The sequence below is a fragment of the Paralichthys olivaceus genome, chromosome 11 (assembly GCF_024713975.1).
Source record: "Paralichthys olivaceus isolate ysfri-2021 chromosome 11, ASM2471397v2, whole genome shotgun sequence".
Classification (NCBI taxonomy): Eukaryota; Metazoa; Chordata; class Actinopteri; order Pleuronectiformes; family Paralichthyidae; genus Paralichthys; species Paralichthys olivaceus.
The window spans coordinates 25,853,806-25,925,894 of record NC_091103.1 but is presented as its reverse complement, the minus strand read 5'-3'; the positions used below and the strand labels follow the sequence as shown (position 1 = coordinate 25,925,894).

General features: G+C 38.7%; 1 protein-coding gene, 2 long non-coding RNA genes and 1 pseudogene across 5 annotated transcripts in view; 1 reads left to right on the top strand and 3 right to left on the bottom strand.

Moving 5' to 3' along the window:
• LOC138412107 (uncharacterized) overlaps positions 1-4,091 on the bottom strand; it is a 117,425-nt gene extending 113,334 nt beyond the window's left edge. The window contains exons 1-2 of one of the 3 annotated variants that reach the window (XR_011244611.1): positions 3,938-4,091; positions 2,432-2,544 (exon numbers count right to left, since the gene is read on the bottom strand). This is a non-coding gene — a long non-coding RNA (uncharacterized lncRNA). Of the gene's footprint in view, positions 1-2,431; positions 2,545-3,406; positions 3,577-3,729; positions 3,862-3,937 lie in introns of those variants that run through there. The other 2 variants (XR_011244610.1, XR_011244609.1) reach the window with 2 other exon arrangements.
• Positions 4,092-23,065: 18,974 nt separating this feature from the next.
• Positions 23,066-62,349, bottom strand: LOC138412106 (tissue factor-like; annotated as a pseudogene).
• On the bottom strand, positions 50,057-57,024 carry LOC138412083 (uncharacterized). The gene is made up of 3 exons (XR_011244590.1): positions 56,315-57,024; positions 55,983-56,041; positions 50,057-54,065 (listed from the first exon to the last, which is right to left on the bottom strand). It is a non-coding gene; the product is annotated as an uncharacterized lncRNA (long non-coding RNA).
• Positions 58,754-61,489, top strand: LOC138412105 (general transcription factor II-I repeat domain-containing protein 2A-like). The gene has a single exon (XM_069534946.1). The coding sequence runs from the start codon at positions 59,879-59,881 to the stop codon at positions 61,115-61,117; it is 1,239 nt and encodes a 412-aa protein (XP_069391047.1). The 5' UTR covers positions 58,754-59,878; the 3' UTR covers positions 61,118-61,489.
• Positions 62,350-72,089: the final 9,740 nt, after the last annotated feature.

Below are 72,089 nucleotides of genomic sequence, written 5' to 3'. Positions count from 1 at the left end.
GCAGCAAAACGAGATGTGTGTCCAGTGATTTTTTTTCTCAGTACCAGTTCTGTGTAGGTTGATACCAAAAGAGGAAAACTATCCTATATCCTAGAAAAAGCATTGTGTATCATTGAAGTTAAAAATTCATTTTTACTTTTTACTCATATACTTGAGAACATTTCAGAGCCTGTACTTGAGTTAAGGAGTTGTATCAGTACTTTTACTTTTACCAGAGTCTTTTTTTACTCAAGTATCTGTATTTCTACTTTAGTAAAGAATGTGAGTACCTTTGCCACCTCTGAGTAACACAGTGTAATGTGTAAATATGCAGTGACAACCTGAGCTACTGTCCCGAGATGAGAAGTTCAGTGAAAGGTTTCATAATGAACTACACTGGCCATGCTCTTTCTGCAGATTTATTGCAGAGTTTAAACAGCAACATGGATTTGTTATTATGTTCAGTTAATAATGAAATTGCCTTTACACCACAGTGATGGACATGAATTGGAAAGAGAGAGAGAGCTGAGGGAGAGTTCAAGACAATAAGAAAACAATTACTCTTTCTTAAGTAATTATTCACTGACAAAAATGATCACCTCCGATAAAATGTGAAGATCGATACCTAACACCATAATTCTCACAAAGTCATCAGGATTAATTGTTCTCTTTAAATTTACCAGCTGGGGGCAGATGTTTATTTAACACTGTGCCATCCTCTCTTTTTATGTTGTTGAAAGATAAAAGGATATTCAAATTTCTTCTGTTATTCTATTGAGGAAATGTCAAAGACAAAGGCCTGTGAGGCTGGGCGTCATCCAGCACTTCCTGTTTTGCAAACTTGTTACTTATGGCATATTTACCAGGAGCATAAGCCTGCATCCTCTAAGAGAGGATGTGGTCATCTTAGTATTTCATGTAAATGAATTGGCAAGTCACGGGTCCTTAAATATCTATTGACAACATTAAACAACTTTACAATAAACCTTTGAATAATATTGACAAGCTGCGGGAATGGGGATTGTCTGTCTAATGGAAGGAGACAGTGTGTAAACTGAGGTCTGCTGGGAGTCAGTCAGTAAGCCACCATCGTAAACCTTAAAGTTGCCCTTTTCGATTAACAATTTGGTCAACCATTTGGTCAGTCCTCCACATATATCTTTGCTCATGCAATTATACATACACAAATGTAACATTTCCATTACAGTGCTAAAAGTGTTCGAGCTGAGCAGGGATCAGTGAGGATGAGGTCGTATTTAAAGAGGCCACTTTGGTGAGAGAATGGGCTGTGATTGGTTCGTGACTGACGAGCACCCATAAACCTATCGGTAGCTGAGCATATGACTCTGTGTTCTGCATGAACTAACACAATGCTTCATTAGTCACAAATCAAGTTCAGGATTTCTACGATGACATTCTCACTTTAAACTTAATTTAAAGTATCTTGAATTGAGGCAAATTAAAGCTGACCTTGAATTATGATCAGTCAGAATCAAATTGTCATATATCACAAATCATAAACTGGATTTATTTTCATAATTAATTATGGATACAATTACAAAGTATGTTGCAGAAATTTGAAATGGATATCTATATCATTGAGCATTGTACAAGTTACATTGTACAAGTACATGTTCTACTGAATAAGGGATCAGCCACTTGCTATCTGTAATACAAACAGCCATCATCAGGAACATCAGAGAGATCATAGTTAATAATCATCCCAAGGTACTTGTAGTTCTCTACAAAGTCTACCACATGTCCCTTGATGATAGTATTCTAAGAGTTTGAGGACTGATGCCTAAAACTTATGTCCTTGGTTTTTGTCACATTTAGTAGTAAAAATGCACAGTCACACCAATACAGATTCACAATCCACAATGGGACCATGGTTGTTCTCATCTGCATGGAGGAGACTGACTGTCACAGAGTCATCAGCAAATTTGAAAAGTAATCTGTTGTCATGCCAGCTGCGGCAGTCATCAGTATACACATTATAGAGGGGAGGTGAAAGGACACAGGAGGAGACCCTGTGGATGATGACAATGTGTCTTACATGCATTACTTTCTGTGTCAGTTGTCAGTTGCAGCTCGAGGCATGTATCCAAAATTATCTTTTCCAGGCACTATACTGATACTGTAGTCACTACAAGTTACGCATGTTCCATTTTGCCTGGGGGACATTTAAAACAAACCAGTCTACAACACAATAAAAATCACATGAAAATCAACCTCCCTCCTCATCTTTTCATATTTTTTTTACTCCTCCATTTTTTAATGTGGATTTAGAATTTAATACTGAGCATAGCCGTGAAATTGCCCCCCCAAATAGAAATGGTACAAGTTGTCAAATAAATGTTATCTACATAAATCCCCACAGATTTCAAAAACATTCTCAGAACAGAGTTAACATCACAGTATATTGTAAGGTATCACATTTTTTATTACTCACCTTATTGATGGAACCTCAACCATATTTACTGTCCCTGGCTCAGACTCTCTCTCAAGCATCTACAGTAGGTGTTTTCATTCCCAAAACACAGGCTCTCTTGTGGTTCCAAGAGTCTGTAAGAGTAGAACAGGAGGTAGAGCATTCAGCTACCAGGCAGACAACTTCTGTGCATTTATGGTTAAACTTAAAACATTCCTTTTTGATAAAGCCTTGCTGGATCAGGTGAGTCCTGAACCATCCCTTAAGCTGCTATAGGTCTAGACTGCAGGGGAAACTCCCATCATCCACAGAGCACTTCTCCACTTCTCTCTGTCTCTCTGCCTCCCCCCACCCCACACTCATTTATTTTTTTGAGTAAATGTGAAAAACTATGTTATTGACGTGTCTCTTTTCTCCCATAGTCCCTCTCTCTCTTTCTCTCTCTCATTGCAGATACCTCTGACTCCAGAACTGAAGGAGAACAACTATTATTATTATTATTATTGTTAACAACAATACTTAATTGATTATTATATTAATTGTTGCTGCTATCATTGATAATCAATAACTTCTTTACACTGTTATTGTTTACATTTTAACTATTAAGAGCTGATACCAGATGATCCAGGCAGATGATCGTCCACACTGTGGGCTGAGTGTCATAAAATTAACAACACATTCATAGCATCTGCAAACAATACTATATAACAACATTCAAGCATACTATCTATATAACAACAGATCTTAACTGTGTTTGTTCTCAAGTGTGGGGTGTTTTATACATTTTTAATAACATTATACGGATCACATTATAGCGTGACATATTTCTGGTTGAGGACAGGAGGAAATTACTGCAGTAAAGTGTGAAAGATGGGTAAAGAAGAGTTGAAGTGGAGTATAAAATGACCGTGGTATTAATGATAAACTAATCACATGAGGGATCGTCTCAGTTGTTCATTTGGAAAAAGGGAAACTGTAATAAAGTTATTGCATTACCTGAAAGGTTTCACAATGTAACTTGATACGAATCCCCTTGCGAGTCTGCTATTGATCCGAAAAGTCTGAATCTGTGAATGTCTTTCACACTTTCCTTCAGTCACTTTCCTCTTGTTAATCGTTCCTGTTCAGCTCACCGGTCGTAGCCAGAGGTGTGTTCCATCCAGGGCCGAAGGTGATGTTGCTTACTGCGGGGTTAACCCTCTTCACTTCCACCAGCAATTGGAAAACAACACACGGGAGCTCCGCATCATATCAACTCGTTACGCTATAATGTAATCCATATAACGTTATTAAAAATTAAAAAACAAAAAAGATCTTACCAGCCTATACACCTCTCCTACACAGGGGAAGACCACGCCTCCACGACACACACTTTCATCAGAAATGAAACTTATCTCTCTCTCTCTCTCTCACGTGTCTGTGTGTGTCGGGTCAGATCAAGGTGATCAGCGGGACCTTTCATGTGACACCTGCATTTAGAGACGCGGTCTTTCAGTCGCCTGCAAAGACCCCCTCCTTTGCACTTACCGCTCTGAATGCTGTCTCTGTCCACGCGCACAGTATGGAAGCCCTTGATGGTGGTGTTTTCGTCGGGAACATCCTGGTGCAGCCATGTCTCCGTAAAGCATATTAAACTACACTCACGATACTCCTTCTGACTTTGGACCAGTGCAGTCAGCTCGTCCATCTTATTCCCCAGCGATCTCACGTTTCCCATGACAATGGAGGGAAGACTCGGCTTATAGCTCTTCTTGATAAGTCTTTGTTGTTTCACAGCCTCCCTTTTCCTCCGTAGTTTTTTGCGTCCTCTGCATCCCCTGTGTGTCCGTATCAAGATTTCAGCCGGAATATCATTGTCCGTGGTCACCGAAGGTCGCTCGCTCTCTCCAACTCCACGCAGGGAAAGACCGCGTCTCTAAATGCAGGAGTCACATGAAAGGCCCCGCTGACCACCTTGATCTGACCCGACGCACACACACACACACACACAGACACGTGAGAGAGAGATAAGTTTCATTTGTGTGTGTCGTGGAGGCGTTGTCTTTCCCTGTTTGGCAGGAAAGGTGCAAAGGTAAGATCTTTCTTGTTTTTAATTTTTAATAACGTTATACGGCTAGAAGGCAGCAGGGGCAGACAGGTCCCTTTCAGGTAATGCAATAACTTTATTACAGTTTCCCTTTTTCCAAATTAACAACTGAGACGATCCCTCATGCGATTAGTTTATCATTAATACCACGGCAATTTTGTACGCTACTTCAACTCTTCTTTTACGGGGTGCAGTTTGTTAAGCAGCTCACGCTGAAAATAACAGCAACATTTTGTCACATTTAGCTTCAAACCATGTTTAAAAAACTTGTGTGAATTTTTGAGAGTCACTTTTTTGCACATTTACAACAATATTTGTCAACTTAGAGATATTTTAAATATTTAAATCCAAATGTTAAATGTTACACTTAAATGTTGAATCTAAATCTAAATGTGCAATCTAAATGTTAAATCTCAATGTTAAATCTAAAACTAAATGTTAAATCTAAAACTAAATGTTAAATCTAAAACTAAATGTTAAATCTAAAACTAAATGTTAAATCTGAATCTAAATCTAAATGATAAATCTAAATGTTAAATCTAAATGTTAAATCTAAATGTTAAATCTAAATGTTGAATCTAAATGTTAAATCTGAATCTAAATCTAAATGTTAAATCTAAATGTTAAATCTAAATGTTAAATCTAAATGTTAAATCTAAATGTTAAATCTAAATGTTTCGGGTGAAACTAAATATTTAACTAATATGCAAATTCAAATGCCGGTAACAGGAAGTCCCAAAATAAAAGCTCGAAGAGGTCAGAGTGTGTTTATAGTGGTAAATAACGAATAAAACCCATCTTATCCGGGGAAATGGACTCTTGGACATGGAATATCGTGTTACTAACTAGATAAAATAACAAACACGTTTGGAGAAACTTTATTTGAAGAGTACTTTGAGTTTTTAGTGTCACTTTTATGGAGACGATTCACGATATTCCATGTCCGAGAGTGTTTATTTGTATAGCGCCAAATCATAATATACATTATCTCAAGGAACTTTACATAGAAGGTCAAGACCTTCAAATCTTGTTTAATATAAAGAAACCTAACAGTTCCCACAATGAGCAGACTTTGGTGACTGTGAAGAGTAAAACTCCCTCACTTACAGGGAGGGGGGGGGGGCAGAGAGACAGAGAGAAGTGCTCTGTGGATGATGGGAGTTTCTATGCTATAGAGACCTATAGCAGCTTAAGGGAGGGTTCAGGACTCACCTGATCCAGCCAGGCTTTATCAAAAAGGAATGTTTTAAGTTTAACTGTAAATGCACAGAAGTTGTGTGCCTGGTAGCTGAATGCTCTACCTCCTCAGAGAGAGATATACTTAACACCTTTCGTCAAAAAGTGACAGTTTTACGACTTTGAACTTTTACCTAGTGAGGTCACGAGAAGAGGGGGGGGGGGGGAAGAGGGGGGAAGAGAAGAGGAGGAGAAGGGGGGTTTAGGAAGTGGGGGGTCATAAAAATATATATATATATATATATATATATATATACAAAAGTGAGGGGGATTAAAAACCAGATACGGGGTGAGGTCAGAGAGCGCACTTAGCTGCAGGAGAACTCAGTATGTAAACATCCAAAGAATAACAACAGGTGTGATTGTATGGCTCCTCTCTCTCACAGACAGAGGCCCAAATGATGCAGAAAAATAAAAAACTAAATGGGTAAAACAGGAACAAGGGTCCAAGTTGACTTTCTATGGCTTTGACTGTCTCAGATTTGGTCAAGCTTGTCAGGGTGTGTTATCACAGATCAAAAATGTTATGACTTTTTATTTTAAGGCTGGAGGTTCCCTATCTATCTATCTATCTATCACAAACTGAACTAAATTCTCAAACACTTCCTGTGTGCTCAAAAGTCCTGTTCGTTTAATAGAGTCTAGAGCTCTAACTACTACCACAAACTAAATCCTCCAGGCTGCTCGTTTACCAGCCAGCTCAGAGTATGTAATGTGTAAATCAGACAGTGTTAGAGTTTAAAAAAAAAAAAAAAATATTTACACTATGTAGCTAGGCTTGCAGTTCCAGTCTTTATGGTATCAAAGCTTATCATATCCTAGACCTGACACTGTTTGATGCACAGAGCTACAGTATCTTCTCATGTGAGTGACGTTGCTGCAAACTAGTACTTTTCCAAAGCTGTCCGTGATAATGTGGGGTGCAGTGTCATACTGTGCACTTCGAGTATTCTCAAAATAAATCCACTCAATTTACCAAAAATCTGATGAGCCATCAAATGCACTCATCAAACAGAATCAGAACAAGAGATTGATGTATACACAATGTATTTGTATCAGACAAACTGAAAGGACATTTTGTTACTTTCTAAATATTAAACTGTAAAACATTATACAGCCTTTTATCACTATACTTTGCTCTTAATTTCATATTGTTTCAAATAATTGTATATTTTATTTTCAGATATGTTGAACTGTTTTCTATTATTATTATTAACAACATTTTTTTTTGTGCTAATTAAACTCATGGATCTTGTGAAAGATCATGCTGATTACAGATAACCCCCTTCTGATGTATGTAGCAAAGGGCCAGGAGTGATTAGGCAGCCAACTAGTGTGGGAAAAGCGGTGACTCACAGGTTATGCAACTGAAAATCACCTGAAGTAGTGGTTTGAATATGATTATATATGTTATCTAAATGAATGGGACCTTTGGTCTGAGTTATTCTTTGACCCTAAATAATAATAAACCAAGGGCATGGAAGTGCCTAATCAATGATTAACTTATTTTAATTTTACTTTTACTTTAAAATTGATCCTTGAACACAACTTTTGTTCCAGGTGAAGACTCAGGTACAGTTTAAGCTAATTAATTGATTTTTATAAGGACATAGATTTTTGTCTGTGAGCACTGGATGTGTGCTAATTGTTATCTTGGGTTTCAATGAAACCTTATTAAACAATTGGACAAATGAAGTCTTATATTTATGTAACCCAGATCTCCTAGGCCTGAGTTCGTAAACACAAAAAAAAATGAATATGATCTCAGAAGAATATTTGAAACGAATCTTATCTTTTGTTTAAATTCCTCTAATTAATATTAAAGACCACCACAACTGTATTTTAAAAGTCAAAACCTTCACAGGTGTTTATTTACAATAGGAAATAAATGAAAAGGCTGTGAATTCTTCTCAGGAAGTAAAATATTTACAAAACAAAATAAATGCACAAAATAAAATACAGGGTCTCTTTAAATTGTTTAAACTGTTCCTTTGACTTCTCAATTTACCCTTTAATTCACTGGTTAAATAAAATCTTTACCTTTCACAGGTCTCTGAATAAAAACAAACACAATTCCTATCAACTGTAAATTAACTCACAAACATCACATGTGGGCCCACTTCAGAAATGATCAACTTGAAACTTAGTTGCAGGCCTGTAGTGATGCTCGGGTGCGGTGAGGCCTGAAAACTGAGTGGACACTTCACTCAATCAAGAGCATAAAATAAAAGCACGTGCATTGTCAATATTTCTTTTTTATTTCACAACATAAAAGCACTTAACACTACTTCAAAATTGTACTCTTGTTCATTTCAGAGAGAAATATTGTATGTTATACTGCATTGCATTTATTTGACAGCTTACTTTAAAATGAAGATTTCAAACAATATAACAAGCTGTTAAACACGTTGTTAAAGACTTTACGAGTGGTTTTGAACATTTTTTGTTTCTGAAAAATAATTCTCGTCGTTTAAAGCTTTTTTTTTTTTTTTTTTTTTTCCATCTGAAGTTCTCAGAAGCTTAAATGATCCAGTAACTCACCACAAATCAAAGAGAAACAAGCTCCCACAATATATCTAACATTTCTGTTTATAAAACAGTTTATAATGTATTTTACTGTAGCTTCACTTGCTGCTTACTCAGCTACTTCAGTATAAATGGTCTAATGACATAATGTAGATGAATAAAATGATAGAATAATAGGTCAAACAAGTACTTTTATCTTAAACATTTAACAACAGTTAAGTAGCCTGTATCTGACTGGTACAAAAACGTTTATCATGACACCAGGCCAGTGTGAACAGGAAGTAGATTGTCTACTCCGCACTTGGTTGCTTATAATACTACGAACGACCAACAGCGATGGAGAAAAGTAGGAGGTGTTTTCACAAGACTGTCACTTAGAATGTGCAAAGACATTCCCCAGTTTGTTTTCCACATATAAACAACGCAGCAGGAGATTCTCTGCTCAGACACATTCACAAGAACAAAACGGCCTTCCCTGTAATCAGTTCATTATGGCCGGAGCCTAAGTAAGAGGGCTGTGACAGAAATGGTAATTGGTCTGTATTTATATAGAGCTTTTCTAGTCTTGATGACCACTCAAAGAGCTTTACAGTACAATTTATTGCCATTCACCCATTCACACATTCATACACTGCATCTAGGGGCAGCACTTTTTCTATGAGTGTGTAATTCTGGGTTCAGTATCTTGCCCAAGGACAGTATGGCATGCAGATAGAACCACCGACCTACTGGTTAGAGGTCCACCTCTCTACCCCTGCAGCCACAGCCGCAAATCACATATAAAATATGTATATAATAAAATGTATATAATCTGTGTATTTGTGAAAAGAGAAACTTATTCATGTGACCTAAATGTAATCATCTGTACACAAGTCTTGTGTTTTTGCTGGCAGCATGCTACAGGGCTAATGACCACCAATCATGCGTACAGATTTTCATTGATAGGAAACTGTCCATATAAAGTCATTTATTTTCTGTCATTGTCTTTGCAGCTATGGATACCCAGATCCTGATTACCTCAGCCGAGTTGAAGACGAACTGAAACTCAAGGGAATTGACTGAGTTTCTGTAGAGTTTGTTATCTATCACATGAATGGACTAGCTCATGTAATCTTTTAAGTTACACTATTATCTCTGCAAATTTATGTACAAACATCTCCCATCTTAAAACCCACATATAAAGCAAAACATAAGACTACATAGAAGGGATAATTAATGTCATTTTAATGCCATTTGATGATTCATAAATAATGACCATCTCACAGCTTCAGATTTCTATTTTCCTGTCCTGACAGCCAATGTCAATATGTTTTAGGTATTTTTTTCCCATTCTTGTCATATATGTCGAGAACGTCTTGAGAGAATTTCTACAAATTTGGCACAGATCATTCACTTGGACTTAAGTGTGACCTGATTAGATTTTGGTGGTCAACGGTCAATGTCACTGTAGCCTCACAAGCAAATTATTTTGTGAACATGACACAGTATCTCCGGAACACCTTGAGGGAATCATTTCACATTTAGTTGGACTCAAGAGTTAATTTATTTGATCCACTTTGATTCAAAGATGAATATGTTAGATTTCAGTGGCCAAAGGTCACAGTGACTGGAAAGAAAACATTTACATTTCTTTTGTCATTCCTTTATCATTCCTTAATGATTAATGATTAATGCTCTGCCTGCAGACAGATTTTGTATTACTGTTTTTTTTAATGATTTGTATGTAATCTACTATACTGTTTAATACTGTAAAATATTGTTGAAAATTAATGGCTAAAACTAATGGTCTGTTTAAGGTAAAACTTTATATATGTGTAAGCGGTGTAATGTGGTGCTATGACAAGGCTACCATTGTTTTCTTGTTATATAGTGTTTATTTTACATGGTAACTTGTGCATCTAATGTTTTTAAGTTCATAGTGTTACTTCGCAGTATGTGAAGTACTGGTTAAATGATTTGTTCCTAAGGTCAATTGGTCAATTCAAAAGAAATTGACCATTAGGCCTGTCAGCTGTATCCCACTGAAGCATATATACCTTGACTAAAACCCAGGTAAACTTGATTGGGTGAATGGCTGTGTTGCTGTGTGCAAGCAGTGCTGCCAGTAACCTTGGTGTTGGTTTCAGCTCACTTAGGTTGACAAATACACCCGGACAGAAATGAAACCACAGTACTTCAGGAGAGATGGTAATTATTGACTACCATGGTAGGTGGAGGTTGGTTGCAATGATCTGCAGCATGCCTATCTTTATTGTGCCCATGCCTTTCCTCACTTCTCTCCGGCCTCTGACAGGGAGAGGATGACAAGTGATGGTAAATGGTTTGTATTCATATAGAGCTTTTCTAGTCTTGATGACCACTCAGAGCGCTTTACACTACAGTTTGCCATTCATTGTCGTTCACACACATTCATACAGTGCGTCTATTAGCAGAACTTTTTTTTTCTATTCAAGGACACTTCAGCATGCAGATGAGGCAAACTGGGGATTGGAGGGGAGGGGTTCTGGTTCAGTTGTAGGAGAGCCAATTCTAAAGGTTGAAATGTGTCTGTATATCTTAGCTTTAGCACTGTTGTTTTCAATGCTAAAACGGGCTAACGTTAAGTCAGTACGATTTAGCGTGATGATATTATGGCTCAATAGAGTTCATGTAATTAAAGGAGACGGACGTCTGTGAAGAGAGAGAGAAACTGAGATGGTTGCTGGTGGATGGACCCTGCTGTTTTATTCTTCCCTGGATTTTCGCCACTGTGTGTGCTGCCTGTGTTCGGATTGTGACTGCCATCACCCCTTTCTGTGACTGTCGTTGCCCCATTGCTCCTCGTTTTGGACCTGTGAGTATCGAACTGATATGACAATGCACGTGCTTTTATTTTATGCTCTTGATTGAGTGAAGTGGCCACTCAGTTTTCAGGCCTCACCGCACCCGAGCATCACTACAGGCCTGCAACTAAGTTTCAAGTTGATCATTTCTGAAGTGGGCCCACATGTGATGTTTGTGAGTTAATTTACAGTTGATAGGAATTGTGTTTGTTTTTATTCAGAGACCTGTGAAAGGTAAAGATTTTATTTAACCAGTGAATTAAAGGGTAAATTGAGAAGTCAAAGGAACAGTTTAAACAATTTAAAGAGACCCTGTATTTTATTTTGTGCATTTATTTTGTTTTGTAAATATTTTACTTCCTGAGAAGAATTCACAGCCTTTTCATTTATTTCCTATTGTAAATAAACACCTGTGAAGGTTTTGACTTTTAAAATACAGTTGTGGTGGTCTTTAATATTAATTAGAGGAATTTAAACAAAAGATAAGATTCGTTTCAAATATTCTTCTGAGATCATATTCATTTTTTTTTGTGTTTACGAACTCAGGCCTAGGAGATCTGGGTTACATAAATATAAGACTTCATTTGTCCAATTGTTTAATAAGGTTTCATTGAAACCCAAGATAACAATTAGCACACATCCAGTGCTCACAGACAAAAATCTATGTCCTTATAAAAATCAATTAATTAGCTTAAACTGTACCTGAGTCTTCACCTGGAACAAAAGTTGTGTTCAAGGATCAATTTTAAAGTAAAAGTAAAATTAAAATAAGTTAATCATTGATTAGGCACTTCCATACACTTGGTTTATTATTATTTAGGGTCAAAGAATAACTCAGACTAAAGGTCCCATTCATTTAGATAACATATATAATCATATTCAAACCACTACTTCAGGTGATTTTCAGTTGCATAACCTGTGAGTCACCGCTTTTCCCACACTAGTTGGCTGCCTAATCACTCCTGGCCCTTTGCTACATACATCAGAAGGGGGTTATCTGTAATCAGCATGATCTTTCACAAGATCCATGAGTTTAATTAGCACAAAAAAAAAATGTTGTTAATAATAATAATAGAAAACAGTTCAACATATCTGAAAATAAAATGTACAATTATTTGAAACAATATGAAATTAAGAGCAAAGTATAGTGATAAAAGGCTGTGTAATGTTTTACAGTTTAATATTTAGAAAGTAACAAAATGTCCTTTCAGTTTGTCTGATACAAATACATTGTGTATACATCAATCTCTTGTTCTGATTCTGTTTGATGAGTGCATTTGATGGCTCATCAGATTTTTGGTAAATTGAGTGGATTTATTTTGAGAATACTCGAAGTGCACAGTATGACACTGCACCCCACATTATCACGGACAGCTTTGGAAAAGTACTAGTTTGCAGCAACGTCACTCACATGAGAAGATACTGTAGCTCTGTGCATCAAACAGTGTCAGGTCTAGGATATGATAAGCTTTGATACCATAAAGACTGGAACTGCAAGCCTAGCTACATAGTGTAAATATTTTTTTTTTTTTTTTAAACTCTAACACTGTCTGATTTACACATTACATACTCTGAGCTGGCTGGTAAACGAGCAGCCTGGAGGATTTAGTTTGTGGTAGTAGTTAGAGCTCTAGACTCTATTAAACGAACAGGACTTTTGAGCACACAGGAAGTGTTTGAGAATTTAGTTCAGTTTGTGATAGATAGATAGATAGATAGGGAACCTCCAGCCTTAAAATAAAAAGTCATAACATTTTTGATCTGTGATAACACACCCTGACAAGCTTGACCAAATCTGAGACAGTCAAAGCCATAGAAAGTCAACTTGGACCCTTGTTCCTGTTTTACCCATTTAGTTTTTTATTTTTCTGCATCATTTGGGCCTCTGTCTGTGAGAGAGAGGAGCCATACAATCACACCTGTTGTTATTCTTTGGATGTTTACATACTGAGTTCTCCTGCAGCTAAGTGCGCTCTCTGACCTCACCCCGTATCTGGTTTTTAATCCCCCTCACTTTTGTATATATATATATATTATTTTTTTTATGACCCCCCACTTCCTAAACCCCCCTTCTCCTCCTCTTCTCTTCCCCCCTCTTCCCCCCCCCCCTCTTCTCGTGACCTCACTAGGTAAAAGTTCAAAGTCGTAAAACTGTCACTTTTTGACGAAAGGTGTTAAGTATATCTCTCTCTCCTCTTCTATTCTTACAGACTCTTGGAACCACAAGAGAGCCTGTGTTTTGGGACCGAAAACACCTACTGTAGATGCTTGAGAGAGAGTCTGAGCCAGGGACAGTAAATATGGTTGAGGTTCCATCAATAAGGTGAGTAATTAAAAATGTGATACCTTATAATATACTGTGATGTAAACTGTGTTCTGAGAATGTTTTTGAAATCTGTGGGGATTTATGTAGGTAACATAAGTTTGACAACTTGTACCATTTCTATTGGGGAGCCAATAGAAATGTCTATGCTCAGTATCAAATTCTAAATCCACATCAAAAAATTGAGGAATAAAAAAATATGAAAAGATGAGGAGGGCGGTTGATTTTCATGTGATGTTAACTGTGTTGTAGACTGGTTTGTTTTAAATGTCCCCAGGCAAAATGGAATGTGCGTAACTTGTAGTGAATACAGTACCAGTATAGTGCCTGGAAAAGATAATTTTGGATACATGCATGATACCTCAAGCTGCAACTGACAACTAACACAGAAAGTGAGGGTAAACAAATGCACCTAAGAGACATTGTCATCATTCACAGGGTCTTCTCCTGATCGTTTCACTCTGTAATGTGTATACTGATGACTGCCGCAGCTGGCATGACAACAGATTACTTTTCAAATTTGCTGATGACTCTGTGACAGTAAGTCTCCTCCATGTGGATGAGAACAGCCATGGTCCCATTGTGGATTGTGAATCTGTATTGGTGTGACTGTGCATTTTTAGTACTAAATGTGACAAAACCAAGGACATGAGTTTTAGGCATCAGCCCTCAAACTCTCAGAGTACTATCATCAAGGGGCAGGTGGTAGACTTTGTAAAGAACTACGGAACAAGTACCTTGGGATGATTATTAACTATGATCTCTCTGATGACTATGTCCCTGATGATGACTGTTTGCATTACAGATAGCAAGTGGCTGATCCCTTATTCAGTAGAACATGTAGTAACATGTCCATGTTCCATGCTGTTTATTTAAAAATAATTTACTTGTCATCTTGTACAATGCTCAATGATATAGATATCCATTCCAGATTTCTGCAACATACTTTGTAATTTTATCCATAATTAATTATGTAAATAAATCCAGTTTATGATTTGTGATATATGACAATTTGATTGTGACTGATCATATTTCAAGGTCAGCTTTAATTTGCCTCAATTTGAGATACCTAAATTAAGTTTAAAGTGAGAATGTCATTGTGGAAATCCTGAACTTGAATAGTGACTAATGAAGCATTGTGTTAGTTCATGCAGGACACGGAGTCATGTGCTCAGCTACTGATAGGTTTATGGGTGCTCGTCAGTCACTCACCAATCACAGCCCATTCTCTCACCAAAGCGGTCCGTTTAAATACGACCTCATCCTCACTGATCCCTGCTCAGCTATAACACTTTTAGCACTGTAATGGAAATTTTGCATTTGTGTATGTATAATTGCATGAGCAGACATGTACTGTATGTGGAGGACTGACCAAATGGTTGACCAAATTGTTAATCTAAAAGGGCAACTTTAAGGTTTACGATGGTGGTTTAAGAGACTTGAGCTTTATGGCCTCCAGAAACCACAACTTTATGGTATCTCGTTGTATCTCTGATTGGGATCAAACAACTGGGATCTCGCAGGGGGGGGGGGGGGGGGGGGGGGTCATCCACAGAACATGTAAACAAAAGGACAGGACGTCTCCTCCACTGAGTGAAACTACAGAAGGGTAATATATACCAAACTATAATAGTTCAACTGAATTGTAGATATCTAATGTTATTTTAATGCTACCATTACCTGTCTTGACATGTACTGTAGATGTTTGAGAGAGTGTCTGAGCCAGGGACAGTAGACATCACTGAGGTTCCATCAATAAGGTGAGTATTGAAACACATGATATTTTACAATATACTGTGATGTAGATTCTCAGAAAGTTACAGAAATTTGTTGGGAAAAATTGTTTGCAGATGCTATGAATGTCATGTTAATTTCTGACACTCAGTTCACATTTATAGAGTTGGCTTGTTTTGTCAAGAAATCATCCATGTAAAATAAAAGAACATGGAACAAATTATTTATCATGTATTGCTATATTTATTTCTTTACCATTTTCACATTCAGTATGGCCAGAGGCATTATGTTTTCAGGTTGTCCATCCATCTGTTTTGCCCATTCATATGAATGCGATATCTCATGAACAACTACGTTATGTTAGTCAAAGGTCAAAAGGTCAAGCTCACATGACTTTGCATTGTTTTGAATACAATTTATCAGGATTGTCCAGGATATTATCACATGTGGCACAAACATTCATTTGGACTCAATGATGACTTGAATAGAATTCAGTTGTTAAAGATCAAATGGCAAGGTCACTAGGACCTCACAAAGCACACTACTTGCCTAATAAATGTGATATATCCGAAATGCCTTTCACATTCACATGAATTTGGGTTTCATTTTGGTAGCCAAATGTCACAGTGTTCTCACAAAGTATGTAAATATTTTTCCTTAAATTGATATCTAAAGATCAGCTCATGGGAATGTCGTCAAACTTGGTAAAAATATTAACTTCAATTCAAAGATGAAGGATTGTATTCCCTTTGAAGTTAAAGGTCAGAGTAACATCACTGTGAATGTGATATGTTAGGACTGTCAGTAGGGAATTTCATTATATCTGGTAACTTGGACTGCTTGAGGGAATTTCTTGAGATTATATCAAAGAATAAAGTGATTGAACAGAGTAAGGTATTGAGATGAATCGCATATGATTCAGACTTCACACCAAACACAGCAGATAGTAGATTCAGTAGATGGGACGCGGGACCAAAAATATTTTGGGAACTTTTTAAAAAGAAGACCATCAAAAGTTTTCAGGATCTAAAAAATCAGTATGGATTAAACAATCAAGATTTATACAAATATCTACAGATGCGGCATTATATGGAGAAAACTATAAAAAAAGTTTAATTCAGATGAGCCTGAGTCAGGAATCATTAAGTTCTTTATCTCAGCATATGATTCAGACCAGGGAAAGAAACTAATCATAAAACTATATAAAGAAGTGGAAAGATTAAAGGGTAACAATATGACATATATAAAAGAAAAGTGGGGAAAAGAGGCTGGGTGGCAATTATCAGAGGAGGAATGGAACAAGGTAAATGAAGGACAGTGGAAAACAACATGCTCCCTCTCATGGAGAGAATATGGTTGGAAGAACATTGTAAGATACTTTATTACACCAACACAACAGAAATCTCAAGACACACGACGTTGGAGACTGTGTGGGGAAAATAAGGCCAACCATTTTCATATCTTTTGGGGATGCCCTTGTATTATACCTTTTTGGCAAGAGTTAAAGAAGAGTATGGAAACAATTCTGAAAGTGCAAATTCCACTTTCATTTGAAGTTTTATATTTGGGAAAAGAGTTGTTTACCCCAATCAGGAGACAAGGAACAATGCAGGAGAGGTGTGAAAATAAGGACAAGAGTGAAAAAGCGGTTCATTTTACTTCACATTTACTCTACTGTAACTTTACTTGAGAATTCATGTCCAATTATGTCTCTGCTCTGCGGTGGAAGTATAGGAATGTTTTATACTGTTGTAAAATTATACACATTATGTAAAATATTGATGGAATATTGATATGTGGAATCAATAAAAAAGATAATTGAAAAAAAAAAAAAAAGCTCTGGGTGTTGCAGGTCAAATTTGGGGCCTTTTGGGTTCAAATGTCTGGTTAGGGTAACTACACATGCTCTTACTGCTGCTGGTGTTAGAATAACTTTTTGAACTGTTCTCTAAGTGCTGCAACTGACAGTAAACATTACAACCATAACATGAATATGCTCTAGTATTAGAATATGAGAAATTTAATGTTACTCTGCTACTTCAGCTAACTTGCGGGAGGATGAGGTCGTATTTAAAGAGACCGCTTTGGTGAGAGAATGGGCTGTGATTGGTGGGTGACTGACGAGCACCCATGAACCTATCGGTAGCTGAGCACATGACTCTGTGTTCTGCATGAACTAACACAATGCTTCATTAGTCACAATTTAAGTTCAGGATTTCTACGATGACATTCTCACTTTAAACTTAATTTAAAGTATCTTGAATTGAGGCAAATTAAAGCTGATTTTGAATTATGATCAGTCAGAATCAAATTGTCATATATCACAAATCATAAACTGGATTTATTTTCATAATTAATTATGGATAAAATTACAAAGTATGTCGCAGAAATCTGAAATGGATATCTATATAATTGAGCATTGTACAAGTTACATTGTACAAGTACATGTTCTACTGAATAAGGGATCAGCCACTTGCTATCTGTAAACCCCCAACCCCCAAGTGAATCTCCTTATATTATGCTAGGTGTTGTTTGGGCAAAGAAAAAATTAAAAGAAAAAAAGTCTAATTTTTGCATTTTAGCAGGTGCTCTTAATAAAAAGGTTCCCTTTTTAGCACCATGCATCTTATCCACTGAAATATCCACACTTACATCACTGATATAAACATATACCTATTGAGATTTAAATAAAGTAAATGGAGAATTACAGGATTACCTCCACATTTGCTATGGTTTAAGATACTGCTGCTAGTGCGACATCTAGTGGCAGTGAATATCGCTAATGAATATCATATGTACATAAACACTCTCAGAGGTGGGAAGTAGAACCTGTGGTGAACTTCAGCTGACATAAAAACTCAAAAGCTTTAGTTTGTCCAGTTTGGACGCGCTCCTGATGTAAATATAAAGTATTTAAATCTAGCAGGGCCCATTCTGTTCAATCTGTACAATTTTGACGATTGCCCACTGGTGGATTATTTTATATTCAATTCTTGCCAATAGATCACTTTCTCCTAAGTCTTATACACTGGACCTTTTAAGAAAATACTTTATTCAATACATTGTACTCATTTTCTTGTGGACAGTTTTTCATGCTCAAAAATCTTTGCTTTAACCCTCCGTTTAAGTTAATTGTTTTTTACTTTATTTGAAGTAAGAGTAGTTCAGTTAAAGAAGTCAAAGTACATTTCAGAACCTGTACTTTTATACTTTTACTTGGTTAAAGAAGCCGAAACAGTGGTTAAACTTCAGCTCAAGTTATTTTTAATACAAGTATCTGTACCTCTACTTGAGTAAAGAATGTGTGTGCTTTTATCACCTCTGCACACACATACACACACACAGTGGATTTTTTTTAACAACAGGGAGAGCACAACTTCCCAATAACACAACGATACCCACAAGCAACAGTTAAATTCGAAAAAACAAGCTGCAAAGCAACCAAACTCACGCCATGCGGTAGCAAACTGCCAATAACAACTGCCTGGACACTCCAAACAATTTGTAGAGCAACACATAATGTCCTGAGCACGTAATTACATAGGCATCAGGACAAACACCAAATGTTAGCTCTCAACTTGAACCCGGTTATGATGCTGTGGCAAGACTTTAGAGTACAGCATGAATGTACAGTTCATGCTCAAAAACCTATGTGCTGGATTTTAAAAAGTCCTGCAATGGCAATGGTTCAAACATTCCTCCACAGGGATGTAAAAGACTTAAAGTTATTGCAAATAGAACAGTATTTAGGTTTTGGGGTGGATTACCTTTCAATGGGGGATTTAGATTAACTCTTTCCTTTCAATAAATCCAATGATGTACTCACATTGTCTTTACCTTATATTAAAATGTGTTTGATGGTCTGCAACATTGCTCAAAAAACATTCCTCTGTTACGTCATGCTGTCAAAAAATAACTCGATGATGTGAAGAGCTACTTGTTTCTCTTATCTGTGAAGATAGTTCTTGATAAATCTTTATAAGGCTATATGTTTGGAGTCATTGCTATGTGCATGATTGTATTATGCATGTTATTAATTATAATATTTTTGCACGGCACTAAATACAAACGATTTCTGCATCATCATGCCACTCTCAATTAACATACAGAAACAGAAGCAAATGAGACAGAACTGTGGTTGTTCTCTAAAATGTGATACAGTTACATTTTGCTCTGTTGTTGCCTTTTAACTGAAGTGCCAGTATGTATGACATGTGTCAGATCAGCCTATGTTGTGGTGGCTGGTCATTATCCTGTCTGGTCCATCGGCCATCACGGACCAACATCCTGTCTGGTCAACAGACTGAGGCCCCTGCTGAAGAAATACAGAGTCACTGTGTACTTGTCTGGCCATGACCACAATCTGCAGGTATGTAAGTGAGTGCACGCTCAATCATAAAAAATATCATGTGTACATAGATTCATCAAGAAAGTGTATCTCAGTGTGTTGTTATTTGTCTGTCTGTCTCTTTGACAGTTATTTATTCTTTTTCATATCCCACTTATCACACTGTGTTTGAGAAGAGTATGTGCAAGATTGCCCCTCTCTGTACAGGAGGTGGCATTCACTAGTGGGTGCTACAAAGACTGTACTTGTTGATAGTTCAAAGCTAGTTTGCATCATTTTCTGGCACCAAGACTGGCATGTGCCCACATTACACAATCACAGGTTTTATACATTTCCAAAAATTAGAAACCATCCAGATAGTTATTGGGTTAAATGATACTTTGTTTCAACGGATATTACTGAGCAATATAATTAGTCATAAAGATGAAATCTTATTTATTTTATATGAGCACAGTGTTGACATATTGTTCCAGGAAGATGAGCATTTGTTTTTCCTGCAGTAGTATAACTTACAGTCCAACAATTGGCTTCAACTCATGTCAATGAAATAAATGATTGCACAATGTGATGGCTACCGAGTAAAGACAGCATTAAGAATGGTACACTGTAAGCCTTATCTTTACTATGCAAGTCTGTATGGCACAAAATGACCGTAAAAAAACTAAAGTCACTGCACAACAGAAGCAGAAAGGGAGGGGGGATTGAAAAGATGGAAACAATAACATAGAATGATACACTGTGATGGAATATCTGGTAACTTAATCTACCACTTGTATGATATGGTTTTATATTTAATTTTATAATTACCTCAACATTATAAAGTGATCTGTGTGTCTGTAAAACACGTTGGAGCAAGAGGAATCTACTGTGCAACGTGAGTGTTGCAGTCTAAGCATACAGATGTGTTGATTGTCAATATGTGTGTGTCAGTGTAAGAGGGAATCAATGTGCTGCATAAAGCCCTACAATGAAATAAGATTGGAAACAAGTGGTGGATATGAAAACAGTTCAATCAGGAGAGACTTTAACTTGACAGTTGAATATTTTTTTTTATTTCTATGCAATTAAGTCTTTTGGCATTTTGACCCCTATGTGATGTCATCGGCATCAGAGGGGTTGATGGAGAAATAATTATGAATGACTCTGCTGGACTGGACCATGGCTTCGGATTAAACCGGAGGAGATTGGGTTGAAGGGGAGTTACAGCGGATCACTAATGACAGCTGACTGCCGGAGAGAGGAGAAAGGATTTCAAATTTAATCACAACCGCACGACTGGCTGGATGAGATTGTGGCAATATCTGAATGGCCATTCAAAATGCCCACAATAAGCTGATTAATAAGAAGAAATATATATAGAGAGATAGATTTGTGAGTAATTGAATATTTCAAATTTCAAATTTATATAGCACGGTATCACAACAAGCAGTTGTCTAAGGGTGCTGCACAAAAGTCCAAGTCCAAGAAGAAACACAAAATCCAACTTGTTCCACACCAAGCAAGCATGAGCAACAGCGGGGAGGAAAAACTCCCAGGTGTAAGAAACCTCCGGCAGAACTGGGCTCTGTGTGGACGGCCTCTGCCAGGAACGGTTTATGAGAAAGTCTTCCTGAATTCCAAACATGAAAGAGTACCTGTGGCAGCCTTCACTTGTCATAAAAACTCAAGAGGCGTTTAGTTTGTCCAGTTTTTACTACTGTAAAAACATGGTGGCCTCTGTAGAGAGGACCTGCTCCCCATGTAAATATAAAGTATTTAAATATAAATGGCTCATTCTAAGAAAACAACAATCGTACAATTTAGATAAAACACACTAGTGAAAACATCACTAGGATTACTTTGTATTCAGTTTCTGCTCCCTTTCACCTAAATCTTACACACTGAACCTTTAATGAATTTTGTCGCTGTATCTTGGTCTAATTGAGCACAACATTGATGCCTTTAATGCTGTCTGTCTCTGTATTTTTAACAGTTCATCAGAGAGGATGATTGGAGCTCATATGTAGTCAGTGGGAGTGGGGTGGTCAGCGATCCTGACACCACTCACAAGGACAGTGTTCCTCAGTCCTGGCAGCTCTACTCCAGTCCTGTCAATCACACAATAGGAGGCGTGGCTTACTTCCAGGTCACTGAGCATAAGATGACAGTCACCTTCATGCAGACTAATGGGAAATGTGTTTACCGCACAGAGCTGCCAAAACGTATAGTCAGAAGTAATGGAATGCTCTAAAACTGAAGATATGATTACTGATATCTTTGGGCGATGGCATGTTACTATTAAGTGAAATGTGTATATTCATAGTATTTTGTACTGTATGTAATGTTTTACACATGTAACAAAATATAAACTGTTTTATGTCTTTTGTTGTGCATTGTATTTCATGATGGAGGCCTCAATGTGCAGGATGAATTATAGCTTTACTTGCATACAAGTAAGTAGTAGTGCAATAGTAGAGCCAAGTAGAGCATTGTTAGGTTTGCAACCAAAACATCTGCTCTGCCATTTTCACTCAAAATTGGACCAAACTAATATTTGATAGTCATATTACTGCTTTTATTTGTTCAAGTTTTTATTTACTTTGCTTGCTTTTCAGTCAAAGCACTTCCGTTTTTTTAAAGTGCTATATGAATAAAGTGTATTACTAGTAGTAGTAGTAGTATCAATATTATTATTATTATTATAGTATTCAAGTGAGTTTACTATGAGTGAGTGACGACAACAAGTTTCTGGAATCAGTGTGGGCGCCCATCTGCCTTGACTAGAGGAGAATAATGGAGGAGAGGAGAGATGAGTGGATAAGAGGGGAGAGAAGAGAGAAGAGAGAGAGAGAGACAGAGAGAGACTGTTGTCATAAAAATATAAATATAATGAATAGTGATACATTGAGATGCAATTATATTATTAATAATAACAGTTTATCATCATCATCATAATCATAATATGGTGGTAGTATTAGTAGTGAAATTTGGAGAGAGAGGGAGAGAGATAGAGAGATGGAAGCACAAACAATGGACTTTAGTTACATGAAGTAATATGAGAAAAATATGGGGCCACAGGCACAGTTCAGTGCATGTTGGGAGTTGTAGAAGAAAATTGTTGTTGTTTTCTCTATTTCTTTTGATATTTTTTTGCACCTTTCAAGTTCCTGCTTTTCTTCATGACATCGATCTTTGTGTTTACTGTATCTACTTTCCCAGGAGGATGGCTTTTGAGACAGCTTTCCTGCTGCTTCCCCAAACCTTTTATAGTTTGTTTTGGGGACATTGAGCAAGCCCGCTGTAGACGACCTGAGGGAATGATTCGTAACATATTCCGATAAACAGTCAGAGATGTATGACGGTGCTGTACCATTAAGAGAATTAAAAACAAGTAAAATAATTTTAAAATCAATCCTCAGTGATGCTCGAAGCCAGTGTAAAGACACTAAAATAAGAGTAATATGGAATCTTTTCCTATTTCTCATTAAAACCATGGCTGCTGAATTTTGCAAAAGCTGTAGGCGATCGATGGATTTTTTTGGTAATCCTGAATATAGTGCATTACAGTAGTCCAGGCGAGAAAGTATAAAAGCATGAATGAACTTTTTGGCAGTTTCCAAAGTGAGGTACAGTCTTACTCTTGCAATGTTTCTTAAATGATAAAAGGCAATCTTTGTGACATTGTTTATGTGCGGATTAAAATCTAGTCCTGAGTAACACCCAGGTTCTTTATTTTTGATTTGTTTTGCTGCTCCAACTTTGCTGATATTCTTTTGTCCTTGAACATCAGTACCAATTACAAGATTTTCAGTTTTATTTTCACAGGCAATTTATAACTTGGTTTGGCGCATCAGAGTCATCTGGCACTAAATAAGGGAAGACACATGATGGATCAGGTTTTTCTAACAAAAAGTAATTTATAAAGAACTAAAACAAAAAAGAAATTCAACTGATAAGGCTGACAGGAACTGAATTCCAGACCAAAACAAGATCAAATTAATGCTACAGAAATCAAAACTCATCTGAATGGCAGGATGAGCATGGCTATTATTATATGAGGCAGTGGCCAGCTACCTCTACTTCACTGATGGTCCCCAGCTCCAGTTAATGTAAAACTTAGAGAGTTTTAGATAAAGGACCCGTGCGTAGCAACCTAACAAAAACCAGTGCCATGTTTAGATGACTAAATTACGAGTTTTGATTTGCATATGATGCTTGCATCTTTTGAAGAGAGCCATGTGGTATATCTAGACATACTCCCAGACCAGCCAACCATTTTATTTAACCCGAGAAGGGACATTGCGATGGTCTGCTTTTTTTTCAGCTACACCCACACACACACACACACAGCAATACACCCAGTGTCCTGTCAGATCCGGCTTTAACTGATTCTTTGCTTTGCCACGAATAAAACAGGGTATATAGGGATACATCCTGTTTCCATCCTTTCGCACAACTTTCATTTCAATTCCATTTAGATGCTCCAGTCTATTCATGTAGAAAATAACACTGTTGACATCAAGAAGCTATAGAGATTTTAACTGCATGCTTGGTTTTGAGCAAAAATACTTCACAATGTCTTATTTGGTGTGTAAGTTCACACAGAATACCAATGAAAAGTAAATGCCACCAAAACTTCAGTGTCAGGACTAGACTACTGCTGTGTGTGTTGCTCTCCACTGACGCATCTGGCATACAGGCAAGTCCAGATCAGTCAGTTCTATTAAATTGGTCTTAGAGATGTGGACTTTCTGCAGAAAACACAGAATGGAAAACATGCAGTTTGTAATGAGTAAAAATGTATGCCTGTTTGAGACCGATATCGTGATGTCTCCTTTTACTCACCTTTCCAGTGCTTTTGTTTTTCCGATAGGTGACTTTATAGTGCAGCTGGTCAGCAAAGATGTCCCTGATGTTCAGTTGGTGGCCATCTTTAAACAGGGCGGTGAGTGGGTCAGTCACATACAGGGTGGTTTTCTTTTGGCTTTCAATCACCTCCAGCTTGAAGTCAGGTTTGCCTATCTCAGCTGTGGAGAAGGGAGGGAGACTGTCACCTGTGCATGTACACCACTGTATCTCTCATGGAAGTTACCATTTTAATTATGTTAGAGGCCAAAAAATTGTGAGCATTGACAACGCTGAAGCCATTTTTAGATATGACAGGTAAAGTGAGCAATATTGGCTACAGAGTTTACCCATAGTCTGACTTTCAAACATGCACAACACAACAGGAGGTTCTCTGCACAGACATGTTCACAACAGCAACACACACACAAACACTCTCTCTCACAGTGCTTTCACATTGAACGGAAGCGTATTGCATTCACTTGAAAAAAAAAACAAACTCTGTTTACAATGCATGTCTAAATCAATATTTTTTTCAGTTTTTCTCACTTTTTTCCCCCTATTTTTTGGAGTAATTTTTCTTCTGTTTTTCGGACTATTTTTTTTTTTCTGCGTTTAGAGAGCATTTGAAACAATAGACGCTTTCATTCCTTTATTGAGAGCTAGATGTAATGGAAACAAACATGACCTGCTTGTTTAGTTTAATCAAGTTTTACTTTGATCTGGGTTTAAGACACTGGGAGATAGTCCTGTCTTTAAGTCATATAGATGGTATTATCATTAGTTTGTCGAATCTACGCAGGCACCTGAGGACTTTGCAGTTGCTCAGAAGGAAAGCCCATTCAGATCTGCTGAGATGGGGCATGTATGTGCGGGCAGGAGTCACCATAGGTCCATGGGAGTCACTTGCAGGTTGGAGGTTCCGAGGGAGTTCGAAGTATCTCGATAATTCAGAAATTCAGAAAAAAAACTACTCCGAAAAACAGATAAGAATTACTGCGAAAAACAGAAAAAAAAAATTGTCAGAAAAACAGAAAAAAATATTCAAAAAAACAAACCAAAAAATAAATTACTCAGAAAAAACTGTTTTTTTTTTTTTTCAAGTGAATGCAATACACTTCCGTAGAATTCTCCTGAAATTCTACGGACATTATACTAGGAGGCCAGGAGGAGAAAGTCTGCAAAAACTGGGGAGCGTCTCACTTGGACATTTGCATTCACACATGCACCTCCTCTGGCAAATATACTGAGGAACTGCTGAGTTCGGTGCATGTCAGAAAGCAGCTTGAGAAAGACAGAGCTGCGCTGCAACAAGAGGTCATTGGGAAGGACCGGAGCACTGATAGGCTCTGGGACAATTTAACAGCTGTTATTTCCAACACGTTTTGTCAATTAGAAAAAAGTCTTCACGAGTGTAGCAGAAGAACGTACTGTCTTTGTAGGGGCAGAACCGTGGTGTGCTGGTGTGAGGGGACTCAATGAGGTCAGTGGTGGCCCCCTCGGGGTTTCGGACAGGACGTCAGCTGTGTAGTAGGCGTTCAGGTCAGTCAGAGAGCTGGACAGATCACACACTGTTTCTGTGGTCTGGATACAGTGAGGAGTCCTCTGATTGTTCCCTGAAACCCTGTAAAATTTGACAAGTTTCATATGGACATGAATGATGGATGAAAATAGTCTTATTTAGTCTATAATAGACACCAGATGAGCAATAAATTAGGTCTTAAGTCTGTCTAGTCTGGGTATCATTTATAACGCATACAGTCAGAAATAAATAATTTATTATCTGTGCAAAATAACATTGATGTGAATATACTGTGGAACAATGAGCTGAAAGAGCTGTTTGCAGCTGTTGGCATTTGTTAATTCTATTTGATTGTTGACATTGCTCTTGCCTCTTTCATTTTCTCTTATTGAATCACAAAGGTCAATTGTCTTTTAGTTATCTTACTATTTAAAGAGCTCTGGCCTAAAATATACATTCCAGTAAAAGCTTTTACTGAATCAATAATGGAAAGACTCATTCCTGCAAGGTCACATAGCGGGAAAGTGTGAGGGCATTTGCTTTCCGTGGACACACTGACAAGATGAACGTTTCTGGGAATTAAATGCCATTTGTTAAAAGAGTTAAAGGGTGAGGGTTCGGATGCAGGTACTTACGTAGAGTACTCCACAGTGTAGCTGTAAGTGGCTGATGGTTTTGGTTCCCAGGACAAAATGGTTTTGAAGTTGGTTGATTTCCAATTTTGTGCTTGGGGATAGGAGCCTGGAAAATGAGACAATTTGTGTAAGATACTATACTAACATGATTTAAATGAAGGTTATAGTGACACACAAATGTTGACTCCTGTCATTATGAAAGAAAACAATACACCAAAGGTGTTTTATATACTTTATTAACTTATACAAGTAATTTCCATAGGTGAGCTGTACAGGGGACTGTCACACAGTGATAGGGCCTTAGTGCCATAAGTTTTAAACTATTAAAGGCCCAGTGTGTAAGATTTAAGTGAAAGGGAACTATTATTTAATGTAGAATAATTCTCATAATGTTTTCACTAGTTTATTTCATCTAAATTGTATGAATTGTAGTTTCCTTACCCCAGAAAAGGCCCTTTAAATTTAAATACTTCGAGGGGACCCTCTCTACAGAGGCCACTATGTTTTTTACATTAGTCCAGACTGAACAAACTAAACACCTTTTGAGTTTTCATGACAATTAAAGGCTGCTTCAGTTTCTTTTTCATGTTTGGAAGGAGAGCGTGAGGTGAGGGGTAATCAGTTGCAAAATGCAATTTCAACACTAGATATCACAAAATTCTACACACTGAACACTATTTAACACTAAACTACACTTTTAAGTAATAAACACTTAACACCTTAATTGAGGCCCGTCACAATATGTAGGACTACACACATTCATTAGAGAGAAAAAAGCTTTGCACAAATGAGGCACTGTGGACCAGAAAAAATTAAAAAAGCCACAAGTTCAGATACAGCACTTTGTCAGTGAGATAAGGTAATGTTAATGTTGTGAATAGAGCACGTTGCGATTGTCAGTGTAAAATATCCTTGGTCCTATATTTTATTGGACTGACTGTTCTGTCACAACCACAAATGTGTGGTTTTTATGATTACAAAGCAGCAGTAGAAAGTGTGGCGCCCAAAGAACATAAGAGAAGGGCTGTTTTTATATCAGCAGTCTGTTACCTTACCTTACCTGAGTCAGATCAGTCATTCAGTCATTTCTTATTAACAACAGCTATACAGTGTGGTAAGTCATTGCTGTTTCTTCGCAGTATGAGCAAATACTGAGAAGAAACAGCAGTCCCCCCCCCCCCCCCTCATGTTACATAATGTTTTAGGTACTAACAAATACCTCAACATTAAATTGTTACAGGTAATCTTAAATTCTTAAATGTGATTTACAGCCTATAAAGCACGAGTGTCCACTGGTGTTCAAACATTTTTTTTCAAATATTAATCCTGCAAAGTGTGTAGTGACTTGTACTGAAAACTCTATAAGACATGAAAACTGTAAAGAGTATTTCTATGTGTGCCGGAAATCTAAACATAAACACTAAATGAATGACTGTATGCTGCTCCTCCAGTGACCTGTTCATGTAGATCTGTTCATGTGAATCCAACTTTACATTTGCTATACATTTACATTTTCACACTCACAATACTACAAAACAAACTGCTCCACACAGAGAATCATAGTATTTGATATTGTATGTACATATCATATGTCGCGCTACTACAATTTGACTTTAAGGTCATTTGAGAGAACGCGTGGAATGAAGGGCGAGCAGCGTGGACTCACCTGAGGCGGAGTGTGTGGAGAGAAAGAAGAGTGTAGAGACGAGAGCTGCTGTGACTGACATCATCTCCTCTGATGTATTCCTAAAGGTTCTGTTCTGTGTCTGTGCTGCTACTGAGCGAGTACCCTGTGCAGTCTGTCGATCGTCTGACTCTCTTGCTGGAAACCAGTGGTTTTAGCAACAAGCGGGGCATAGCCAAATATGGAGCGTCCGGCCGTGGCGTCACCAGACTGACACAGCCACAGTATTGCAAATTACTATACAGCATGCTGTCCTGCTGAGGTCATCCGCCACGCAATCAACCTTACTGATGTATTATTAGTTATTATTGTTATTCATATTCATATTATTGTTATTATTATTATTGTTGTTGTTATTGTTATTATTATTTCGACGTTTTGGTCAGTGTGGTGGCAATTTCTGTGAAACAAGCACAAAGTCAAACACTTCTTTCTGAAAGTTTAATTCAGCATCTGCAGATGGACTCATCAGTACACATCACCTGAATGACATGCACAAATGAGCAAAGAACATAGGAGAATCTGTGTTCTTATAACTCTCTGCCCCCTCCCACTAAGCATTCAAAGGTATTTATTACCCTCCTGTAGTTTCACTCAGTGGAGGAGACGTCCTGTCCATTTGTTTACATGTTCTGTGGATGACCCCCCTGTGAGACCCCAGGTGTGAGATCCCAATCAGAGATACCATGAGACACCATAAAGTTTTGGTTTCTCGGGGCCATACAACTCAAGTCTCTTAAGCCACCATCGTAAACCTTAAGGTTGCCCTTTCAGATAAACAATTTGGTGAACCATTTGGTCAGTCATCCACATACATGTCTGCTCATGCAATTACACATTCACAAATGTAAAATTTCCATTACATTTCCCCCCTTTGAGCATTTCATGCTCACTAAACAACAATCATTTTTAGACAAACGCATCATCTTGAAATTGAGAATTTCATTCTAGATGAGGGCCCGGAAATTTAACATATCCAATTGCATTCTTGATTAAAGTACACAAATAGTACACAATCAATACACCAGACCAACAACACTTAAATACAAACAAAAATCTGAATCGATGTCAAAAATTCCAATAACACATTTTTTCACATTTAAAATTCACTATGACCACCAATTCCATGCTTCAGGAATCTGTGTGTCCTTGTTCTTTTCCTCAAACAATCGGCAATTTAAATGAAAAACAGTATGCATCAAATTGTCAGATGTATGTATGTATGTATGTGCAGCAATCAGATCAGATTATGTGACCAACACCTCCTTGGCTGGTGAGCATAATGTCCAAAGCCATCCTATTTCGCAGAGCCACATTTCTGAGGCCCTGAATATTGGGAGAAACAAAAATGAAAACCCAACCCCCACTAAGTACACTCCCATCTATTCTGTGTGTGTTGTTCGCACATTTCCCCACCATGGGAAGAGTCCCCCAAATCCTTTGGAGACACTTTCAATGTGGAACACTCAAATCTTCATAATAGTGAGTGCAATCTGTATGGAAGTAAGTGAGGTTAGGTCTCTCATTGATGATCTTTCCTCGCAGTTGTCTTCATGGCTGCATACCATGAATTGACTTCAGGCTTTGTCAGTTCAAACAAGAGTTTCCATTTTTTGTTTTTGCTTATGATGCTCAGTTTAGTTTGGTGTTGTTCTTCCTGCCAAGGTTTCACCTGCCATAGCAATGTTGGCAGGACGATGATGACTGTGAGCAAGGACAGGGAACACATCTTTTCCCTCGAACTGCATCCCAGTCGTCCCATCAGGTGTCACTTTTTGTCTGTCGGCGTCATCGTTTATCAGCAGCGTCACCCTAGCCAACCCCCTAATCAATGTGCCGCCTCTTCGTGAGATTGGAGACGTGTGGTCCTAGAGATTTCCACCCCCTCCTTGCTCGCGGACACAAAGCAGTTGAAGGCTGAGGTGCACTCACTGACATCAATGCACGCTGTGTTCTGAAGAATCCACTCCTTGCTCAGGAACCTCCCTGCAATGGCTTGCAAACATCCAAGTTGATCTTTCAGCAGCCTTCACTGCCATCTATGGATTTTGGTAGGGCTTCCTTCACCTATCTGTGGATCTCAAAAAGCATAGGGGACAGGTTGCACAATAAAACATTTCCCTGAGCAGTGCCTTCGCAACTGCTGAAGAGTCCTGTTTAAATGTGGAGAAACACACATGTCAATAAAACCAAGACAGTATTGCTTTCCCTCACTTTGTTCTTCCATAAAATCCCTCAAACAGTTCACTTTATATAATCTGGATTCCTCTTTGTATATTATTATAGTACCAATTATATAACTCTAATGAAAATTTAAAAATAATTTGTGAGTAATTTGTGAGTTTGACAATTCTTTTGTAAACCAATATATCTGTATCTCTTCCTACATTTGGCATCCCCCCTTTGACACTTGGTTCTGACCATGTGTCAACTATGAGGAAACAGATATCTTTCTAAACAGGATTTCCTATTTGTTCCAGACCAAAATGTATAGCCACCAAACAATCCACTTTCCTTCAAACTGTTTTTTTGTTTGTTTTTAACTGAGCTGCCCTTATCTGCAGCTCCTGTAAATCTGTATTTAAATGTTAATGACCCATCAAATACATTAGGTGTTAATGACCTATCAGATTCAGAAACGCCTCGGACAAGCAGACTGTGCTTTGCTGCAGCTTTTGCAGCAGCTTCTGCTCTCACATTCCCCTGTGAAACTGAAAAGTCTTTAAAAAATAATGCTTCACATTTGCAGAACGCAATTAGTTTGAATAACAACACAGCATCAATCAGAACAGCAACCAATGTATGGTAGGTAATGGGTTTGAGAATTTCCCTTTAGCCAAAAATCTGCCAAATCATATACCACTCCCAATGCATACCTGCTACCAGTGTATATGTTGACACCTGTCACTTACATATTTGCATTTCTCAATCAATGCAACCAATTCTGCAGCTTCTGCAGAATAATGTAATGAGTGATTCAGCCAAATTTGTCATACAAAGTTGTAACGTCAAAACCCACTTGGCTTCTACCAGTTGCTGGATCTTTTAATGCTGAGTTGTCCACAAACAGCTTCATATCTGCATTTATCAGCTGTACTGTATCTGAGTCACTTAGCTTTTGAAAAGTGTTCAGTCTGACAATAATAAATTCCACAGTCCTAATTGCATTTATCACTGCAGAAATCTTTTGTGATTTACCTCTAAACCTCTGATTAAGTTATTTTTATTATTGGGATCAGATGTTTTTTCCCTTCCCATAACCCCTTTTGGTCCAAAGTTCCAAAACTTTCAATACCAATTGTTTTTGTTCTCCTTTGCTTAATAGAACATGGAGATCAGAATTTGATACCTTAAACAATTTGTCCAGTGAGTCAATCTAAGCTACTGAGACAACACAGTGATTACTGTTCTAGTATAACCAACCTAACCTATCGTTAATCTTTAATCTAACTTTCTCTATCACATTCTTTAACTACTTACTCTAACCTTCTCTACCATCCTTTGTGTTAGCATAACATCTGTAATTACATCTGGGTGAGTACCTCAGCATCTCACAAGAAAGTGTTACTTACAGAGGTGAGGGAAGAGTTCAGAATCTTCAATTGATATGCATATATCAAATCCTCTAGTTACATCTACGCCTTGTGATGTTAAAATTAGCATATTACTCAATGAACACATCAAATCTCTACCAATAATATCTATCAGCCAGCGTGGTGACAACAAAAATTAATGTTTAAAATTTCCTTAACCTCATTTTTTTTTTTTTTTAAAACAATGGTACAGTGTATCTCTCTAGCACTGTCGTACCTGTTGCTTCAATTGTTTTAAAACATCTCTAACATTCATTTTTGGAGTTATATTAAACTCTTCACATTAAATGACTGATTCTGTTTCACCTGAATCTACCAAAAATGTGGTGTCTTTACCATTTACTTTGATTGTGTGTTTTTGCATATATGCATAAGTTCTAACAGTAATTCACATGGTGTGCGTGTTACAGTGCTCTTACGAATTTGGTGAGTAGGTTGAAACTTTCTCTCTGTCTCCGCGTCTGCACCAGATGAATCCTTCACTGTCCCCAGCTCCACCGCTACTCAATCGCACTATGTGTATTGGTTCTCAGGGCAATCCCTGATCCAATGTCCAATTTTGCCACATTTGAAACAAGCGTCAGTTCTTCCACGTCCCCTTCCTCTCCCTCCATGACCTTTCTTATGCCCGCAGACTTGGTTTCGATATGCTGTCAGCTGTGCCATTCGCAGTCCCTCTGTCAACTGCGTTGCCTTTTTCTTTTTCTTGCTGTTCAAGAGTTTTTCTGCATGATCAGCATGACCCCATGCTGGATTCACCATTCTCCGCTCCTGTGCAGAGACGGATCTTGCCACTTTCGAATACTGAGTCCCCATCTCAGTCATCAGCAGTCTCTGCTGTTCAGTGCTGGTTCCAGTTGCACTGCATACCGCTCCCCCACTTAACACTTGTGGGAGAGATGAAATGGTAGGTTCTTTCATATTGGTGAATGTCCATGGTCTATAGATCAGCTGAGTGTTTCCATCTCCTGCAGCCACCTCCACCATCGGTGCTTGCGGGGTTGCATTCAAATCATAAATTGCCTCCTTCCCGGTGCGCCGTGGAGTATGTGCTGCCACATATGGAGTGGTGCATGATGGAGGCCTGTCCACCTCCTCTGCTGCAACAAGGTCGAGGTCTGGATGGAGGTTAGGGACGGCTGGAGCTGCCGCCTGCGCCCTCTGCACCGGTAGCAGCTGAGTGTCCTGCTGGTCATCACACTGCACCGCTGCTGGCTGTGGTTGTCCTCTCGGTGGAGCTGAGTCCAGATCAGGGTCTAGTCGGACACACTGAGACTTGGAGATTAGTTCAATCCCTACCTTTTGCAAACTGTCCCTGATATTCACTTCAGTTAACCAAAATTCACACGCTCCAGTACAAATATCCCTACATTTCTTTTTTCCTTCTAATTTGTCCCCACTAACTCATTCCTCTCTAACTCTTTCCTCTCTAACTCTACGCTTACCATCACTTATTAACATATACTGAACATTAAGAAAAGAAAGCTGAAGTGGATTAGCATTTTCCTTATCTTTCTTTCCTTTACAGATGTTTAAACCCATTTCTCTAGTAGGTTGTCTCAGCAGTTTTAACACAACTCTTATTTATCAATTTAAACTCCCAATTTGTTCAACAAAATACAAAATTTGGAAGACCAAAGTTATGCTGATATGGGAAAAGACATTTAGAAATTCCCTAATTTATTTTAATCCGTTCTTTCTTTTTAATTTCCTTTTGTTAAAAATTTGTTTTTAGGATTTTAATTTTAGGATTTAAGTCTTTCTTAATAACCTCAAAAAACCAATTATACCCCTAATATACTTAAGTTTACTTAAATTTACTTACCTTTACTTACCTTTGGCGGTTGAGAACTTCTCTCACTCTCTTTTTTTTTTTCTCTTATTAAAGCAGATTCATTGCAGTGTCGAGATTATCCTGGCTCAGGTCTCAGTCCTTCAGTCCCAGTCACATCTCCAGTGCAAAACTCTATTTACTATATTATATCATAGTTTGTTAAATCATGAGCTCGACGTCAGAACCCAATATAACAAGTGTATTAAAATCAACAAACACTACTACCTCCTCTCAGATCACCAACCTGTTTACTCTAATAACTACGTGATCTCCAAGATCATCAACAGGCTTATTCTATATTAACTCTGTGGTCTCCAAGACCACCCGTGACCTCCAAGATCACCCGAAGCTTCCTTGATTCTACATCGGTTCCAAACCTTGCCATGCAGACACGTCTGTCACACACGTCTGTCAGATCCAGAGTGTCCTCTCACACGAATGATCCTGCCGACAACGCCAAAATTGTGGTGGCAATTTCTGTGAAACAAGCACAAAGTCAAACACTTCTTTCTGAAAGTTTAATTCAGCATCTGCAGATGGACTCATCAGTACACATCACCTGAATGACATGCACAAATGAGCAAAGAACATAGGAGAATCTGTGTTCTTATAACTCTCTGCCCCCTCCCACTAAGCATTCAAAGGTATTTATTACCCTCCTGTAGTTTCACTCAGTGGAGGAGACGTCCTGTCCATTTGTTTACATGTTCTGTGGATGACCCCCCTGTGAGACCCCAGGTGTGAGATCCCAATCAGAGATACCATGAGACACCATAAAGTTTTGGTTTCTCAGGGCCATACAACTCAAGTCTCTTAAGCCACCATCGTAAACCTTAAGGTTGCCCTTTCAGATAAACAATTTGGTGAACCATTTGGTCAGTCATCCACATACATGTCTGCTCATGCAATTACACATTCACAAATGTAAAATTTCCATTACAGTCAGTCAGCATATAATTATTGGACACCAACCAATCACAGCTATGAAATCAGCTCTATTCATTCATTCATTCTCTCACTTCACCTGGCAGATTCTTTGAAATCAAGTGAAAGAAAGAAACATGGAACATCTGTAACAAATTCCAAGTAAGTAACTGAGGCTGATTTCAGAAAAACCATTGTTGCAACAAAGTCCTCAAATTACAATGCATGCTCCAAATTAAGGGCTTCTATTACCTCAACACAAAAGGCCTGATATAACAAGTTTTCTTGTTCTGTGAAGGTGAGAGACAGTTTATAGGCCAACGTTAAACAAAAGTCCACCTGAGTCGCAGTGGTTTCTGTGAATATTTCTGCTACCAACACCTGAACTCTTCTTCAGTATTCAACAGTTCAACATTCATTCCACGCTGCTCTACAACCCTCACAGACAAAAGAGATCAAATAATCAGGCACATGCAAAAACTTACATATTGCAACCTTGTAATGGTTGACTTGTTATTTTTAGTGACACTGTTGCGGTGTAATGTTCAATAACATGATTCAATCTTGTGATTGAATTAAGTTTCCAAGTGTTAATAATTCAATCATATGTATTTTCCAAGTTGACGAAACTATTACACTTGAGTTCGACCAGGAACATATCAGATGCTATTATATTCCACTGTTTAAAAAAACAAATCCAGGTTTTTTTTAAAAAAAGGTGGTTTGTGATAAACAACACAATAGTTTCCCCCCAGTATTTATTGTATGCAAAATAATTCATTAGACTTATTTATCTCAAAATGAGTTTTTCATTTGGCTCAATATTCATATATTTGCTTATTATTTTTTGGTTGGTCAATGTTCAACCGACACAAAGATGTTGGTAATGTGACTCAAACCGAGAGGTATAGTAGGTTCAGTGTCGTCATAGTGGGAATGGAATGGATGACATGCTTCCCGATGGTATGTTGACCATACAACCCTTACTACAGCGTGAGAGAACCTAAATATTCTAGAAGCTTACAAGCTCTGACCAGGTCGATGGCATCATCATGTCTCTGCAGAGGACATTAGTCAGGACTTCCACTAAGAGCTCAAGTGGGTGATCTGGAGGTCTATTCATAGACTGAGTGGTTTAGAGTTATGCTTCCAGACATACAGAGACACTGAGAGTGAGTTTGGACTGTGGTATGTTAATAGAGAGGTTTATACTGTGTTAACCACAGTTAATATTCCACGTTACTGAAAGGGAAGCCCTCTGTTGTTTGTCTTTGCTCTCATATGTACAGGGTGGCCAGCCTTTTCAAATCAGTCTTACTACTACATTACTTCACCACACACGGTAACCTGTTCAACAATGTAACTGTAATAAAATCTCTGCAAATTCAGTTTCACATGCAGATTAAATCAAGTGAAACTAGCAGCAGGAAGGTTGGAATGCATGTACAACACTATAGCTTTGTGAGATGATTAGGAAGGACTGTCAATGATTTGTAGCAAATTTCAAAGCAGAGACAGTGGTTGTTTAATGTAGACGGCAGTTTTTCTTCCCATGGAGTTGGCACATGTGGCACTTTGCCAGAGCTCCTCCCCCTGCCCCATTATCCTTCTAGTCCGACAAGCCCCCCCACCCCTGGCAGTGAGGGGCCTGGCTGTATTACACTTCACCGTGGCTTGAATACCAAGGAACACTCCAAAGGGAAGGACTGAATCCAAATGACTAAATGAGTCCACCAACTGTTTACACAGGATAAAGCTTCAGGAACACATGCACACATACCTGCACACGCACACATGTCAAGAAAAGCAACAACAGCAGAGTTTAGTGATCTGTGTTGATGGGTGAGATTAAATTTAAATACCAGAGAAAAGCTTAATGCTCCCAGACCCTGGTGAATTATGTAATTCTATTTCAATTTCTCCCCCCAAAAAATCTTACCTTTATAGTACTGACTTCAGTGCAGCAATCAAGCATTCACTTGGCTCTGTGGTCCATTGCTTCTTTAGTCTTAGTCTCAGTGAACTTTATTGTCAACCAAACAATGCAACAGGTCACAGAGGATTCAAATTGCGTTTCCCCATACTCCAAATGTGCAAGTAATATATAACACACAACTTATAACAAACAACAAATAGTGCAAACAAACAACAACAATGGAAACAACATATACAGACAGACAATGGACCTATAAGTTGTATAAGAAAAAATAAATGAATAAATAAAATAAAATAAAATGAAAATAAAATGAAATTCACAGTGTGACAGAGTGTATTCATGACAATAAAAGTAATTCTTCTTTTTCTTCTTCTATTCAAATTTTGAGGTATGTTATCAAGGGGCTATAATGAAGATGCAACACGGAAAAGTGCAAAGTGTAAAAAGTGGTAAGGGGGAGGTGCAGCCATACAGTATATCTGGGTGTCAAACACTGTTGGATCCACCTGAGATTTATTTTCCTTTTATTTTCAGTGTATAATCTTCAGCAGTCCTTTTCAACTGCAGCCCATTGGGCCAAAGTGTGTTTGGGTTCTGAGGGTTCTGCTTCCCCCCCCCAACACAATAGAGGTATTTATCTCAATATACAGTACAGACAAATCCAACAACAACTCTTTCTGGGACACTTTACATCCCTTAAGTCCCTGTTACTATAATCAACCAATTGCAGACTACTTTTATTTTCTGAATCTGAATAATGCTTTAGAAAGTTTCTCCAAATGGTCTTTAGAGTGAATATCCTTTCACAGCCAATGTGTCTCATCCATCTATCAGTTTATCAAATGAGTAAAACCAGAGGTGGGAAGTAACAAAGTACAAATATTTCATTACTGTACTTAAGTAGATTTTTCAGGTATCTACTCCTTAAATTCTCAAAACTGGCTCGTTACTTGTTTCAACCTCCACGGATGACAACACGACATAAGAAAACACATCAACACAGAGAGGACCTCACTAAACCATCCAATCTATGGTAGTGACAGGTGGTGTGTACAAAGGGCAGGGACTTAATCAACCCGAACACATTCCACATCCATTTATTCCCTGTAGTCTTTATTATTCTGTCTGAAATTTGGCAGCAAAACTAGATGTGTGTCCAGTGATTTTTTTTCTCAGTACCAGTTCTGTGTAGGTTGATACCAAAAGAGGAAAACTATCCTATATCCTAGAAAAAGCATTGTGTATCATTGAAGTTGAAAATTCATTTTTACTTTTTACTCATATACTTGAGAACATTTCAGAGCCTGTACTTGAGTTAAGGAGTTGTATCAGTACTTTTACTTTTACCAGAGTCTTTTTTTACTCAAGTATCTGTATTTCTACTTTAGTAAAGAATGTGAGTACCTTTGCCACCTCTGAGTAACACAGTTTAATGTGTAAATATGCAGTGACAACCTGAGCTACTGTCCCGAGATGAGAAGTTCAGTGAAAGGTTTCACAATGAACTACACTGGCCATGCTCTTTCTGCAGATTTATTGCAGAGTTTAAACAGCAACATGGATTTGTTATTATGTTCAGTTAATAATGAAATTGCCTTTACACCACAGTGATGGACATGAATTGGAAAGAGAGAGAGAGAGAGCTGAGGGAGAGTTCAAGACAATAAGAAAACAATTACTCTTTCTTAAGTAATTATTCACTGACAAAAATGATCACCTCCGATAAAATGTGAAGATCGATACCTAACACCATAATTCTCACAAAGTCATCAGGATTAATTGTTCTCTTTAAATTTACCAGCTGGGGGCAGATGTTTATTTAACACTGTGCCATCCTCTCTTTTTATGTTGTTGAAAGATAAAAGGATATTCAAATTTCTTCTGTTATTCTATTGAGGAAATGTCAAAGACAAAGGCCTGTGAGGCTGGGCGTCATCCAGCACTTCCTGTTTTGCAAACTTGTTACTTATGGCATATTTACCAGGAGCATAAGCCTGCATCCTCTAAGAGAGGATGTGGTCATCTTAGTATTTCATGTAAATGAATTGGCAAGTCACGGGTCCTTAAATATCTATTGACAACATTAAACAACTTTACAATAAACCTTTGAATAATATTGACAAGCTGCGGGAATGGGGATTGTCTGTCTAATGGAAGGAGACAGTGTGTAAACTGAGGTCTGCTGGGAGTCAGTCAGTAAGCCACCATCGTAAACCTTAAAGTTGCCCTTTTCGATTAACAATTTGGTCAACCATTTGGTCAGTCCTCCACATATATCTTTGCTCATGCAATTATACATACACAAATGTAACATTTCCATTACAGTGCTAAAAGTGTTCGAGCTGAGCAGGGATCAGTGAGGATGAGGTCGTATTTAAAGAGACCACTTTGGTGAGAGAATGGGCTGTGATTGGTTCGTGACTGACGAGCACCCATAAACCTATCTGTAGCTGAGCATATGACTCTGTGTTCTGCATGAACTAACACAATGCTTCATTAGTCACAATTCAAGTTCAGGATTTCTACGAGGACATTCTCACTTTAAACTTAATGTCCCTTGATGATAGTATTCTAAGAGTTTGAGGACTGATGCCTAAAATTTATGTCCTTGGTTTTTGTCACATTTAGTAGTAAAAATGCACAGTCACACCAATACAGATTCACAATCCACAATGGGACCATGGTTGTTCTCATCTGCATGGAGGAGACTGACTGTCACAGAGTCATCAGCAAATTTGAAAAGTAATCTGTTGTCATGCCAGCTGCGGCAGTCATCAGTATACACATTATAGAGGGGAGGTGAAAGGACACAGGAGGAGACCCTGTGGATGATGACAATATGTCTTACATGCATTACTTTCTGTGTCAGTTGTCAGTTGCAGCTCGAGGCATGTATCCAAAATTATCTTTTCCAGGCACTATACTGATACTGTAGTCACTACAAGTTACGCATGTTCCATTTTGCCTGGGGGGACATTTAAAACAAACCAGTCTACAAAACAATAAAAATCACATGAAAATCAACCTCCCTCCTCATCTTTTCATATTTTTTTACTCCTCCATTTTTTAATGTGGATTTAAAATTTAATACTGAGCATAGCTGTGAAATTGCCCCCCCAAATAGAAATGGTACAAGTTGTCAAATAAATGTTATCTACATAAATCCCCACAGATTTCAAAAACATTCTCAGAACAAAGTTAACATCACAGTATATTGTAAGGTATCACATTTTTTATTACTCACCTTATTGATGGAACCTCAACCATATTTACTGTCCCTGGCTCAGACTCTCTCTCAAGCATCTACAGTAGGTGTTTTCATTCCCAAAACACAGGCTCTCTTGTGGTTCCAAGAGTCTGTAAGAGTAGAACAGGAGGTAGAGCATTCAGCTACCAGGCAGACAACTTCTGTGCATTTACGGTTAAACTTAAAACATTCCTTTTTGATAAAGCCTTGCTGGATCAGGTGAGTCCTGAACCATCCCTTAAGCTGCTATAGGTCTAGACTGCAGGGGAAACTCCCATCATCCACAGAGCACTTCTCCACTTCTCTCTGTCTCTCTGCCCCCCCCCCCCCAGTAAGTGAGGGAGTTTTTGTGGGAACTGTTATGTTTCTTTAGATTGATTTGAAGGTCTTGACCTTCTATGTAAAGTTCCTTGAGATAATGTATATTATGATTTGGCGCTATACAAATAAAATTGAATTGAATTGAATAGGTGTTGGGATGATAATAACAATAATTAATTGAACAGTACTATTGCAATATATTCAGAAGACTTTTCAAAAATAATGTTTTTTTTTCTTTCATGAACATATTTTCCATTTCATATTATGCACACGCCAACCTATAACTGTGGGCTGAGTTTCCTGAGCACATATACACATTCACCTAACACACTGGTAAATATTAACCATTACTATGAGGAACTAATACCTGAAAAAGGGAGTATTTGAATGAACAATACATGGACACAAACTTTTCTCAAATCATGTGCATTATGACTGAAGGGAGTAAGCAAGGTGTCTCTTAACGTTCCTCAAAAGCTACATGCTCCCTCTGCTGGATCCCTCTGGTAACTACCCCTGCTCTTACTGCTGCTGGTGTTAGAATAACTTGTTGAACATAAAACACAAGAATACACAAAAATACTGTTCTCTAACTGCTGCAACTGACAGTAAACATTATAACCATAACATGAATATGCTCAAGTATTAGAATATGAGAAATTTAATGTTACTCTGCTACTTCAGCTAACTTGCTGGTGAAGCACAATATTCCTTGTGTCACAAAAGCAACACGTGTCAGAACCTGTCTGACTGCCTAATTCAACCAGTTACAACTTTTTTTCTTTCGCGCCTGCGGACACCAGGCCGAAATAGGTGGATGGGCTTTCTGTAAAGAAGGCTCCTGTTGTGGTTTCAAACCTCTCCGTGCTTTCTGGCATTTGCTGGAGGCCCGTCAAATTGCAATCTATAATGAAAGGGGATTCAGAAGTTAGTGTAAATCCCATTATCAATGCCTAGTATATGCTGGCCCCTCATTTCAGCCAAATAAGCCTCAAACTGTTTGAAAGTTACACCTTTGCGATCACGTAGGCCCCCCGATCAACATTCTTCCCTCTCATACCCATATGTACTCTGTACGGCTATGAAAATGGAGCCCTTAGAAATGGGCTTAATTGATACCAAAGGTCACAAAGGTCACCTGGGACCTTCTGCGGTTTTGGTGAAAATCGGTAATGCAGGCTCAAAGAGCCCCTCATGACCAGTGGGTCAAATTTGGGGCTCCTAGGCCCTTGGGAAGGCCCCGAAAGGGATCGTAATTTTCCCAAAAATCTCCAGAACCAAGAGGCTGCGAACCCTGTTTAGGCCCCTGACCAGCTAGAGGGCTGAAATCCAAGTGACAACTCATGTAGCGTTGATAAGAAATTCCCTCAAGCAGTCCAAGTTACCAGATATAATGAAATTCCCTACTGACAGTCCTAACATATCACATTCACAGTGACGTTACGCTGACCTTTAACTTCGAAGGGAATAAAATCCTTCATCTTTGAATTGAAGTTAATATTTTTACCAAGTTTGACGACATTCCCATAGGCTGATCTTGATATATCATTTTAAGGAAAAATATTAACATACTTTGTGAGAACACTGTGACATTTGGCTACCAAAATGAAATCCAAATTCATGTGAATGTTTGTGCCAAATATGAAAGAATTCCCTGAAGGCATTTTGGATATATATCGCATATACAAGGCAAGAAGTGTGCTTTGTGAGGTGCTAGTGACCTTGCCATTTGATCTTTGACAACTTGATTGAGTCCAAATGAATGTTTGTGCCACATGTAATGATATTTCCTTTGGACAATCTTGATAAATTGTATTCAAAACAATGCAAAGTTATGTGAGCTTGACCTTTTGACCTTTGACTAATATAACGTAGTTGTTCATGAGATATCGCATTCACATGAATGGGACAGACAGATGGATCGACAACTTGAAAACATAATGCCTCTGGCCATACTGAATGTGAAAATGGTAAAGAAATAAATATAGCAATACATGATAAATAATTTGTTCCATGTTCTTTTATTTTACATGGATGATTTCTTGACAAAACAAGCCAACTCTATAAATGTGAACTGAGTGTCAGAAATTAACATGACATTCATAGCATATGCAAACAATTTTCCCCCACAAATTTCTGTAACTTTCTGAGAATCTACATCACAGTATATTGTAAAATATCATGTGTTTCAATACTCACCTTATTGATGGAACCTCAGTGATGTCTACTGTCCCTGGCTCAGACACTCTCTCACGCATCTACAGTACATGTCAAGACAGGTAATGGTAGCATTAAAATAACATTAGATATCTACAATTCAGTTGAACTATTATAGTTTCAGATATTAACCATTTAATTCCGAGTTCAGTCAGGAACCCTTTGTTATGATTTACCCATTTGTTGCAAATGGGGACACAGTTATGATTGGCGCTGAAGGCTCCATTCTTTGGATGTTCCCTGGTTAGCCGAGCAGCGTGCTAAGATAAAACAGGGAACATATGCAGAACCCCCCAGTGGGCGTAGCAGGCAAGGTACTTTGGTTAAGATGATTTACCACAACCGTGTTTGTACTCTGAGCTGTGGTGGCAATTTCTGTGAAACAAGCAAATGTCAAACACTTCTTTATGTAAGTTTAATTCAGAATCTGCAGATGGACTCATTAGTACACGTCACCTGATTGACATGCACAAATGAGCAAAGAACATAGGAGAATCTGTGTTCTTATAACTCACAGCCCCCTCCCACTAAGCATGCAAAGGTATATATTACCCTTCTGTAGTTTCACTCAGTGGAGGAGACATCCTGTCCTTTTGTTTACATGTTCTGTGGATGACCCCCCCCCCCCCCCCCCCCCCCCCCCCCCCCCCCCCCCCCCCCCCCCCCCCCCCCCCCCCCCCCCCCCCGTGAGATCCCAGTTGTTTGATCCCAATCAGAGATACAACGAGATACCATAAAGTTGTGGTTTCTCGAGGCCATAAAACTCAAGTCTCTTAAGCCACCATCGTAAACCTTAAAGTTGCACTTTTAGATTAACAATTTGTTGGTCCTCGACATACAGTACATGTCTGCTCATGCAATTATACATACACAAATGTAACATTTCCATTACAGTGCTAAAAGTGTTATAGCTGAGCAGGGATCAGTGAGGATGAGGTCGTATTTAAAGGGACCGCTTTGGTGAGAGAATGGGCTGTGATTGGTGAGTGACTGACGAGCACCCATGAACCTATCGGTAGCTGAGCACATGACTCCGTGTCCTGCATGAACTAACACAATGCTTCATTAGTCACTATTTAAGTTCAGGATTTCCAAAATGACATTCTCACTTTAAACTTAATTGAAGGTATCTCGAATTGAGGCAAATTAAAGCTGACCTTGAATTGTGATCAGTCACAATCAAATTGTCATATATCACAAATCATAAACTGGATTTATTTTATTACATAATTAATTATGGATAAAATTACAAGGTATGTTGCAGAAATCTGGAATGGATATCTATATCATTGAGCATTGTACAAGTTACATTGTACAAGTACATGTTCTACTGAATAAGGGATCAGCCACTTGCTATCTGTAAACCCCCAACCCCCAAGTGAATCTCCTAATATTATGCTAGGTGTTGTTTGGGCAAAGAAAAACTTAAAAGAAAAAAAGTCTAATTTCTGCATTTCAGCAGGTGCTCTTAATAGAAATGTTCCCTTTTTAGCACCATGCATCTTATCCACTGAAATATCCACACTTACATCACTGATATAAACATATACCTATTGAGATTTAAATAAAGTAAATGGAGAATTACAGGATTACCTCCACATTTGCTATGGTTTGAGATACTGCTGCTAGTGCGACATCTAGTGGCAGTGAATATCGCTAATGAATATCATATGTACATAAACACTCTCAGAGGTGGGTAGTAGAACCTGTGGTGAACTTCAGCTGACATAAAAACTCAAAAGCTTTAGTTTGTCCAGTTTGGACGCGCTCCTGATGTAAATATAAAGTATTTAAATCTAGCAGGGCCCATTCTGTTCAATCTGTACAATTTTGACGATTGCCCACTGGTGGATTATTTTATATTCAATTCTTGCCAATAGATCACTTTCTCCTAAGTCTTATACACTGGACCTTTTAAGAAAATACTTCATTCAATACATTGTACTCATTTTCTTGTGGACAGTTTTTCATGCTCAAAAATCTTTGCTTTAACCCTCCGTTTAAGTGAATTGTTCTTTACTTTATTTGAAGTAAGAGTAGTTCAGTTAAAGAAGTCAAAGTACATTTCAGAACCTGTACTTTTATACTTTTACTTGGTTAAAGAAGCCGAAAAAGTGGTTAAACTTCTTTATTTTTAATACAAGTATCTGTACCTCTACTTGAGTAAAGAATGTGTGTGCTTTTATCACCTCTGCACACACATACACACACACAGTGGATTTTTTTTAACAACAGGGAGACCACAACTTCACAATAACACAACGATACCCACAAGCAACAGTTAAATTCGAAAAAACAAGCTGCAAAGCCACCAAACTCACGCCATGCAGTAGCAAACTGTCAATAACAACTGCCTGGACACTCCAAACAATTTGTAGAGCAACACATAATGTCCTGAGCACGTACTTACATAGGCATCAGGACAAACACCAAATGTTAGCTCTCAACTTGAACCCGGTTATGATGCTGTGGCAAGACTTTAGAGTACAGCATGAATGTACAGTTCATGCTCAAAAACCTATGTGCTGGATTTTAAAAAGTCCTGCAATGGCAATGGTTCAAAGATTCCTCCACAGGGATGTAAAAGACTTAAAGTTATTGCAAATAGAACAGTATTTAGGTTTTGGGGTGGATTACCTTTTAATGGGGGATTTAGATTAACTCTTTCCTTTCAATAAATCCAATGATATACTCACATTGTCTTTACCTTATATTAAAATGTGTTTGATGATCTGCAACATTGCTCGAAAAACATTCCTCTGTTACGTCATGCTGTCAAAAAATAACTTGATGATGTGAAGAGCTATTTGTTTCTCTTATCTGTGAAGATAGTTCTTGATAAATCTTTATAAGGCTATATGTTTGGAGTCATTGCTATGTGCATGATTGTATTATGCATGTTATTAATTATAATATTTTTGCACGGCACTAAATACAAACGATTTCTGCATCATCATGCCACTTTCAATTAACATACAGAAACAGAAGCAAATGAGACAGAGCTGTGGTTGTTCTCTAAGATGTGATACAGTTACATTTTGTTCTGTTGTTGCCTTTTAACTGAAGTGCCAGTATGTATGACATGTGTCAGATCAGCCTATGTTGTGGTGGCTGGTCATTATCCTGTCTGGTCCATCGGCCATCACGGACCAACATCCTGTCTGGTCAACAGACTGAGGCCCCTGCTGAAGAAATACAGAGTCACTGTGTACTTGTCTGGCCATGACCACAATCTGCAGGTATGTAAGTGAGTGCACGCTCAATCATAAAAAATATCATGTGTAAATGATACACATCAAGGAAGTGTATCTCAGTGTGTTGTTATTTGTCTGTCTGTCTCTTTGACAGTTATTTATTCTTTTTCATATCCCACTTATCACACTGTGTTTGAGAAGAGCATGTGCAAGATTGCCCCTCTCTGTACAGGAGGTGGCATTCACTAGTGGGTGCTACAAAGACTGTACTTGTTGATAGTTCAAAGCTAGTTTGCATCATTTTCTGGCACCAAGACTGGCATGTCACAGGTTTTATACATTTCCAAAAATTAGAAACCATCCAGATAGTTATTGGGTTAAATGATACTTTGTTTCAACGGATATTACTGGTCAATATAATTAGTCATAAAGATGAAATCTTATTTATTTTATATGAGCACAGTGTTGACATATTGTTCCAGGAAGATGAGCATTTGTTTTTCCTGCAGTAGTATAACTTACAGTCCAACAATTGGCTTCAACTTATCTCAATGAAGTAAATGATTGCACAATGTGATGGCTACTGAGTAAAGACAGCCTTAAGAATGGTACACTGTAAGCCTTATCTTCACTATGCAAGTCTGTATGGCACAAAATGACCGTAAAAAAACTAAAGTCACTGCACAAAAGAAGCAGAAAGGGAGGGGGGATTGAAAAGATGGAAACAATAACATAGAATGATACACTGTGATGGAATATCTGGTAACTTCATCTACCACTTGTATGATATGGTTTTATATTTAATTTTATAATTACCTCAACATTATGAAGTTATCTGTGTCTCTGTAAAACACGTTGGAGCAAGCGGAATCTACTGTGCAATGTGAGTGTTGCAGTCTAAGCATACAGATGTGTTGATTGTCAATATGTGTGTGTCAGTGTAAGAGGGAATCAATGTGCTGCATAAAGCCCTACAATGAAATAAGATTGGAAACAAGTGGTTGATATGAGAACAGTTAAATCAGGAGAGACTTTAACTTGACAGTTGAATATTTTTTTTTATTTCTATGCAATTAAGACCTTTGGCATTTTGACCCCTATGTGATGTCATTGGCATCAGAGGGGTTGATGGAGAAATAATTATGAATGACTCTGCTGGACTGGACCATGGCTTCGGATTAAACCGGAGGAGATTGGGTTGAAGGGGAGTTACAGCGGATCACTAATGACAGCTGACTGCCGGAGAGAGGAGAAAGGATTTCAAATTTGATCACAACCGCACGACTGGCTGGATGAGATTGTGGCAATATCTGAATGGCCATTCAAAATGCCCACAATCAGCTGATTAATAAGAAAAAATATATATAGAGAGATAGATTTGTGAGTAATTGAATATTTCAAATTTCAAATTTATATAGCACGGTATCACAACAAGCAGTTGTCTAAGGGTGCTGCACAAAAGTCCAAGTCCAAGAAGAAACACAAAATCCAACTTGTTCCACACCGAGCAAGCATGAGCAACAGCGGGGAGGAAAAACTCCCAGGTGTAAGAAACCTCCGGCAGAACTGGGCTCTTTGTGGACGGCCTCTGCCAGGAACGGTTTATGAGAAAGTTTTCCTGAATTATACTTCCTACTTATACTGTGCAGCTTCATGTTGCAGCTGAATACCCCTCATCTTACCCTCCTCTTCCAAACATGAAAGAGAACCTGTGGCAGCCTTCACTTGTCATAAAAACTCAAGAGGCGTTTAGTTTGTCCAGTTTTTACTACTGTAAAAACATGGCGGCCTCTGTAGAGAGGACCTGCTCCCCATGTAAATATAAAGTATTTAAATATAGATGGCTCATTCTAAGAAAACAACAATCGTACAATTTAGATAAAACACACTAGTGAAAACATCACTAGGATTGCTTTGTATTCACTTTCTGCTCCCTTTCACCTAAATCTTACACACTGAACCTTTAATGAATTTTGTCGCTGTATCTTGGTCTAATTGAGCACAACATTGATGCCTTTAATGGTGTCTGTCTCTGTACTTTTAACAGTTCATCAGAGAGGATGATGGGAGCTCATATGTAGTCAGTGGGAGTGGGGTGGTCAGCGATCCTGACACCACTCACAAGGACAGTGTTCCTCAGTCCTGGCAGCTCTACTCCAGTCCTGTCAATCACACAATAGGAGGCGTGGCTTACTTCCAGGTCACTGAGCATAAGATGACAGTCACCTTCATGCAGACTAACGGGAAATGTGTTTACCGCACAGAGCTGCCAACACGTATAGTCAGAAGTAATGGCATGCTCTAAAACTGAAGATATGATTACTGATATCTTTGGGCAATGGCATGTTACTATTAAGTGAAATGTGTATATATTAAGATATATTCATAGTATTTTGTACTGTATGTAATGTTTGACACATGTAACAAAATACAAACTGTTTTATGTCTTTTGTTGTGCATTGTATTTCATGATGGAGGCCTCAATGTGCAGGATAAAATATAGCTCTACTTGCATACAAGTAAGTAGTAGAGCAATAGTAGAGCCAAGTAGAGCATTGTTAGGTTTGCAACCAAAACATCTGCTCTGCCATTTTCACTCAAAATTGGACCAAATTAATATTTGATTGTCATATTACTGCTTTTATTTGTTCAAGTTTGTATTTACTTTGCTTGCTTTTCAGTCAAAGCACTTCCGTTTTTTAAAGTGCTATATGAATAAAGTGTATTAGTAGTATCAATATTATTATTATTATTATAGTATTCAAGTGAGTTTACTATGAGTGAGTGACTACAACAAGTTTCTGGAATCAGTGTGGGCGCCCATCTGCCTTGACTAGAGGAGAATAATGGAGGAGAGGAGAGATGAGTGGATAAGAGGGGAGAGAAGAGAGAGACAGAGAGAGACTGTTGTTGTCATAAAAATATAAATATAATGAATAGTGATACATTGAGATGCAATTATATTATTAATAATAACAGTTTATCATCATCATCATAATCATAATATGGTGGTAGTATTAGTAGTGAAATTTGGAGAGAGAGGGAGAGAGATAGAGAGATGGAAGCACAAACAATGGACTTTAGTTACATGAAGTAATATGAGAAAAATATGGGGCCACAGGCACAGTTCAGTGCATGTTGGGAGTTGTAGAAGAAAATTGTTGTTGTTTTCTCTATTTCTTTTGATATTTTTATGCACCTTTCAAGTTCCTGCTTTTCTTCATGACATCGATCTTTGTGTTTACTGTATCTACTTTCCCAGGAGGATGGCTTTTGAGACAGCTTTCCTGATTACATGTTGTTATGGCCTGGCTGGCTGAGACCATAACAATAATAATAATAAATGTATTTATACATAAAATGCAGCTAAAATGTATTATCATAGCAACAAGTCTTGAGTTGTTTCTTAAAACTATCAACAGAAGAAGCATGTCTGATGTGTGGTGGGAGTTTGTTCCAAACCTTTGGATAGCATAGCATAGGAAAGAGAAGCAAGAGAAAGCTGCTTCCCCAAACCTTTTATAGTTTGTTTTGGGGACATTGAGCAAGCCCGCTGTAGACGACCTGAGGGAATGATTCGTAACATATTCCCATAAACAGTCAGAGATGTATGACGGTGCTGTACCATTAAGAGAATTAAAAACAAGCAAAATAATTTTAAAATCAATCCTCAGTGATGCTAGAATCCAGTGTAAAGACACTAAAATAAGAGTAATATGGAATATTTTACTATTTCTCATTAAAACCATGGCTGCTGAATTTTGCAAAAACTGTAGGCGATCGATGGATTTTTTCGGTAATCCTGAATATAGTGCATTACAGTAGTCCAGGCGAGAAAGTATAAAAGCATGAATGAACTTTTTGGCAGTTTCCAAAGTGAGGTACAGTCTTACTCTTGCAATGTTTCTTAAACGATAAAAGGCAATCTTTGTGACATTGTTTATGTGTGGATTAAAATCTAGTCCTGAGTAACACCCAGGTTCTTTATTTTTGATTTGTTTTGCAGCTCCAACTTTGCCGATAATCTTTTGTCCTTGAACATTACAAGATTTTCAGTTTTATTTTCACAGGCAATTTATAACTTGGTTTGGCGCATCAGAGTCATCTGGCACTAAATAAGGGAAGACACATGATGGATCAGATTTTTCTAACAAAAAGTAATTTTCAAAGAACTAAAACAAAAAAGAAATTCAACTGATAAGGCTGACAGGAACTGAATTCCAGACCAAAACAAGATCAAATTAATGCTACAGAAATCAAAACTCATCTGAATGGCAGGATGAGCATGGCTATTATTATATGAGGCAGTGGCCAGCTACCTCTACTTCACTGATGGCCCCCAGCTCCAGCCAAAGCAGGATCTTGCAACACAAGACACACAAGCAAGTATACCTAGGCAAGATGCTGAACCCCAAATTGCCCTTCATTGAAAAAAAAACTGTATGAATATGTGTGTGAATGGGTGAATTGCAAACTGTATTGTAAAGTGCTTTGAGTGATCATCAAGACTAGAAAGGTGCTATATAAATACAAACCATTCACAAGCTCTCACATCACAGTGTGAATTCAATTTACTTGAACCCCCAATGCATACAGATATGCCAAAACAGCAGGGGTGCTGAAGGTGTTTATCACATGACTTAGTGAATGATTGGAGCATAATTGTATAATAAATTAGCCTGTCCAGGAGTTCCTGGAGTTGTATTCACATTTATTTTCACAGAGACCCCTCCATCGGCAAAGAGATGAGTAGATAATGAGTGAATTTTCTTTTTGCGTTGAACTATCCATTTAAGTGATGATACAAAAACCTAAACTCTGAATGTTGTCCATTAGAAAGAATTGTACCACCTTGTGTGATGTCTCTCCCCACTCTGCAGTGAGTAAAACACATCTGAACAAGCCACAACATTTTTATTCTTTCACAGAATTCCCCAAGCGGTCGACAGGTAACAAATGCATGGACTACTTTTTCAGCATTCTTTGAGACGAGATGTTTCTCATTTTCATATTTTGTAGGTGGAAGAAGGCTGTCCCAGAGGCTTGTTTTCATGTAACTCCAAGGTTCCCCACAGTAAAGCTGGGGGCCAGGCTTAAGCCATGCAAGATAACTGGGTTCAGACCTCTTTATATACAGTCTATGGTTCAGACAATGTTTCTCTGAGACATTTAAGTACTTCTCTTTTGTTTGCCGTAAACCATATTATATTGTATGGCATCAAGATGTAATTATCTGTAGAAATGTCAGTCTGTGAATGTAACAAATGGTTTCATTTGAGGTTTAATTGATGGGTGCAGAATGGCCCTGAAACACGATATTTCCTTTGATTACTATCCTACCTCATTACCTCTACCTTCACTGTGGCTCTTCATATTGTAGGCATGGACAAGGCTATTCTTAATTCTTGGTTATTTACCCAAATTTGTAAAAGACTATGGTTTATCTTTTCTACTTTGTATTTGTATTTTGGTTTTCTTACATGATGCCCATGGGTGATCATGACCATCTCATTGCTGAATATTAGTTGTGAAAACTTATTGTTGTTTCTATCTTGGCATAGAAATTGTGTTATCTCCCTGCTAAAATTTGTAGAATCAACAAAATGCATTCTGTCCACTTTACTGTTTGGATTGACTAAATGAAAATAATGAAGTTAATCTGGGTAACTTTACAGCTTTAACTGTAACTGGTGAGATAGTAGTAATATGTGTCAGTTGTGCTGCTGCTGCTGCTTAAATCATTTCAGCTTTAAATACCTCGAGGTCCACTTCAGTGACGACCTCACCTGGACATTAAACGCCACACAGCTAGTCATGAAGGCTCAACAGCGGCTGTACTTCCTGAGGAGGCTGAGGAAGTTTGGGATGACTCCTAAGATCCTCAGCAACTTCTACAGCTGCATCATTGAGAGCATATTGACCAGCTGCATCACCGTGTGGTACGACAGCACATTTACTATGGACCGCAAACGCCTGCAGAGAGTGGTGAAGACAGCAGAAAAAATCATCAAGAACTCACTCACATTTACCACCGCAGGCAGGGTTCACAGGAGAGCTGCCTCCATTATTAAACTATCTCCACTTGCAGTTTACATTTACATTGCATACATTTGCACTGCTCAGTTTTGCAAAATCCTCACCCTATTCACCTCATTACCCTTGTTTTCACCTTACTCTTAAACATGTTTCATATTCTTATTGTATTTGATGTCAATATTGTATTTGAATGTCAATTTTGGTCGGCTGGTTTTCCAGAAAGGACAGCACAAGAATTTCAATTCACAGGGGAACGTGTGTTCTCGTGTGTATTGGACAGTAAAAATTGTTGAATCTTGAATTGGCAAGAAAACATTCAGCCACTCAGCCCTTTATGGAATAGTTTGGACATGGCTACAGACAAATAACAAAGGCCGTGTCCAAGATGAAACACTAAAACACTTGACTTCTGCTAACGATAGTCTTTGGTTTCCACTGACTGCATTTCCATTGGATTTGCACTCAAAATCATTGATTTTTAATGGTTTGTGAGTGTAGGAATAATGGGGATTGTGACTTGATTAGGTGGGTGCAATGGTTTTTTCCTTCCACTAGATGGAGGTCATTGACCACGGATCACAACAGTTTTTCCAAGATTCAACATCTTGAATCAACTTTATCAGTGTTCAAGTCAAGTCAACTTTATGATCAATAATGCCATATGTGCAGGAAGTACAGAGAATTGAAATAGCTTTTCCCTCTTATCCCCAGTGCAAACAGCATTCAACATGAAATATAAAATATCAAAAATTGAAGTCATTCAAAGATATAAACAGGCAGTGGCAAATCTAGACCATATCAAGAGTATAAATATGGCAGATATGGCGGGATGAACAGAATGAATGGTATAAATATAAACAGAATTATCAGTTGAATATAAATATGGCAGTATGTACAGAATTACAGTACTAATATAAATGTGATGCTCTCCCAAAAAAATCCAGCACTACAAACCACCACCACCACGACTACAAATAACCTGAAACGTGCTCCTAACACTATTCTGGAGGAACGATTTGGGCCTCCACACTTGGTGAAACTTTCACTACTGACCATCCCATTCGCTTTTAATGGGGAGTGTTTTTCCCTGAATATCTCAGGGACCGAAGGTCATAGCTGCCGGGCACTGCCACCGACAGAAAGAGCACCCCTGAAAATGGGGGGGGTTTGCCAAACTAATAATAATATAGTAGTAATATGTGTCAGTTGTGCTGCTGCTGCTGCTTCAATCATTTCAGCTTTAAATACCTCGGGGTCCACTTCAGTGACGACCTCACCTGGACATTAAACGCCACACAGCTAGTCATGAAGGCTCAACAGCGGCTGTACTTCCTGAGGAGGCTGAGGAAGTTTGGGATGACTCCTAAGATCCTCAGCAACTTCTACAGCTGCATCATTGAGAGCATATTGACCAGCTGCATCACCGTGTGGTACGACAGCACATTTACTATGGACCGCAAATGCCTGCAGAGAGTGGTGAAGACAGCAGAAAAAATCATCAAGAACTCACTGCCCTCTCTGCAGAGCATTTACCACCGCAGGCAGGGTTCACAGGAGAGCTGCCTCCATTATTAAACTATGTCCATTTGTACTGTTTACATTTACATTGCATACATTTGCACTGCTCAGTTTTGCAAAATCCTCACCCTATTCACCTCATTACCCTTGTTTTCACCTTACTCTTAAACATGTTTCATATTCTTATTGTATTTGATGTCAATATTGTATTTGAATGTCAATTTTGGTCAGCTGGTTTTCCAGAAAGGACAGCACAAGAATTTCAATTCACAGGGGAACGTGTGTTCTGCTGTGTATTTGACAGTAAAAATTGTTGCATCTTGAATTGGCAAGAAAACATTCAGCCACTCGGCCCTTTGTGGAATAGTTTGGACATGGCTACAGACAAATAACAAAGGCAGTGTCCAAGATGAAACACTAAAACACTTGACTTCTGCTAACAATAGTCTTTGGTTTCCACTGACTGCATTTCCATTGGATTTGCACTCAAAATCATTGATTTTTAATGGTTTGTGAGTGTAGGAATAATGGGGATTGTGACTTGATTAGGTGGGTGCAATGGTTTTTTCCGTCCACTAGATGGAGGTCATTGAACACGGATCACAACAGTTCTTCCAAGATTCAACATCTTGAATCAACTTTATCAGTGTTCAAGTCAAGTCAACTTTATGATCAATAATGACATATGTGCAGGACATATAGAGAATTGAAATAGTGTTTCCCTCTTATCCCCGGTGCAAACAGCATTCAACTTGAAATATAAAATATCAAAAATAGAAGTCATTCAAAGATATAAACAGGCAGTGGCAAATCTAGATGATATCAAAGATTCGCAGTTTGGACCCCTGACCAGCTAGAGCTCTGACATTTTGCACACTGGATCTCCTCTCACCCCAGAAGGCTCCATATGTGTTATTAAAGCTCTGGGTGTTGCAGGTCAAGAGATCTAATTTTTTCCACCTACCTCCTACCTCAGTTCGAGCCCAAAACCACCCAGGGGCCCCAAGTTTTCAGTAGAGGTTCCCCCGGGGACCCAGGAAGCACAACTACATTCGGGTCGCCGTAGCCGGAAGTTGTTTTTATAGTGTAAAATACCTGAAAAAGGGAGTATTTGAGTGAACGATAAATGGACACATACCTTTCTCAGATCATGTGTATTATGACTCATTATCAGGGTAACCACCGACCGTAAATACAAATGCCACAATGTGTACAATTACTGCTGAATATCTACCGAACTGAAATATTACATACGTCAATAGACTATACTGAAATATTACTATAGACAATGTACATCCAGACAGACATTTAACATGTCTTATCTGTCACCTAGCACTTGCATTCATCAAACAACTTTGGATACCAGTAATAAAGTAAACATAAGCATGTAAGATAAACAAATACAGCATTTCACAAAATATTCTTTAACTCGGCTTACTTCTAATATACTGATAATATATTGCAACTCACAATTTAGAACAGTACACTCACTCAGTAACGCAAATATTTCTGAAAAAATAAATTTAAAATAGCCTGCTTGCAACAACACTAGTCACATAGTTTTTCCACAGCCACGGTGTACTACTATTCCACAGACGGCGCACAGTTAGCATTGCAGGAGATTAATGTGCCTTATGTTGACTTAATCGTCGTCATGTAATTATCAATATTACTTCACGCTACACGAACAGACCATATTACAAATAGTTTCCTGAGCACATATACACATTCACCTAACACACTGGTAAATATTAACCATTACTTTGAGGTACTGCTGTCAAAATGGAACTTCAAAAATTGGCTTAATTGATACCAAAGGTCACAAAGGTCACCTGGGCCCCTCTGCGGTTTTGGTGAAAATGGGTAATGCAGGCTCAAAGAGCCTCTCGTGACCAGTGGGTCAAATATGGGGCTCCTAGGCCCTTGGGAAGGCCCCGAAAGGGATCCTAATTTTCCCAAAAGCTCCAGAACCAAGAGGCTGCCAACCCAGTCACACTACCCAAGTTGGAAGCACCTTGTGAGGCATGCCTGCTGGACAATTGGTGGCACTTTTCCTAGATGTAAAATGCCTACAAGTTTCTGAGTCGTGTCTTTTTGGCCCCTGTTTAGGCCCCTGACCAGGTAGAGGGCTAAAATCCAAGAGACAACTCATGTAACATTGATAAGAAATTCACTCAAGCAGTGACTCCAAGTTACCAGATATAATGAAATTCCCTACTGACAGTCCTAACATATCACATTTACAGTGACTTGAGGTTACTCTGACCTTTAACTTCGAAGGGAATAAAATCGTTCATCTTTGAGTTGAAGTTACTGTTTTTACCAAGTTTGACGAGATTCCCATGAGCTGATCTTTAGATATCATTTTCAGGAAAAATATTAACATACTTTGTGAGAACACTGTGACATTTGGCCACCAAAATTGAATCCAATGTCATGCGAATGTTGGTGCCAAATGTGAAAGAATTCCCTCAAGGCATTTCGGATATATCGCATTTACAAGGCAAGAAGTGTGCTTTGTGAGGTCCTAGTGACCTTGCCATTTGATCTTTGACAACTGAATTCTATTCAAGTCATCATTGAGTCCAAGTGAATGTTTGTGCCACATGTAATGATATTTCCTTTGTATTCAAAACAATGCAAAGTCAAGTGAGCTTGACCTTTCGACCTTTGACTTATATAATGTAGTTGTTCATGAGATATCGCTTTCACATGAATGGGACAGACAGATGGATGGACAAGCTGAAAACATAATGCCTCTGGCCACACTGAAAGTGAAAATGGTAAAGAAATAAATATAGCAATACATGATAAATAATTTGTTCCCTGTTCTTTTAATTTACATGGATGATTTCTTGACAAAACAAGCCAACTCTATAAATGTGAACTGAGTGTCAGAAATTAACACGACATTCATAGCATCTGCAAACAATTTTCCCCCACAAATTTCTGTAACTTTCTGAGAATCTACTTCACAGTATATTGTAAAATATCATGCGTTTCAATACTCACATTATTGATGGAACCTCAGTGATGTCTACTGTCCCTGGCTCAGACACTCTCTCAAGCATCTACAGTACATGTCAAGACAGGTAATGGTAGAATTAAAATAACATTAGATATCTACAATTCATTTGAACTATTATAGTTTCAGAAATTCATTTTATTCCGAGTTCAGTCAGGAACTCTTTGTCATGATTTACCCATTTGTTGCAAATGGGGACACAGTTATGATTGGCGCTGAAGGCTCCATTCTTTGGATGTTCCCTGGTTAGCCGAGCAGCGTGCTGAGATAAAACAGGGAACATATGCAGAGCCCCCAGTGGGCGTAGCAGGCAAGGTACCTTTGTTTAAGATGATTTACCACAACCGTGTTTGGACTCGGTGCTGTGGTGGCAGTTTCTGTGAAACAAGCACAAAGTCAAACACTTCTTTCTTTAAGTTTAATTCAGCATCTGCAGATGGACTCATTGGTACACAATGAGTCTGAAAGACATGCACAAATAAGCAAAGAACATAGGAGAATCTGTGTTCTTATAAATCACAGCCCCCTCCCACTAAGCATGCAAAGGTATATATTACCCTTCTGTATTTTCACTCAGTGGAGGAGACATCCTGTCCTTTTGTTTACATGTTCTGTGGATGACTCCCCCCCCCTGTGAGATCCCAGTTGTTTGATCCCAATCAGAGATACGAGATACCATAAAGTTGTGGTTTCTCAAGGCCATAAAACTCAAGTTTCTTAAGCCATCACCGTAAACCTTAAAGTTGCCCTTTTAGATGAACAATTTGGTCAACCATTTGGTCAGTCCTCCACATACATGTCTGTTTATGCATTTATACACACACAAATGTAAAATTTCCATTACAGTGCTAAAAGTGTTATAGCTTAGCAGGGATCAGTGAGGATGAGGTTGTATTTAAAGGGACCGCTTTGGTGAGAGAATGGGCTGTGATTGGTGGGTGACTGACGAGCACCCATAAACCTATCGGTATAGCTGAGCACATGACTCCGTGTCCTGCATGAACTAACACAATGCTTCATTAATCACAATTCTAGTTTAGGATTTCCACAATGACATTCTAACTTTAAACTTAATTTAAGGTATCTTGAATTGAGGCAAATTAAAGCTGACCTTGAATTATGATCAGTCAGAATCAAATTGTCATATATCACAAATCATAAACTGGATTTATTTTCATAATTAATTATGGATACAATTCCAAGGTATGTTGCAGAAATCTGGAATGGATATCTATATCATTGAGCATTGTACAAGAAGACAAGTAAATTATTTTTAAATAAACAGCATGGAACATGGACATGTTACTACATGTTCTACTGAATAAGGGATCAGCCACATGCTATCCGTAATACAAACAGCCATCATCAGGGACATAGTCATCAGAGAGATCATAGTTAATGTTCATCCCAAGGTACTTGTAGTTCTTTACAAAGTCTATCACCTGCCCCTTGATGATAGTACTCAGAGTTTGAGGGCTGATGCCTAAAACTCATGTCCTTGGTTTTTGTCACATTTAGTAGTAAAAATGCAGTCACAGCAATACAGATTCACAATCCACAATGGGACCATGGCTGTTCTCATCCGCATGGAGGAGACTGACTGTCACAGAGTCATCAGCAAGTTTGAAAAGTAATCTGTTGTCATGCCAGCTGCGGCAGTCATCAGTATACACATTACAGAGTGAAAAGACACAGGAGAAGACCCTGTGGATGATGACAATGCCTCTTACGTGCATTTGTTTACCCTCACTTTCTGTGTTACTTGTCAGTTGCAGCTCGAGGCATCATGCATGTATCCAATATTATCTTTTCCAGGCACTATACTGGTACTGTAGTACCTACAAGTTATGCACGTTCCATTTTGCATGGGGACATTTAAAACAAACCAGTCTACAACATAGTAAAAATCACATGAAAATCAACTGCCCTCCTCATCTTTTCATATGTTTTTACTCCCCAATTTTTTAATGTGGATTTAGAATTTGATACTGAGCATAGCCGTGAAATTGGCTCCCCAATAGAAATGGTACAAGTTGTCAAATTAATGTTACCTACATAAATCCCCACAGATTTACAAAACATTCTCAGAACACAGTTTACATCAGAGTAAGGTATCACATTTTTTATTACTCACCTTATTGATGGAACCTCAACCATATTTACTGTCCCTGGCTCAGACTCTCTCTCAAGCATCTACAGTAGGTGTTTTCGTTCCCAAAACACAGTCTCTCTTGTGGTTTCAAGAGTCTGTAAGAGTAGAACATGAGGTAGAGCATTCAGCTACCAGGCAGACACCTTCTGTGCATTTAAGGTTAAACTTAAAACATTCCTTTCTGATAAAGCCTGGCTGGATCAGGTGAGTCCCCCCACACACACACACACACACTCATTTATTTATTTTAATAAATGTCAATAACTATGTTATTGACGTGTCTTTTTTCTCCCATGTCCCTCTCTCTGTTTCTCTCTCATTGCAGGTATCTCTGACTCCAGAACTGAAGGAGAACAACTATTATTATTATCATTATTATTATTAACAACAATACTTAATTAATTATTATATTAATTGTTGCTGCTATCATTAATAATCAATAACTTCTTTACACTGTTATCGTTTACATTTTAACTAGTCAGAGCTGCTACCTGATGTTGCTCAAGTGTTCTGGTCTCTCGCCTCCCCCTCCCCACTGTTTCTCTTCTCTCCCCATTTTTCTCTGCTCACCCCAACCAGTAGAGGCAGATGACCGTCCACATTGAACCTGGTTCTGCTAGAGGTTTCTCCCTGTATGTGAGGGAGTTTTTACTCTTCACAGTCACCAAAGTGCTTGCTCATTGTGGGAACTGTTAGGTTTCTCTATATTAAACAATATTTTAATGTCTTGACCTTCTATGTAAAGCTCCTTGAGATAATGTATATTATCATTTGGTGCTATACAAATAAAATTTAATTGAATTTGTAGCACCGGTATCACACCACTTACTGCGCCACTGGACCAGTTCTAGGTTCTAAGGCAGGGGTGGGGAACGTCCGGCCTCCGGGCCGTATACGGCCCGCGAGGCCATTTCAACTGGCCCGCAATGCAATACAATTTTTATATTTTATATCTTCATATATGCATACATGAATAAAAAAAAAAATCAGGAAAAAAAATATATCGCCCGTCATTAGTTTTCCGAGAGAGAGTCCTATGTCCGAGTCAACGTCAGGGTCAGTGAACACAGCATGTGATGTACGTACCACTGCATTGGGTCGGAGTGACTGACACATGACAAGTACCGACACAAACAAGTGATGCATCATGGCGACTGTCAAGAAAAGGAAGGTGGACGGAGAATGCCGCGTATTTCAGGAAAAATGGACAAATGACTTTTTCTTTGTTGAAGTGAAAGGCAAGCCAGTGTGCCTAGTTTGTGGCGAGGCGCTTGCGGTGATGAAAAAGGCCAATGTCGAGCGCCATTACAGCTCGAAACATGCTAAACTCGACGAGTTGAAAGGACAAATGCGTTTTGGATAAAATTAACGCTCTTCGTCGGAGTTTGGGTGCTCAACAGGCAGCTATCACACGGCCACAGACTGACAGAGAGAATATTACGCGTGCAAGTTTTGTGGTGAGTGAACTGATAGCCACGAAGCTGAAACCTCACGCTGAAGGAGAGTTCGTGAAGGAGTGCCTCGTAGCCGCCGCGGAGCTGCTAGCCCCCGACAACGTGAAATCATTTCAAAGCGTCAGTTTGTCCCGGAGAACCGTTTCAGAAAGGATTACTGATATGGCGCAAGATATTGAAAAAACACTCAAGAACACTGCAAGAGACTTCGAGTATTTTTCTCTGGCCTGTGACGAGACAACAGACAACAAAGGAGGAGTTGCTGTCTTTGCAAGCCATGCATGGCACTACTAAAGGTGAGGATTTGTTCAATCAAGTTATTGTGGCCATGAACAATTTTGAACTGCCATTTGAGAAGTTGAGCGGCATCGCCACTGACGGAGCTCCCGCAATGGTTGGCGCGCAAAAAGGATTGACTGCTTTAGTCAAAAAAGAAATGAGCCGACTGAGTCTGGATCCAAGTGATTTAGTTGTATGCCACTGTATCATACATCAAGAGAGTTTGTGTGCACATTCCCTGAAGCTTAACAATGTGATGACAACAGTTGTGTCCACCATAAACTTCATTAAAAGCAGAGGGCTGAACAACCGCCAGTTCAAGGAGTTACTCAGCGAGCTTGAGTCAGAGTATGGTGATCTGGTTTATCATTGTGAAGTGCGATGGCTGAGTCGTGCAAATATGCTCGCACGGTTTTATACACTGCGGGAAGAAGTCAGACGCTTCATGGAGATGAAGGGTGGACCTGTCATGGAGCTCAGTGATGGCAAGTTCCTCCGTGATCTGGCCTTCATGGTGGACATCAGCAAGCACCTGTCAGAGCTAAACATCAAGCTGCAAGGTCCCAACCAGCTCATCAGCTCTCTGCTTTCAAATGTGAAATCATTTGAAGTGAAGTTAAGGCTGTGGCAAGGACAGCTGGAAAGGGGAAACACTGTGCACTTTCCCACCCTACAAGAACAAAAGCCTGATGTTACGACTGAATATGCTGGTGAGTGTGCAAAACTCATCCAGGCATTTGATGAGAGGTTTCATGATGTGAAAAATATACAAAAGGAACTCGACGTGTTTGCGACACCATTTAATGTGCAACCGTCTGATGTGCCAGACAACCTCCAAATGGAAATAATTGATCTGCAAAACAACAACGAGCTCAAAGCCAAGTACCACAACCTTTCTCTGCTGGACTTTTACAAACTGTATGTTCGTGCTGAGGATTTTCCCATCCTGAGGAGACATGCCCTGAAGTTTGCATCTCTGTTTGGGACAACGTATCGCTGTGAACAGTTCTTTTCAAAACTGACTCTTGCAAAGACTCGCTTCCGCTCAAGACTGACTGACTCAAACTTGGAAAACCAGCTTCGAGTAGCATCATCATCACTGCCAGCTAATATCAGACGCCTTGCTAGAGAAAAACAGTTTCCAGCCATCACATTAGGTGAGTCTAGACATGCAGCAAACATGAGGCTTAGTAACGCAGCAGTTATAGACTTTTTTTGTCTTTTTTTTCATCTTTAGTTATGTGTTCATAATGGTATGGCCCTCTGAGGACTTTGGAAAAATTGAAATGGCCCTTGATGTGAAAAAGATTCCCCACCCCTGTTCTAAGGAGTGGGAAGCAAGACTAATCACACCAGAGACCGTTGCTCTAAGTACAAAAGGCCGGCAATTTACTGAATGCAAAACACACATATAAAATACAGTACACAAAACAAAACAAATACCCTGCAGGTTCCTAATACTAAGGCAAGTATAATTGAAAAGAGTATTTCACTTTTTCCTTTCGTAGCTAATCTAAGTTAAGTTAGACCAGTCTTTTTTCTCCTCAGTTCAATTTAGTCCGAAAAAAATAACAAATCAATCAGTTCAGTTCAAACTAGTTCCTGATACTCCTACCACTGAGTCACCGTACGCCGAAGATTTCCTCACTGGCGCGAAGGAGTAGATGAGTTGAAGGTGAAGGTCTGGGTCTGGCTCGCCATCTTGACTCCCGTCTGTGTGTGCACAGTCCTTGCTCCGACCCAGCTTCAAACTGAGCAAAAAACCTGACCTGTGTAACATGTCATAAACACAAATAATCTCTTTTTAAATCCTCAAATCACACAATTAAATGTTTCACAGTTTCTGAGTTGTAACATTACTGCTGCGGTGTTTTTTCGTCTCAAAATGGCAGCGGAGCGGTCTCTTTCAACTCACGGCTCCGTCTCCCACACAAACTACAGCGCATACCTTTCATTTATACAGCTTACACACACTTTTGTAACATTTACAGTCTTCATAAACCCAAAAAAATAACTGATAAACAGGTTATGACGGAGCATTTCCTTGTGAATAGCTACGTTTTTAGCATTAGCTTTCCGCTAAAAAGGTACAACGCAGCAAAATTGCAAGAAAATAAACACAAAACTCACCAAAACCGGTGTGACTTAGTTCTCATAAAATCCCCGTCAGTTCCCGACCAGGTAAGTTATATTTTTCAACTGCTAAATCAACTTTTTTCACTCTTTTTCTGCTTATTAATCGCAGCTCGTTTTTCTCCGTTTTTTCCTCTGCTCTCTCCCTATGGTCTCTGCTGCAGCATCACGCAGGCGCTGCGTTGAGTGTCACTAGTCCCTTAAAGGGGCAGGCATGAAATTTCTGTCAGCATACTTTTAATCTTAAATAGACATTAAATTATTGTTGTATGAACATTTCTAATTAACTTTGATGAATTGACTTACATAAAATGGATCACTAATTTTAAACTTATTTATGCAGCCTTTAAACTATTTATTCTTATTTATATCATATCTTGACATGGGTTACAAATTGAATAGGTGATGGGATAATAATAGTAATTCATTGAGCAGTAGTATCGCAATATATTCAGTAAACTGTACAAAAATTGATATTTATTAAAATAAATAAATGAGTGTGTGTGTGTGTGGGGGGGGTAGGATTAGGGGTTAGGGGTTGGGGTTAGGGTTAGGTAGGGGGATAATAGCCAAGCGTGTCGGCGTCCGGCTCGGTGGACACGTAATTTCCCGGGGTGCCAGAGACTCAGGACTTTGGCTACCTCCCCATTTTCAGGGGTGCTCTTTCCGTTGGTGGCAGTGGCCGGCAGCTACGACCTTCCGTCCCTGAGATATTCAGGGAAAAACACTCTCCATTATAAGCGAATGGGACGGTCAGTAGTGAATGATGCAGCAGTAGCAGCAGCACAACAGACCCATATTACTACTATATTATTATAAATATGATTATTATATAGTGTTATTATTATTACATACACACAGAGAGATCCAAAGTGTGTTGTTATTATTACATTATTACATACTAGATATTTTATATTTCATGTTGAATGCTGTTTGCACCGGGGATAAGAGGGAAAAGCTATTTCTATTCTCTGTATGTCCTGCACATATGGCATTATTGATCATAAAGTTGACTTGACTTGAACACTGATAAAGTTGATTCAAGATGTTGAAGCTTGAAAAAACTATTGTGATCAGTGGTCAATGACCTCCATCTGGTGGACGTAAAAAACCATTGCACCCACCTGATCAAGTCACAATCCCCATGATTCCCACACTCACAAAGCGTGTCCGCGTCCGGCTCTGCAGACATGCTATTTCCCGGGGTGCCAGAGACTCGGGACATTGGCTACCCCCACCCCCCCATTTTTAGGGGTGCTCTTTCCGTTGCTGGCAGTGGCCGGCAGCTACGACCTACGGTTGCGGAGATATGGGCAAAAAACGACTCCCCGTGATAAGCGAATGGAACGGTCGGGAGTGAAACAGTGTGGAGGCCCAAATCGCTCCTCCAGAATAGTGTTAGGAGCATGTTTCAGGTCATAAGGGTTAGGGTGTCAGGGTATAGGGGCAAGAGGGGGTAAGAAGACGGCACAAACACTGAGATAAGCCATCCATCATGTGACCTTTGACCTTTGCGGAGGTCGCACGGGTCTGAAACTCGGCACAGCGGTCAGACCCCGCCCCCTGATAAGCAAATGGAGATTTCAGATCCCCGGTCCAAAGACTCGATGAGTTATCAGAGATAAGGCCTTAAAGGGCCTGAGAGGCTGTATAGAACAAAAAGAGGGGTGTGTCTGACCTTTGCGGAGGTTGCACGGGTCTGAAACTCGGCACAGCGGTCAGACCCCGTCCCCTGACAAGCATACTCATTTTTCAGATCCCCTGCCCAAAGCCTCCATGAGTTATCAGAGATAAGGGCCTTAAAGGGCCTGAGAGGCTGTATAGAACAAAAAGAGGGGTGTGTCTGACCTTTGCGGAAGTCGCACAGGTCCGAAACTTGGCACAGCGGTCAGACCCCGTCCCCTGACAAGCATACGGATATTTCAGATCCCCGGCCCAAAGCCTCGATGAGTTATCAGAGATAAGGCCTTAAAGGGCGTGAGAGGCTTTATCGAACAAAAAGAGGGGTGTGTCTGACCTTTGCGGAGGTCGCACGGGTCTGAAACTCAGGACAGCGGTCAGACCCCGTCCCCTGACAAGCATACTCATTTTTCAGATCCCCTGCCCGAAGCCTCCATGAGTTATCAGAGATAAGGCCTTAAAGGGCTTGAGAGGCTTGATTTAAAAAATTAGCTCGGGAGTGGGTCTCTGAGCGGCCACCGGAGGGCGGGCACGGCCCTCCCTGAGACCGAGCATCACATGTGGTGCAGACTGTAGCGGCTTTGCACAGAGAGATCCAAAGTGAACCGCTTTTGATAGGAAGCTCGTAGAAAGATGAAACCCACGTTCCCAGCAGCACAACAGACACATATTACTACTATATTATTATAAATGTGATCATTATATAGTGTTATTATTATTACATACACACAGACAGATTCAAAGTGTGTTACTATTATTACATTATTACATACTGTTGTTAACAATCACACGACCATCATGTCATCAGTACGGTTGCCATTAGTAGTAGTAGTAGTAATACAAGTATTTCATTCTATGGTTGTATTTCATTCTATGGTTGTATTGCATTCTATTGTTGTATTTCATTCTATTGTATTATGTATTGTATTTTAATGCAATAAAATCAATATATTCAAGGCATTGTCCTTTGTAGCACAATAAAACATGGATTTAAAACATCACACCAAACAGCAGCAACAGCAGCAGCAACAACAACAACAACAAACTAAGTGAACAATAAATGATCATGATAATGAATGCGACGGTCAGGAGTGAAAAAAGTGTGGAGGCTGAAATCGTTCCTCCAGAATAGTGTTAGGAGCACGTTTCAGGTAATTTGTAGTCATGGTGGTGGTGGTGGATTTTATTTGGAGAGCATCCCATTTCTATTTCTACTGTAATTCTGTTCATATTTCCATATTTCTATTGATATTCCACTGATAATTCTGTTTCTATTTATACCGTTCATTCTGTTCATCCCACCATATCTGCAATATTTATACTCTTGATATCATCTAGATTTGCCACTGCCTGTTTCTATCTTTGAATGACTTGTATTTTTGATATTTGATATTTTATGTTGAATGTTGTTTGCACCGGGGATAAGAGGGAAACACTATTTCAATTGTCTGTATGTCCTGCACACATGGCATTATTGATAAGTGACAAGTTGACTTGACTTGAACACTGATGAAGTTGATTCAAGATGTTGAAGCTTGAAAAAACTGTTGTGCTCAGTGGTCAATGACCTCCATCTGGTGGACAAAAAAAACAATTGCACCCACCTGATCAAGTCACAATCCCCATGATTCCCACACTCACAAAGCATTAAAAAGCATTGATCTTGAGTGCAAATCCAATGGAAATGCAGTCAGTGGAAGCCAAAGACTATTGTTAGCCGAAGTCAAGTGTTTTAGTGTTTCATCATGGACAGGGCCGAGTGGCTGAATGTTTTTTTTTTCCAATGAAGCAGCAGCAGAAGCACAACACATATTTCTAATATATTATTATAAATATTATCATTATATAGTATTATTGTTACATACTGTTGTTAACAATCACAATAGCATCATGTCATCAGTATACTCACCATAAGTAGTAGTAGTAGTAGTAGTAGAACAAGTATTTCATTTTATTGTTGTATTTCATTCTATTGTGTTTTGTCATGTATTTTGGGGGGAAGTCTTGCTCACACGTGTTCCTATTTATCGTGGTTAAAACAAAACATCTGAGAATCTCAGTGTATTTACCATTTTTTGGTTAATTAGTGGATAAAATATATTTGTAAAGTTTAATTCTTATTGTTTGAGAGTGGGATGTGTATTTTAAGGAGAAAAAATTATTTTAAAGTTGTAAAAAATTCATAAGTAATTGAAATTTCTGAGTATGTTTTAAAATATTTTTTTTAATTTTAGGGAAATCCTTATTGGGATAGTAATTTGTTTATGATTCCAACTTTTTTTTAGGATTGGTGGTTGATATAAGGGAAATGAATGGAGAAAAATTCATTATTTAATCAACTCCCTTGATCCTTTGGGAGTAGTGGAGCCAATCAGAGGAAAACGTTATTTTTATCAAGTTTAAAACTTGTTGTTGTATGTAAAATATTGTTTACAATCTAGTTTGAGTTGTAAAATAGAATTAGGAATAAAATTTAAAATATCTCCTTATTAATTAATTCGTATATATAAAAAAAAAAAATTCATAAAAGTGATTTGGTTTGGAATCCTCCTTTTCATATTTTTTTATACCATTCATATAATAAGGGTAGCAGAGTCAGGGAGAGAAGCCTGTCCGGGCTAAGCCCTCCCCCGCCTGTTCGGGCTGTGAACTCTGCCTCCCCCTACTCCCTCACTTTCATGAGGGAAGAGAGGTGAGGAAAGTGATTTTGTTTTAAAAAATGTCTAACTTTTTTAGGAATTGTTTCAATTGATTTAAATTAGATTGGATAAATAATATTAATAGTAATAGTAATAATAATAGTAATAATAATAATGATAATGATAATGATAATGATAATGATAATAATAATAAAAAATAATAATGTATGCGTACATGTATACACACATACAACTATATATGTACATATATACACACACACACACATATATAAAAAAATATGTTTATTTATTCCATCTTGTTTCATAACTATTTTTGTTTTATTTGTTTAAAGGGGAGAATCTGCTCCAGGTTTGTTCTGGCCACAGTCATGAACAGAACCTGTTGGTTCCATTCTTTGGCTTACGGCCTTGAGCATTAGTCCTGTGTTTGTCATCATTTTCATCCCCTTTTTAAAATTTTTAAAATTTAAATTTAAAATGTCAATCATTAGGGTTAGGGAAAAGGGGGATTTGGTGAGGGTTAGGAAAAAGGGAAGTGGTTAGGATTGAGAAGGGGAAGTGGATAGGGTTAGGATCTAGGGCTAGGTTAATGGTTAGGGTTAGGGTTAGGGGTTAGGGTTAGGGTTAGGGTTAGGTAAGGGGATAATAGCCGAGTGTGTCCGCGTCCGGCTCTGCGGACGCGCTATTTCCCGGGGTGCCAGAGACTCGGGACTTTGGCTACCCCCCTCCATTTTCAGGGGGGCTCTTTCCGTTGGTGGCAGTGGCCGGCAGCTACGACCTACGGTTGCAGAGATATGGGCGAAAAATGACTCCCTGTGATAAGCGAATGGGACGGTCGGGAGTGAAACAGTGTGGAGGCCCAAATCGCTCCTCCAGAATAGTGTTAGGAGCACGTTTCAAGTCATAAGGGTTAGGGGGTCAGGGTATAGGGGCGAGAGGGGGTAAGAAGACGGCACAAACACTGAGATAAGCCATCCATCATGTGACCTTTGACCTTTGCGGAGGTCACACGGGTCTGAAACTCGGCACAGCGGTCAGACCCAGACCCCTGACAAGCATACTCATTTTTCAGATCCCCTGCCCGAAGCCTCCATGAGTTATCAGAGATAAGGCCTTAAAGGGCTTGAGAGGCTTGATTTAAAAAAAAAAAAGCTCGGGAGTGGGTCTCTGAGCGGCCACCGGAGGGCGGGCACGGCCCTCCCTGAGCCCGAGCATCACATGTGCTGCAGACTGTAGTGGCTTTGCACAGACAGATCCAAAGTGTGCCTGGTGCGGGTCCCTGAGCTGCCACCGGAGGGCGGGCATGGCCCTCCCTGAGACCGAGCATCACATGTGGTGCAGACTGTAGCTGCTTTGCACAGAGAGATCCAAAGTGAACCGCTTTTAATAGGAAGCTCGTAGAAAGATGAAACCCACGTTCCCAGCAGCACAACAGACACATATTACTACTATATTATTATAAATGTGATCATTATATAGTGTTATTATTATTACATACACACAGACAGATTCAAAGTGTGTTACTATTATTACATTATTACATACTGTTGTTAACAATCACACGACCATCATGTCATCAGTACGGTTGCCATTAGTAGTAGTAGTAGTAGTACAAGTATATCATTCTATGGTTGTATTTCATTCTATGGTTGTATTTCATTCTATTGTTGTATTTCATTCTATGGTTATTTCATTCTATTGTATTATGTATTGTATTTTAATGCAATAAAATCAATGTATTCAAGGCATTGTCCTTTGTAGCACAATAAAACATGGATTTAAAACATCACACCAAACAGCAGCAACAGCAGCAGCAACAACAACAACAACAAACTAAGAGAACAATAAATGATCATGATAATGAATGCGACGGTCAGGAGTGAAAAAAGTGTGGAGGCTGAAATCGTTCCTCCAGAATAGTGTTAGGAGCACGTTTCAGGTAATTTGTAGTCATGGTGGTGGTGGTGGATTTTATTTGGAGAGCATCCCATTTCTATTTCTACTGTAATTCTGTTCATATTTCCATATTTCTATTGATATTCCACTGATAATTCTGTTTCTATTTATACCGTTCATTCTGTTCATCCCACCATATCTGCAATATTTATACTCTTGATATCATCTAGATTTGCCACTGCCTGTTTCTATCTTTGAATGACTTGTATTTTTGATATTTGATATTTCATGTTGAATGTTGTTTGCACCGGGGATAAGAGGGAAACACTATTTCAATTGTCTGTATGTCCTGCACACATGGCATTATTGATAAGTGACAAGTTGACTTGACTTGAACACTGATGAAGTTGATTCAAGATGTTGAAGCTTGAAAAAACTGTTGTGCTCAGTGGTCAATGACCTCCATCTGGTGGACAAAAAAAACAATTGCACCCACCTGATCAAGTCACAATCCCCATGATTCCCACACTCACAAAGTATTAAAAAGCATTGATCTTGAGTGCAAATCCAATGGAAATGCAGTCAGTGGAAGCCAAAGACTATTGTTAGCCGAAGTCAAGTGTTTTAGTGTTTCATCATGGACAGGGCCGAGTGGCTGAATGTTTTTTTTTTCCAATGAAGCAGCAGCAGAAGCACAACACATATTTCTAATATATTATTATAAATATTATCATTATATAGTATTATTGTTACATACTGTTGTTAACAATCACAATAGCATCATGTCATCAGTATACTCACCATAAGTAGTAGTAGTAGTAGTAGTAGAACAAGTATTTCATTTTATTGTTGTATTTCATTCTATTGTGTTTTGTCATGTATTTTGGGGGGAAGTCTTGCTCACACGTGTTCCTATTTATCGTGGTTAAAACAAAACATCTGAGAATCTCAGTGTATTTACCATTTTTTGGTTAATTAGTGGATAAAATATATTTGTAAAGTTTAATTCTTATTGTTTGAGAGTGGGATGTGTATTTTAAGGAGAAAAAATTATTTTAAAGTTGTAAAAAATTCATAAGTAATTGAAATTTCTGAGTATGTTTTAAAATATTTTTTTTAATTTTAGGGAAATCCTTATTGGGATAGTAATTTGTTTATGATTCCAACTTTTTTTTAGGATTGGTGGTTGATATAAGGGAAATGAATGGAGAAAAATTCATTATTTAATCAACTCCCTTGATCCTTTGGGAGTAGTGGAGCCAATCAGAGGAAAACGTTATTTTTATCAAGTTTAAAACTTGTTGTTGTATGTAAAATATTGTTTACAATCTAGTTTGAGTTGTAAAATAGAATTAGGAATAAAATTTAAAATATCTCCTTATTAATTAATTCGTATATATAAAAAAAAAAATTCATAAAAGTGATTTGGTTTGGAATCCTCCTTTTCATATTTTTTTATACCATTCATATAATAAGGGTAGCAGAGTCAGGGAGAGAAGCCTGTCCGGGCTAAGCCCTCCCCCGCCTGTTCGGGCTGTGAACTCTGCCTCCCCCTACTCCCTCACTTTCATGAGGGAAGAGAGGTGAGGAAAGTGATTTTGTTTTAAAAAATGTCTAACTTTTTTAGGAATTGTTTCAATTGATTTAAATTAGATTGGATAAATAATATTAATAGTAATAGTAATAATAATAGTAATAATAATAATAATAATAATAATGATAATGATAATAATAATAAAAAATAATAATGTATGCGTACATGTATACACACATACAACTATATATGTACATATATACACACACACACATACATAAAATAATATGTTTATTTATTCCATCTTGTTTCATAACTATTTTTGTTTTATTTGTTTAAAGGGGAGAATCTGCTCCAGGTTTGTTCTGGCCACAGTCATGAACAGAACCTGTTGGTTCCATTCTTTGGCTTACGGCCTTGAGCATTAGTCCTGTGTTTGTCATCATTTTCATCCCCTTTTTTAAAATTTTTAAAATTTTAATTTAAAATGTTAATCATTAGGGTTAGGGAAAAGGGGGATTTGGTTAGGGTTAGGAAAAAGGGAAGTGGTTAGGATTAGAGAAGGGGAAGTGGTTAGGGTTAGGATCTAGGGCTAGGTTAATGGTTAGGTTTAGGCATGGGGCCACTGGTAAGGGGTTAGGGTTAGGGTTAGGGGTTAGGGAGTTAGGGTTAGGGTTAGGGTTAGGTAAGGGGATAATAGCCGAGCGTGTCCGCGTCCGGCCCTGCGGACACGCTATTTCCCCGGGTGCCAGAGACTCGGGACTTTGGCTACCCCCCCCCCCCCCATTTTCAGGGGGGCTCTTTCCGTTGGTGGCAGTGGCCGGCAGCTACGACCTACGGTTGTGGAGATATGGGCGAAAAACGACTCCCCGTGATAAGTGAATGGGACGGTCGGGAGTGAAACAGTGTGGAGGCCCAAATCGCTCCTCCAGAATAGTGTTAGGAGCACGTTTCAGGTCATAAGGGTTAGGGGGTCAGGGTATAGGGGCGAGAGGGGGTAAGAAGACGGCACAAACACTGAGATAAGCCATCCATCATATGACCTTTGACCTTTGCGGAGGTCGCACGGGTCTGAAACTCGGCACAGCTGTCAGACTCCACCCCCTGACAAGCATATGGAGATTTCAGATCCCCGGTCCAAAGCCTCGACGAGTTATCAGAGATAAGGCCTTAAAGGGCCTGAGAGGCTGTATAGAACAAAAAGAGGGGTGTGTCTGACCTTTGCGGAGGTCGCACGGGTCTGAAACTCGGCACAGCGGTCAGACCCCGTCCCCTGACAAGCATACGGAGATTTCTGATCCCCGGCCCAAAGCCTCGATGAGTTATCAGAGATAAGGCCTTAAAGGGCTTGAGAGGCTTGATTTAAAAAAAAAAAGCTCGGGTGTGGGTCTCTGAGCGGCCACCGGAGGGCGGGCACGGCCCTCCCTGAGCCCGAGCATCACATTTGCTGCAGACTGTAGCGGCTTGCACAGACAGATCCAAAGTGTGTCTGGTGCGGGTCCCTGAGCGGCCACCGGAGGGTGGGCACGGCCCTCCCTGAGACCGAGCATCACATGTGGTGCAGACTGTAGCGACTTTGCACAGAGAGATCCAAAGTGAACCGCTTTTGATTGGAAGCTCGTGGAAAGATGAAACCCACGTTCCCAGCAGCACAACAGACACATATTACTACTATATTATTATAAATGTGATCATTATATAGTGTTATTATTATTACATACACACAGACAGATCCAAAGTGTGTTACTATTATTACATTATTACATACTGTTGTTAACAATCACACGACCATCATGTCATCGGTACGGTTGCCATTAGTAGGAGTAGTACAAGTATTTCATTCTATGGTAGTATTTCATTCTATGGTTGTATTTCATTCTATTGTTGTATTTCATTCTTTTGTATTATGTATTGTATTTTAATGCAATAAAATCAATGTATTCAAGGCATTGTCCTTTGCAGCAAAATAAAACATGGATTTAAAACATCACACCAAACAGCAGCAACAGCAACAGCAGCAGCAACAACAACAACAACAAACTAAGAGAACAATAAATGATCATGATAATGAATGCGACGGTCAGGAGTGAAAAAAGTGTGGAGGCCCAAATCGTTCCTCCAGAATAGTGTTAGGAGCATGTTTGAAGTCATTTGTAGTCGTGGTGGTGGTGGTGGATTTTTTTGGGAGAGCATCCCATTTCTATTTCTACAGTAATTCTGTTCATATTTCCATATTTCTATTGATATTCCAATGATAATTCTGTTTCTATTAATACCGTTCATTCTGGTCATCCCGCCATATATGC

Coding starts and splice junctions, on each gene's coding strand:
- LOC138412105 (XM_069534946.1), top strand. CDS start 59,879: ATGCATGGCACTACTAAAGGTGAGGATTTGTTCAATCAAGTTATTGTG.